This window comes from Sciurus vulgaris, assembly GCF_902686455.1.
Source record: "Sciurus vulgaris genome assembly, chromosome: 18".
Classification (NCBI taxonomy): domain Eukaryota; kingdom Metazoa; phylum Chordata; class Mammalia; order Rodentia; family Sciuridae; genus Sciurus; species Sciurus vulgaris.
Genome location: NC_136479.1, coordinates 24,638,064 through 24,710,152, shown reverse-complemented (window position 1 = coordinate 24,710,152; position 72,089 = coordinate 24,638,064).

The window sequence follows — 72,089 nt, the reverse complement described above, 5'->3', positions numbered from 1 at the left end:
GGGTTCATTGGGATATTGGTGAATCTTTATTCCCAATTTGACCCTATTATGTGATGCCCTCTATGCCCTAGTGAATAAAGGATCACAACAGAACCAGACTGAAATACCTGTCCAGGACTTTTGGGTCACTAAAGGGGCCATTTAGGAAACTCAGGCACTACAGGTAGTGGATCCAGCTCACCTTTTCAAGTTGATGTCCATGTAACACAGGAGGGTTTGGTGTGGTGTCTATGGCAGTGGCATATACAAGTGTGGAGAGCAATAGTATTCTGGTCACAGTTATGGAAGGGTAAGTTTACTATACTCTGATAGAGAAACAATTTACAGCTGAGTATGTGGCTGTGGTGGCCTCAAAGACTATCACAGGTGTCACTGAAGTCTTAGCATGTATCACATATCCCGTGGCAGGATAGGTGTAGAATTGGGAATCACCCCAAGGTGGATGTAGTCCAGATGCCTACCTTAGCAAAGTGGGGGGCATATTTAGAACAAAGTAGTGCTTTGTCTACTAGTCCCTTATCCCCTGAGCTGGTGCAATGTGCAGCTATGGAAATGTCAGTCAGTGCTGACAAACATGAGCTGATAGAGCCATCGCCCTTTAAGGAAGAACTGGCCCTGGTGGGGAACAATACTTGGTATACCTATGGGCCCTCTGAACCATCATTGCTATATGGCCTTCTACTGACACCTTGTGGTATGATGCTGGGATGGGGCAGAGCAATCAATGAGCTGAATTTCACACTGTATGGATGATGGCACTACATGAACCAGGACTCTTGATTATTTGCGAAGATAGTTGGTTCATTTTAAAGGGGTTAACCTTGGGGACTACTACATGGAAAGTAGAAAATAGGATGGTAGAGCATTGGCTTTTGTGGGCTCAAACCATGAGGCAAAACTTTTGGGTCATAGGCCAAATAGTATAACTATAGTACATGTTACTAACCATGACCCCCCTAACTTAACCAGAAGCAGATGCTCTGGCCAGAGTATAGTGGTTAGAACCCTGTATCTTGTTTATACCACCCCCGACTGCATTCAGTCGTGAAAAACATGTGGAATATAGTCAAACTGGGGTCTGCCTTTAACATGAACATTCTGCCAGGCATGTGTATCTGCATGCTTAATGCTTTGGAGCCATGGACAGCCAGGTCATGTATGAATACATCCCCTTGACAATGGTAGGTTGCCTACATTGGCCCTACACTGAAGTCAAAGGAGGCCATATTCGACTTAATGGTAGTGGACACAGACATATGCTTGTTGTTTGTCTGACCTAGTGGCCGAGTAAATCAGTGTACTAGGATTTGTGCCCTGACAGTGTTAATGGCCTTGTACAGCTGGCCCATCATCATAGAGGGTGACTGAGGTACCCATTTCATAGGTCAGAATGTGCAGCAGTGGGCAACTGTTACAATGGAAGTGGTACATCTCATAACACCTGTAGGCTACAGGCAAGATAGAACAATATAATGGCCTGCTTAAGCAAGGACTCAAAACTGCAGTCAACCCACCTTCTATGAAGGGGTGTGCAGTGTTTGTGGACAGTTGTACAAGCTCTGAGTGAGCATCCCCAATGAGAGGGACCAGCTTCTGTAGAGGCCTAGCTACACCACACAGCAGCCTCAACATATGTCCAGGTGACAACAAAACGTGTTGTACTTAAGCCTTTGTTTGGGCAGCAAGGGAATGTTCTTTTGCCCACTTACACTGAATTGACTAGGAGCCAAAATATAGACTGGACTTGGTCCTGGACAATAAAGACCCTCCCCCATTTGTTGGGTGGCCCTGTTAGTCTTATGGGGAAAGATTTAGAATGCAATCTCCTTGTGACACCATGGTGACCAGTGAATAACCCCCTCCCCATACATGTTAACTGGCCAGGTTCCACAGAGGGACACAGATTTTAAAGAGCACTTTTGTCATTTACCTTTAGCCAATTATGAGTTCCCCAGCATGGTATACACAGAGCCCGCTAAACTACAGGACCAAGCTGTACAAGTGTAGTGTCACCACCCAGGGAATCTATTGCAGGAAGTGACTGCTTTCCTGAGACTCAAAGTTGGCATGCATTCTCCAGGATGGATGTGATTTACTGGTGCCTGTAATTGCTTTGTCCTTTCACCTGCAGGTTTATCCTCACCAACACCATCATAGACTCAGCACACACCTATACCAGGGTAGGAAACCCTTCTGCCTGCTGAGTGTGCACCAAAGTGCCTATGAATTCTGCTGCTGGACTACACTGGCGAATCCATACTATACCCTGGGCAATTGGACATGGCTGGTGAATATTTATATCACCACCTCAATATGGGATGAAACTAAGGCAGCCCTTGTTATGTCAGTCCAGGTATGACTCAGTTCCTCTTACCCATAATTAGGGTATTCTGGGATGGTATAGCCTGGCTCCTAGCTGAAACAGTAGCACTAAGAGGTTCAGTTCCTCAATGTTTGGAGAAAATGGAAGATACAGGAACAGTGGGTTGAGTCCCTAAGGGCTCCTGTCAGACCAGTAAATCAGATATCAATTGAACAAGTATGATTGTTATTCCAGTACCCCACTGCACCCTGTGGGTCTGTGACACTCATGGGTGGTTGTGCCTCCCAGAGAAATGGACAGGGCATTGCATATGTATTTGCCTGTATCTCCTGGCAACTACATACCAAACCTTGCCCCAGAGGCCTGCCAATTGGGAGAATGTAACAAGCCTGCTACAGAGTGTACCAGACACCTTGGTGATATTATCTGCTGGCCCACAGGGGGCATCCTTGGTGACCAAGATGCAGATGGCTGTCTTGATTGAATACACAGCCTGAGTCTTAAATCATTAGAGGAGGACATTTCCCTGGTAAATGAAGAAATGTATCAGATATATAAGGTTGTACTACAAAATTGCATGGATGGCACTTGATTTGTTACCAGCAGTACAGGGAGTCCTGTGCCATGCTTGATACTGAGTATTGTATTTATAGTCCAGATCCCAAAAGATCATTAGTATGGTTTTAGAATAAATGACTTCTGAAGTTGCAGCTATGTAATACCTGACTGGTGTTCCTTTGTAGGAATTGTGGGCTGGTATAGGCACCACCTGGCAATGACTTTGAGTAATACTAGGTCTTTTTAGTGGGGCTTGACTACCGTATTGTTGTGGCCTGTGGATGCAGGATTCTGCCTCCTTGCTAAGGAATCATTGAAGAATATATCAACCATGTAGATTGTAAGGCAAGGAATCCTAAATGAGTGGATTACAGGGTAGGCCCAAGAAGGCTCCCTTCCCAAGAATTGCAGTCAGATATTCAAGATAGTCAAGGTCATACACCCTAATTTAGCATATGTTCTCAAGGTCATAAGCATCTGCTTGTGAGCATGTGCATATTTATGTAACCAGTTGGGACTGTGCCTTGTTAACCCTGCATATAAAAATGGCCTATGGAAAGATTCAGAGGGTGCTGCTACCTCTCAGTAAAGCATGTCTACTACCCAAATTGTGCCTCATATTTTATTTCAACTGCTAAAATCCCAGACCTTTGCAGGGCCTAAGCCTCAACTGAACACCCTCAGTGTTAAATATCTAAAAAGCTCTTACCCTGAGCAATTGTTTGAAAAATTAAATTATACCTCTATGATTTTCCTATTTTAATACCTAACATACAGAACTAATCTAATAATTTTAAAATAAAGCAATGATAACTATTCTACATTAAAAAATAATGGTTCATTCCTCTATTGTAGCTCCTTTCTTGAGCGTTAATGTACCTGGTACAAAGGCTGGGACGGAGACATTCTCTTTATTCCTCATAACACCGTGTCCTGTTACTTTGCTGAATTCATTTATTAGCTCTAATTCATTTATTTACTGAATTCATTTATTAGTTTTCTGTTGGAATTTTTTTGGATCTTCTAAATATAGAATCATGTCATCAGCAAATAGTGATACTTTGAGTTCTTTTCCGAGTCAGATTCCTTTAATTTCTTTCATCTCTCTAATTGCTCGGGCTGCAGTTTTAAGGACTACGTTGAATAGAAGTGGTGAAACAGGGAAACCTTGTCTTGTTCCAGTTTTTAGAGGGAATGCTTTCAGTTTTTCTTCATTTAGAATGATGTTGGCCTTCAGCTTGGCACAGATAGCTTTTATAATGTTCAGGTAGGTTTCTACTATCCCCAGATTTTCTAGTGTTTTCAGGATGAAGGTTTGCTGATTTTGTTAAATGCTTTTTCTTCATCTATTGAGATGATCATATAATTCTTGTGTTTAAGTCTATTGATGTGATGAACTATGTTTATTGATTTCCCTATGTTGCATCATCAACCTTGCATCCCTGAAATAAACCCACTTGATCGTGGTTCACTATCTTTTTAATATGTTTTTGTATATAATTTGCCAGAATTTTATTGAGAAAATTCGCCTCTATTGCTGTGAAGTTTTCTTTCCTTGAAAAAAGACAAAATCTTTGTCTGATTTTGGTATCAGGGTAATATTAGCTTCATAGAATGAATTTGCGAGAGTTTCTTTCTTTTCAATTTCATGGAATAATTTGAGGAGTATTGGTGTTAATTCTCCTTTGAAGGTCTTGTAGAACTTGGTTGAGAATCTGTGTGGTCCTGGACTTTAATTGATTGGTAGACTTGCAATGGCATCTTCTATTTCCTGCTTGAAATTGATCTGTTTAAATTGTGTATGCCCCCCTGATTCAGGTTGGGTAGGTTATATGTCTCTAGAAATTTTTCAACGTTTTCAATTTTATTGAAGTGTACACTTTCAAAATACCTTCAAATTATTTTCTGAATTACAGTAGTGTCCATCATGATATTTCCTTTTTCATCATGAATTTTAGTAATTTTTCTTTCTTTCTCTTAGTGTGACCAGGAGTTTATCAATTTTATTTATTTATTCAAAGAACCAACTTTTTATGTTGTCAATTTTTTAATTGTTTCTTTTGTTTCAATTTCATTGATTTCAGATCTGATTAAAGTTATTTCCTCTATTCAACTGATTTGGTGTTGATTTGTCCTTTTTTTTCCCCTATAGTTTGAAAGGCAATGTTGGGTCATTTATTCATTGAATTTCTATTATTTTAATGAATGAACTCAATGCAATGAACAATTTCACCAGAAAACTTCTAGAACTAATAATGGAAGCAGCAAAGTAGTAGGATATAAAATCAGCACCCATAAATCAAATGCGCTCCTACACATCAGTGATGAATCTACTCAAAAAGAAATTAGGAAAACCCCACTCAATAATAACCTCAAAAAAATACTTGGGAATTGACCTAATAAAAGAGGTAAAAGACCTCCACAATGAAAACTATAGAACGCTGAAGAAAGAAATTATAGAAGACCTTAGATGTGGCATGATTCTGGATAGGCAGAATTAATATTGTCAAAATGGCCACACTACCAAAAGTGTTAGATTTAATGCAAATCCTGTTAAAATTTCAATGATATTCTTCATAGAACTAGAAAAAGCAATCATGAAATAATTTGGAAAAATAAGACACCCAGAATAGTCAAAGCAATCGCTAACAAGAAAAGTGAGGCAGGAGGCATCACAATATCAGACCTTAAACTATACTACAGAGCGATAGTAACAAAACCAACATGGTATTGGTACAAAAACAGACACATAGACCAAGGGTACAGAACTGAAGACACGGAGACAAATCCACGTAAATGAAGGTGTCTTATACTAGACAAAGAACATACCTTAGAGAAAAGATAGTATCTTCAACAAATGGTGCTGGGAAAACTGGAAATCCATATGTAACAAAATGAAATTAAACTCTCACCCTACACAAAACTCAACTCAAAGTGGATCAAAAACTTAGGCACTAGACCAGAGAACCTGCATCTAATAGAAGAAAAAGTAGGCCTAAATCTTCACCATGTTAGCTTAGGATCTGACTTCCTTAACAAGACAACTAAAGCAAAAATATTAAAATTGAGAATTAATAAATGCAATGGATTGAAACTAAAAAGTTCCTTCTCAGCAAAGGAAACAATAACATGGAGAGCCTACAGAACAGAGTGGGAGAAAATCTTTAGCACATGCACCTCAGATAGAGCACCAATCTCTAGGATATATAAAGAACTCAAAAAACGTAACACACACACAAAAAACAAATAAGCCAATCAATAAATGGGCTAAGGAACTGAACAGACACTTCACAGAAGAAATACAATCAACAAATATATGAAAAAATGTTCAACATCTGTAGCAATCTGAAAAATACAAATCAAAACTATAGTGCAGTGTAGTTCACTCTAAGATTTCATCTCACTGCAGTGAGAATGGCCATTATCAATAATACAAGCAACAGTAAGTGTTGGCAAGGATGTGGAGAAAAAGGTACACTCATGCATTGCTGGTGGGAATGCAAAATGTGCAATCACTATAGGAAACAGTATGGAGATTCCTCAGAAAACTTGGAATGGTACCACTATTTGACCCAGTTTTCCCACTGCGTGGTTTATACCCAAAGAACTTAAAATCAGCATACCATAGTGACACAGCCACGTCAATGTTTATAGCAGCTGGTAAATGGATGGAGTTGGAGAATATTATGCTAAGTGAAATAAGCCAAACCCAAAAAACCAAAGGCTGAATGTTTCCTCTGATATTTGGATGCTAATTTGCAATAAGTGGGGTGAAGGACAGGAAAGAATAGAGTGACTTTATATTAGGTAGAGGGGAGTAAAGAGGAGGGAAGGGGTTTGGGGGTAGGAATGATAGTAGAATAAAACAGACATTATTACCTCATGTACATGTATGACTGCATGACTGATGTGATCTTGCAAATATGTATAATCAGAAAAATGAGAGATTATACTATATGATCTATCAAAATGTATAAATGCATTCTACTGTCATGTACAACTAATTAGAATAAATATAATAAAAAATTAAAAAACACATTCTGAAAGTTTTATCTTTAATTTTATTTTCAAAATTGAGTTGGACATGGTAACAATTACTGTAATCCTAGCTACTCAGGAGGCTGAGGGAGGAGGATCACAAGTTTGAGGCCAGTCTAGGATACTTAGTTGGACCTCAGCAACTTAGCAAGACCATGTCTCAAAATAAAAAATAAAAAGGCCGGGGATATGGTACAGTAATACTGTGCCCCTAGTTCAATCTCCAGTACCAAATGAACAAACAAAACCCCAAAACAAAAGTTCAGTAATCCTTCTATATTTTACTTGCTGAATATTTAGTTAGAGCCTTTTCCTCATCATGAAGGAAAGACTAATGGTGAAAATCTATATGATTGCAATGTCTGTGAAATTCAAAAGAAAATAATTGTCATAGAGGCAGCAAACTACATATTGATTTATAGAATGGACTTTAAGATAAGATGAAACTATTTTCAAATGTAGTCTAATTATTAAATGTAACCTTGGGGAAGCCACTTATCTTCTCTGAATATCAATTTCTTTTATTAAATGAGGAAAATAATACCTCAGAACTGTTATAAAGTTTAAAGTATCTAGACTAATACCTAACATTCAGTAAGATCCTAATAAATGCTAATTTTGTTCTTAGCATCATTCATATTAAATAAAGTGTCTTGCCAAATTAGTATTTAGCTCTGCCTGTGACTCATTTATGACATGGCATAACTGAGAGTGAGAGCATGGGTAGTAAAAACTATTCAACAGTGACTAAAAAGCTCATAGTTCAGAATGGATTTGTTAAGATACTCTTTCTGTCATGTTTCATAAATAAGAATGGGTGATGGAGCAAATAGGAGTCACCTTTTAGGTTGGAAGTTAATTGCTTTGGCATTTAGTATTGAGTAAAAAGTGAATTCTCCTATTCCAAATATGTTTCCAAAACATATCACATGTCTGTGACTATTAGTTTCCCAGACAAAAATCCTCATTATCTCTCACTGGGGCCACTATAACCTCCTGTCTACTCTTCTTTATTCTGCTCTTGCCCTCTAAATTATTATCTAACATGAGTAAATACCTTAAAATATGAATTACATTATAATACTCCCTGATTAGAACCTTGCAGCATAGAATCCAAGTTTTTGTGAGAGGCATTGTGGTTGCAAACTTCCAAGATGGCCCAACATAACTCCTGTTTCCTGACACCCTCATTCTGTGTAGTACCCTTCTATATACCATACCAAGGTTGGTCTGTGTGGCCAATAGTGTACATCAGAAATGGTGGTATATTGCTTCAAAAAGATCTTTCACTATGAACAAAGCAACCTACCAGGTTATGAGCAGAACTGTGCAGAGGCTAATATGGAAAGGAATTAAAGTCTCTGACCAATAGCCAGTGAGGATTTGAGGCCACCAGCATCCTCATGCGCAAGTTTGGAAGTCAATTCTATAGTCAGTTCTTGAGATGATGCAACCTCATGTGAATCCTTGATCCAGAACAGCCCAGCGAAACGCTCCCAATTCACGACTCATAGAAATTTCATGAGATGTTTAGATTGAAAACACTATGTTTTGGAGCAATTTGTTATGCAGCTCTTCTTCCAAGTAACTGCCTTGTATCCTTCAATGATTGCCTTCTCCCCCAGGAGTACATACCTCACATATACTCACTATCTTTTATTTCACCTAACACCATATTTGCTCCATAGTAGTTACCACAATCTGTAGTCCCACACGTATAAAAACAGATTTCCACATTTAAAATGTAAGTTCCAAAGGGCAGGTACCATACCTATCACACTCCATCACCGTCATCATTGTATTCCCTTCCTACATTTGTTCAGGGCATGACACAAACAAGACCTAAATGAACACTTGTTGAGTAAACAATTGAATACTTCTTAGCAAAAACAAAACAAACATAAAATTCAATTGAGGTATTACTAGTGTAATAGAGGCCAGTTGAGAAGAAAGGATATCTTTGTTAGTGGAAATGAAATTTTGTAATGATAACTGGGAAAGAATGTGCAGTCTATTTATTTGATTTTGGCAACAATAGATAATTAATAGAAATAGATGCCACTCCTCAGTAGAGTTACAGAATAGTGTGCAAATGATGACAGAAATCCACATGTTGATACCAGCAGAAAGACTTTCCCAGTAAGAGATCAGTAAGTCATGATTAACTACAGAAAAAAGTTTTTATAAAATTATAGCATATGGTTGGTCAAGAAAGGTAAAACTCTTTAATGTTTTTTAATGCAACATTATAGTGTCCTCACTGACTCCACAAACTTACCAACATGTGGTGTGTCAGCCTTTTGAATTTTAGCCAGTTTCGTGGATGGGTAGCAACATCTCACTAAGATTTTACTTTTATTTCTCTGATGAAAAGTTTCTTTTAAATGCTTATTGACTATTTGTCTACCTTGGTGAAGTGTTGTCAGATCTTTTGACTACCTTTTACAAAATGGGTTGTCTTCTTGTTTTTGAATTGTAAGAATTTTTTTTTTTTTTTTTTAAACATATCCTTGATACAGTCCTTTGTCAGATTCTTGTTTTGGAAAATATCTCTGTGTAGACCAAACAAAATATGACTCTGTGCTATGGTTTCCAACTTCAAATTTCACCTTGTTTCTGATGTTTCTGGATAACTTATTTTACTATGTTAACAGGGAGCCCAAGCTGGAGACATTTTGGTACCTCCATACTGCAGTGGTGCCAACTTGGACCAGGTACTTAGATCTGTTTGTTCAGGACTAGATCTAATACATGAATCTGGCAGACACTAACCATGAGATCTAAACTGAGTCTTGCAAATCTGGAGAATTTCTGGGACAGAGAATTTCTGGCAAGAAGACCATTTTGTCTGGGGATAACACAGGTCAGAGAGGCCAGAGAGGGCCTGCCTCCCTTTCCTCCCTTGAACCTGACAGCATAGGACCAGCAGCAGCAGCTGGAGAATCTGAATAGGCCAAGTGACCTCATAAGGTCTGAAAGGGCAGTATCTGTGAACAAGAGAACTGGTGAAAGACTGGCCTACTTCCCACTAGTGGAGCCCTAGAGTACAGTCCTATAGGTGCATCGATTCATTAACACCTGATAATTCCCCTTGCAATAAAACACCTAGGGCAGTACTAGACCATGCTCCCCACAACTGGGAGCTTCACTTCCAGAAACTCATCTTATAGAACCCAGCGGCAACCATACCCTGGGAGTGAAGCCAAAAGTATCTTTCACATGTTCCCACACCATACCACTGGGAAGAGAAACTGAGAAACTGAAATACAGTGTGGCACAGACAGCAAGCATATACTTTCATTGACTATTCTGTTTTTTTTTTTTTTTTTTTTTTTTTTTTGTTTCATTTTGGTTTGCTTTGAATGCATACTGATTGATACAATGATGGACATCTATACATTTGTACACATATGTATTTGTTCCTGCCTTTTAATTCTAGAATTTCTTGAAGGTAGTTATTTTCTCTTACTCGATTTTTAGGGTTAGGGCTTTTGATTAGTATATTTTGGATTGATTTTGTATTTTCTGTTTCATAATTCTGTTTTGCTTAGTTTCTATTTCTCTTTTTTCTCTTCCTAACAGAGCCAAACTTCATGATAGAGACGAACTCTATCATTCTCTTTCACACTTCATATCTTTTACTTCTATTCTTCTCCTTCACCCTCATAAACAACACTTCCTATATCACCTCTGCATTTGCCATATTCACCTCTTGAATCTACACTTTTCTTCCCCTCATCTCTTCTTCTTTCCTCTTAATGAACTCTATCTTTATCTTCTCCTAACACTACTTGGTTGATTAAATGCCAGACCCCACAACTAATGCTATAGCAACAATTAATACAGTGGAAAAAACCCTATTGTTTGATTTTATGCAAGATATAATTCATGATTACTTACTGCATTTACTGGTAGAAATTGCTGAACTTACCATTAACTTTGTAGGTGTCAAAATAGAAATTAAGTACTTAATTTAGTTCTATACATTGTATGCATAGTTGTTTGCAATTACTTGCCCCCCCCCCAAATCTGTAAGGCACAAAAAACCCAGAGAATCAACAAAAGGGCATAGAATAGAAACTATGCTGCTTCAGATACATTTAGATAGATGGGTAGACTCACAAATGATACGAAAAAGCAAGGGAACAAACCAATCTACGCAAACCAGAATTACTCAATAGCAGACTCTACTGACACTGCAGTGGAGGAAAGGTCAGAGAAGTAATTTAGAAAGTTTATAGTTAGGCAACTGTAGGGGTGCCAGGCTAGCTCAGGCACAGGAAAGGGCCACGGAGTCAAGACCCAGACTCCGGGAGTTGGGTAGAAGCAGGCTTGTGGCAAACAGCCTGCAAACTCGTTTATTGCAGGAACAGGTATACATATTATAAGTTTCTTGCCCAATCACAATGTGCCATGGGTGATCAGACCACCAGGCTTCTATACAGTTTTCCTTGGTAACACTAGGTCAACTTGGGGCAGTCGTTTACATTCCCAGGTGGTCAGAGCGGAATGCTCCTCTCTGCAAGTTTACACACTTGAGACATTATTTGCTGCGAGCCAAGAACTAGGATTTCTCCCAACAGGCAACGAAGCCAAGAAAGATAAAGTATATGATGTTGAAAATAAAGTTGATCACAGATAAAAGATATTAAAGGACCATGAACAGAATTTCCAAGAAATATGGGATATCATTTTAAGGCCAAACCTAAAATTCATAGGGGTAGATGAAAGCTCAGAGATACAAACCAAAGAATGCACAATCTTTTCAATAAAATAATAACGAAAATGTCTCAAATCTTAAGAATGAAATGGAAAATTAAATACAGGCAGCATACAACACTGCAAATATACAAAATTACAACACACTCACTCCTAGGTACATTATTATGAAAATACCTAACATACAGAATAAAGATATAATTTATTTTTTATTGTAAACAAATGGGATACATGTTGTTTCTCTATTTGAACATGGAGTCAAGGCATACCATTTGTGTAATCATAAATTTACATAGGGTAATGTTGTTTGATTCATTCTGTTATTTTTTCCCTCCCCCCACCCCTCCGACACCTCTTTTCCCTCTGTACAGTCCTTCCTTCCTCCATTCTTACCACCCTCCTTAACCCTAACCCTAAACCTAACCATAATGCTAACCCCTCCCACCCCCCATTATATGTCCTCATCTGCTTATCAGCAAGATCATTTGAACTTTAGTTTTTTTGAGATTGGCTTATCTCACTTAGCATGATATTCTCCAATTTCATCCATTTGCCTGCAAATGCCATCACTTTATCATTCTTTATGGTGGAGTAATATTCCATTGTATATATATGCCACAGTTTCTTCATCCATTCATCAATTGACAGACATCTAGGTTGGTTTATCAATCTGGCTATGGTGAATTGAGCAGCAATGAACATTGATGTGGCTGTATCTCTGTAGTGTGCTGATTTTAAGTCGTTTGGGTATAGGCCAAGGAGTGGGATAGCTGGGTCAAATGCTGGTTCCATTCCAAGCTTTCTGAGGACTCTCCATACTGTTTTCCAGAGTGGCTGCACTAATTTGTAGCCCCACCAGCAATGTATGAGTGTACCTTTTTCCCCACGTTCTCTCCAATGAATATTGTTGCTTGTGTTCTTGATAATCGCCATTCTAATTGGGGTGAGATGGAATCTTAGGGTAGTTTTGATTTGCATTTCTCTTATTACTAGAGATGTTGAACATTTTTTCATATATCTGTTGATTGCTTGTAGATCTTCTGTGAAGTGTCTGTTCATTTCCTTAGCCCATTTGTTGATTGGGTTATTTGTATTCTTGGTGTAGAGTTTCTTGAGTTCTTTATAGATTCTGGAAATTAGCGCTCTATCTGAAGTATGATTGGCAAAGATATTCCTCCACATTTTAGGCGCTCTCTTCACATTACTGATAGTTTCCTTTGCTGAGACAAAGCTTTTGAGTTTGAATCTATCCCAGTTGTTGATTCTTGCTTTTATTTCTTGTGCTATGGGAGTCCTGTTGAGGGAGTCTGGTCCTAAGCCAACGTGTTGAAGATTTGGACCTACTTTTTCTTCTATAAGATGCAGGGTCTCTGGTCTGATTCTGAGGTCTTGATTCATTGTGAGTTGAGTTTTGTGCAGGGTGAGAGATAGGGGTTTAATTTCGTTCTGTTGTATATGGTTTTCCAGTTTTCTCAGCACCATTTGTTGAAGAGGCTATCTTTTCTCCATTGCATATTTTTGGCACCTTTGTCTAGTATGAGAATTGTATTTATTTGGGTTTGTGTCCATGTCCTCTATTCTGTACCATTGATCTACCTGTCTATATTGGTACCAATACCATGACGTTTTTGTTACTATTCCTTTGTACTACAGTTGAAGATCTGGTATTGCGATACCCCCTGTTTCGCTCTTTCTACTGAGGATTGCTTTACCTACTCTGGGCTTTTTATTCTTCCAGATGAATTTCATAATTGCTTGCTCTATTTCTGTAAGGTACATCATTGGAATTTTAATTGGAATTGCATTGATCTGTATAGCACTTTTGGTAGTATGGCCATTTTGGCAATATTAATTCTGCCTATCCAAGAACATGGGAGATCTTTCCATCTTCTAAGGTTTTCTTTAATTACTTTCTTTAGTGTTCTCTAGTTCTCATTGTAGAGGTCTCTCACCTCTTTTGTGAGATTGATTCCCATGTATTTTATTTTTTTCGATGCTATTGTGAATGGGGTAGTTTTCCTGATTTCTCTTTCTGAAGATTCATCACTTAGGTATAAAAATGCATTGGATTTATGAGCATTGATCTTGTAACCTGCTACTTTACTGATTTCACTTACGAGTTCTAAGAGTTTTCTGGTGGAATTTCCAGGTTCCTCTAAAGAAACAATCATGTCATCAGCGAACAGGGATAGTTTGAGTTCTTCTTTTCCAATTCGTATCCCTTTAATTTCTTTGGTTTGTCTAATTGCTCTGGCTTGAGTCTGAAGAACCATGTTGAATAGAAGTGGTGAAAGAGGGCATCCCTGCATTGTTCCAGTTTTTAGGGGGAATGCTTTCAGTTTTTCACCATTTAGAATGATATTGGCCATGGGCTTAGCGTAGATGGCCTTTACAATGTTAAGGAATTTTCCCACTACCCCAATTTTCTCTAGTGTTTTGAGCATGAAGGGGTGCTGTATTTTATCAAATGCTTTTTCTGAATCTATTGAAATAATCATGTGATTCTTTAAGTCTGTTGATATGGTGAAGGACATTTATTGATTTCTGGATGTTGAACCAACCTTGCATCCCTGGGATACAACCCACTTGATCTTGGTGCACTATCTTTTTAATATATTTTTGTATGTGATTTGCTAAAATTTTGTTGAATTTTTGTGTCGATGTTCATTAAGGATACTGGCCTGAAATTTCCTTTCCTCAATGTGTCTCTGTCTGGTTTAGGTATCAGGGTGATATTAGCTTCATAGAATGAGTTTGGGAGGATTTCCTCCTCTTCTATTTCATGGAATACTTTGAGGAGTATTGGAATGTGCTCTTCTTTAGAGGTTTTGAATAACTGGGCTGAGAACCCATCTCGTCCCGGACTTTTCTTTGTTGGTAGGTTTTGATGACCTCTTCTGTTTCATTGCTTGAAATTGATTTATTTGTGTACATCCTCCTTGTTCAGTTTAGGTAATTCATGTGTCTCTAGAAACTTGTTGATGTCTTCGAGGTTTCTGTTTTGTTGGAGTATAGATTTTCAAAAAAGCTTCTAATTATCTTTTGTATTTCACTTGTGTCTGTTATATTTCCTTGTTCATTCTGAATTTTAGTAATTTGAGTTTTCTCCCTCTTTCTCTTTGTTAGTGTGGCTAAGGGTTTATCAGTTTTGTTTATTTTTTCAAGGAACCAACTATTTAATTCGTTAATTTTTCCAATTGTTTCTTTTGTTTCAATTTTGTTGATTTCAGCTCTGATTTTAACTATTTCCTGTCTTCTACTACTTTTGGTGTTGGTCTGCTCTTCTTTTTTCTATGGCTTTGAGCTGTAGTGTTAAGTCGTTTATTTGTGGATTTCTACTTCTTTTGTTGAATGTGCCCCATGAAATAAATCTTCCTCTAAGTACTGCTTTCATAGTGTCCCAGAGGTTTTGATATGATGTGTCTTTGTTCTCGTTTACTTCTAAGAATTTTTTAATTTCCCTCCTGATGTCTTCTGTTATCCATTCATCATATAATAGCGTATTATTTAATCTCCAGATATTGGAGAAGTTTGTTTTTTATTCTGTCATTTATTTCTAATTTCAATCCATTATGATCTGATAGAATACAAGGTAGTATCTCTACCTTCTTGTATTTGCTAACAGTAGCTTTGTGGCATAAAATATGGTCTATTTTAGAGAAGGATCCATGTGCTGCTGAGAAGAAAGTGTATTCGTTCTTTGTTGGATGGTATATTCTATGTAAGTCCGTTAAGTCTAAATTGTTGATTGTGTTATTGAGATCTATGGTTTCTTTATTCAATTTTTGTTTGGACAATCTATCTAATGGTGAGAGAGGTGTGTTAAAATCGCCTAGTATTGAGGTTTCAAGATGGCGGCCTAGAGGGTGGCTGCATTTCATGTTGCTCCAGGACTCAGGATTCAAAAGAGGAGAAATTGAGAGACTTGGGACCAACACAAAGCAGCTGGGTGAGTCTCTCCCGTTGGGGAGGCGTCCCGAATGGAACGGTAGTCCCGGAACACAGGGAACTTTGTGAAGTAGAGCTGCCAGCGAGATGCCCCTCCCCCCGCTGGAGCAGTGAACTCAGACAACTGGGAGCGTCGTAGAGGAGGCCGCTCAGCACAGCGCTGGGACTCGGAGCCACCACTGGGGCTCCGGAGGCTGCCTAGGGGAGGAACGGTGAGGAGAGCTGGGTGGACTCAGGACACCAAGGCCTGCCCTGAGGAGGAGGAGGAGGAGTGTGGCTGCTTGGATTCGGAGTGACTGCACCAGAGCTACAGGCGGTTGCCAGAGGAGGGGCTGCGTGGCGAGGTGTTTGGACTCCGACCACTTCTGAACACCGGGGCCTGCCCGGAGGAGTAGGAGGAGGAGGAGGAGTGCGGCAGGGCGTTTGGACTTGCAGTGACTGCATTGGAGCTCCAGGCGGCTGCTCAGAGGAGAAGGCGAGTGGTGAGTTGTTTAAAGCAACCGCTCCTGAACACGGGGGCTGCCTGGAGGAGAAGCGTTGTGGGTCGCTTGGTCTCGAGTGGCCGCACCAGAGCTCCGGGTGGCTGCCCAGAGGACGCGTGCAGCGGGTCACGTGGATTCAGAGCCACTCAGAGCGACTGCTCCTGAACACCGGGGGTGTTACCTGGAGGAGGAACAGGGAGGTTCACTTTGACTCGGAGTGATTGATTGCCCCGGGCTATGGGTTGTCGCCGGGAGGAGGAATCACACAGTGAGTTGCTTGGACTCCTAGTGACCGCACCGGAATACTGGGCGGCTGTCTGGAGGAAGAGGCATGTGGCAGGTCTCTGGGACTCAGAGCAATTGTACAGGGCCCCAGGTGGCTGCTCAGAGGAGGGGCCACATAGCCAGGCGATTAGGTGCAGAGCAGGGTCCCAGGATCTAGGAGGCTTCTTAGTGGAAGAGCCGCACAGAGACAGGCTTAGGGCAGAGCGAAGGTTCCAGGCCTGCGGGCAGATTCTCTGAGGAGGGGCAGCCTAAGGAGATTCATCTGGGAAGGGTGAAGCTCCCAGGCCCAGGAGGTAGGGCCGGGCCCCTGGGAACTTTGCAGAGGAAGGCAGCCCAGCCCAGGTGGTAGCTGTAAATTGAGGGGAACCTCTAGGAGGGACCTGACCAGCGAGACCTCCCCACCGGGTGAGTCTTCCCTGGCGGGTGAGGTTTCCCCACAAGGACAACCAGAGACACAGGCCCAAACAGGCCTTGCCTCAGCCCGCAGCCTAGTTCCCCTTTGGATGAGCATTGGTCAACAAGTGGAGGCACCTCTGCCCACTAGCAGGGAATATACCCCACCTGAAGGCCACCACTCCTAGAGAGGCAGATTCCTTGAGGAGCACCGCATTATCAACATTCTCCAAGACTTCAGCCTACTGAAGGCTAAGGGGGGAATATATATAGAAATCTTCAGGGATATTGTAAGTCAATAGAGGAAATCTGCAATATCTCAGCAGTCCACTGATACCTGAACAATATGAGAAAACAAGGAAAGAAAATGCTGCAAACAAATCTAGATGTTACATCAATAAAACTCAATGACAGCATGGCAGAAGAAATGACAGAAAAGGAGTTCAGATTGTACATAATTAAAACGATCAGGGAAGCAAACGATGCGATGAAAGAGCAAATGCAGGCATTGAATGATCGCACCAATCGACAGTTAAAAGAGCAAATACAGGAAGCAACAGATCATTTCAATAAAGAGTTAGAGATATAAAGAAAAAAACCAAACAGAAATCCTTGACATGAAGGAAACAATAAACCAAATTAAGAACTCCATAGAAAGCATATCCAGTAGGATAGAACACCTGGAAGACAGAACCTCAGACATTGAAGACAAAATATTTAACCTTGAAAACAAAGTTGAACAAACAGAGAAGATGGTAAGAAATCATGAACAGAATCTACAAGAACTATGGGATATCATGAAAAGGCCAAATTTAAGAATTATTGGGATTGAGGAAGGCTTAGAGAAACAAACCAAAGGAATGAACAATCTATTCAATGAAATAATATCAGAAAATATCCCAAATCTGAAGAATGAAATGGAAAAATCAAGTTCAAGAGGCTTATAGGACTCCAAATACACAAAATTACAACAGACCCACACCAAGGCACATTATAATGAAAATGCCTAACATACAAAATAAAGACAGAATTTTAAAGGCTGTGAGAGGAAAGAACCAAATTACATTCAGGGGGAAACCAATACGGATATCGGCAGATTTTTCAATCCATACCCTAAAAGCTAGAAGGGCCTGGAACAACATTTTTCAAGCCCTGAAAGAAAATGGATGCCAAAAGAATCTTATACCCAGCAAAACTTACCTTCAAATTTGACGATGAAATAAAATCCTTCCATGATCAACAAAAGCTAAAAGAATTTACAAAAAGAAAGCCAGCATTACAGAACATTCTCAGCAAAATATTCCATGAGGAAGAGATGAAAAACAAAGAAGCAAATCAGCAAAGGGAGGAATTATCCTAAAGGAATTGTCAAATAAAGGAGGAAACAAGTTGTGTCAAACAAATAAATAAATAAAATTTAAAAATGAACCAAATGACCAGGAAATCAAATCATATCTCTATAATAACCCTGAATGTTAATGGCCTGAATTCATCAATCAAAAGACATAGACTGGCAGATTGGATTAAAAAGAAAGATCCAACAATATGTTGCCTGCAAGAGAGTCACCTCAAAGAAAAAGATACCCATAGACTAAAGGTGAAAGGATGGGGAAAAACATACCATGCACATGGACTCAGCAAAAAAGCTGGAGTATCCATCCTCATTTCCAATAATGTGGACTTCAAGTCAAAGTTAGTCAGAAGGGATAAAGGTCATTTCATACTGCTTAAGGGAAGCATAAATCAGCAAGATATAACAATCATAAACATCTATGCCCCAAACAGTGGCTCATCCATGTATGTCAAACAAATCCTTCTCAATTTCAGAAACCAAATAGACCATAACACAATAATACTAGGTGATTTTAACACGCCTCTCTCACCACTGGACAGATCTTCCAGACAAAAATTGAACAAAGAAACCATAGATCTCAATAACACAATCAATAATTTAGACTTAACGGACATTTATAGAATATACCATCCAACCAAGAGCGAATACACTTTCTTCTCAGCAGCACATGGATCCTTCTCTAAAATAGACCATATATTATGCCACAAAGCTAATGTTAGCAAATACAAGAAGATAGAGACACTACCATGTATTCTATCAGATCATAATGGATTGAAGTTAGAAATAAATGAAAGAGTAAAACACAGAAACTATTCCAACATCTGGAGATTAAACAATATGCTATTATATGATGAATGGATAACAGAAGATATTAGGAAGGAAATTAAAAAATTCTTAGAGGTAAATGAGAACAAAGAAACATCATATCAAAATCTCTGGGACACTATGAAAGCAGTACTTAGAGGAAAATTTATTGCATGGAGCACATTTAATAAAAGAAGTAAAACTCAACAAATAAATGAACTACCACTACAGCTCAAAGCCCTAGAAAAAGAAGAACAGAACAGACCCAAAAGTAGTAGAAGACAGGAAATAGTTAAACTCAGAGCTGAAATCAATGAAATTGAAACAAAAGAAACAATACAAAAAATTGACAAAATAAATAGTTGGTTCTTTGAAAAAATAAACAAAATTGATAAATCTTTAGCCACACTAACAAAGAGAAGACGAGAGAAAACCCAAATCACTAAAATTCGGAATGAACAAGGAAATATCACAACAGACAGGATTGAAATACAAAACATAATTAGAAGCTATTTTGAAAATCTATACTCCAACAAAACAGAAAACCTTGAAGACATCAACAGGTTTCTAGAGACATATGAATTGCCTAAACTGAACGAGGAGGACATACACAATTTAAATAGACCAATTTCAAGTACTGAAATAGAAGAAGTCATCAAAAGCCTACCAACAAAGAAAAGTCCAGGACCAGGTGGGTTCTCAGCCAAGTTCTACAAAACCTTTAAAGAAGAGCACATTCCATTACTTCTCAAAGTATTCCATAAAATAGAAGAGGAGGGAACCCTCCCAAACTCATTCTATGAAGCCAATATCACACTGATACCCAAACCAGACAGAGACTCATCAAGGAAAGAAAATTTCAGACCAATATCCTTAATGAACATCGATGCAAAAATTCTCAACAAAATTTTAGCAAATCGCATACAAAAACATATTAAAAAGATAGTGCACCATGATCAAGTGGGCTTCATCCCAGGGATGCAAGGTTGGTTCAACATCAGGAAATCAATAAACGTAATTCACCATATTAATAGACTTAAAGTCAAGAATCACATGGTTATTTCAATAGATGCAGAAAAAGCATTTGATAAAATACAGCACCCCTTCATGCTCAAAACACTAGAAAAAATAGGGATAGTGGGAACATTCCTTAACATTGTAAAGGCCATTTATGCTAAGCCCATGGCTAATATCATTCTAAATGGTGAAAAACTGAAAGCATTCCCCCTAAAAACTGGAACAAGGCAGGGATGCCCTCTTTCACCACTTCTATTCAACATCGTTCTTGAGACTCTGGCCAGAGCAATTAGACAAACCAAAGAAATTAAAGGGATACGAATTGGAAAAGAAGAACTCAAACTATCCCTGTTCGCTGATGACATGATTATATATTTAGAGGAACCAGGAAATTCCACCAGAAAACTCTTAGAACTCATAAGTGAATTCAGTAAAGTAGCAGGTTACAAGATCAATGCCCATAATCCAACGCATTTTTATACATAAGTGATGAATCTTCAGAAAGAGAAATTAGGAAGACTACCCCATTGACAGTAGCCTCGAAAAAAATAAAATACTTGGGAATCAATCTCACAAAAGAAGTGAAAGACCTCTACAATGAGAACTATACAACACTAAAGAAAGAAATTAAAGAACACCTTAGAAAATGGAAAGATCTTCCATGTTCTTGGATAGGAAGAATTAATATTGTCAAAATGGCCATACTACCTAAAGTGCTATACAAATTCAATGCAATTCCAATTAAAATCCCAATGACGTACCTTACAGAAATAGAGCAAGCAATTATGAAATTCATCTGGAAGAATAAGAAACCCAGAATAGGTAAAGCAATCCTTAGCAGGAAGAGTGAAACAGGGGGTATTGCAACACCAGATCTTCAACTCTACTACAAAGCAACAGTAACAAAAACAGCATGGTATTGGTACCAAAATAGAAAGGTAGATCAATGGTACAGAATAGAGGACACGGACACAAACCCAAATAAATACAATTTTCTCATACTAGACAAAGGGGCCAAAAATATGCAATGGAGAAAAGATAGCCTCTTCAACAAATGGTGCTGGGAGAATTGGAAATCCATATGCAACAGAATGAAACTAAACCCATATTTCTCACCATGCATGAAACTAAACTCAAAATGGATTAAGGACCTCGGAATCAGACCAGAGACCCTGCAGATTATAGAAGAAAAAGTAGGTCCAGATCTTCAACACGTCGGCTTAGGACCAGACTTCCTTAACAGGACTCCCATAACACAAGAAATAAAAGCAAGAATCAACAACTAGGATAGATTCAAACTCAAAAGCTTTCTCTCAGCAAAGGAAACTATCAGCAATGCGAAGAAAGAGCCTACAGAGTGGGAGAATATCTTTGCCAATCATACTTCAGATAGAGCACTAATCTCCAGAATCTATAAAGAAGTCAAAAAACTCTACACCAAGAATTCAAATAATCCAGTCAACAAATGTGCTAAGGAAATGAATAGACACTTCACAGAAGATCTACAAGCAATCAACAAACATATGGAAAAATGCTCAACATCTCTAGTAATAAGAGAAATGCAAATCAAAACCACCCTAAGATTCCATCTCACCCCAATTAGAATGGTGATTATCAAGAATACGAGCAACAACAGGTGTTGGCAAGGATGTGGGGAGAAAGGTACACTCATACATTGCTGGTGGGACTGCAAATTAGTGCAGCCACTCTGGAAAGCAGTGTGGAGATTCGTTAGAAAACTTGGAATGGACCCTCCATTTGACCCAGCTATCCCACTCCTTGGCCTATACCCAAAGGACTTAAAATCAGCATACTACAGAGATACAGCCACATCAATGTTCATAGCTGCTCAATTCACAATAGCCAGACTGTGGAACCAACCTAGATGCCCTTCAATTGATGAGAGGATAAAGAAGCTGTGGTATATATATATATATATATATATATATATACACACAATGGAATATTACTCAGCCATAAAGAATGATAAAATTATAGCATTTGCAGGCAAATGGATGAAATTGGAGAATATCATGCTAAGTGAGATAAGTCAATCTCAAAAAGCCAAAGGAAGAATGGTATCGCTAATAAGTGGATGATGACACATAAGGGGGGGAGGAAAGGGTTAGTGTTAGGGTTAGGGAGGGGGGCAAGTATGGAGGAAGGAAGTACTGTATAGAGGGAAAAGAGGGTGTGAGGGGTGGGGGGAAGGGAAAAAATAACAGAATGAATCAAACAACATTACTCTATGTAAATTTATGATTGCACAAATGGTATGCCCTTATGCCATGTACAAACAGAAAAACAACATGTATCCCATTTGTGGGATACATACAATAAAAAAAATCGCCTAGTATTATTGTGTTGTGGTCTATATGATTTCTGGAATTGAGAAGAATTTGTTTGATGTACATGGATGAGCCACTGTTTGGGGCATAGATATTTATGATTGTTATGTCTTGCTGATTTATGCTTCCCTTAAGCAGTATGTAATGTCCTTCTTTATCCCTTCTGACTAGTTTTGGCTTGAAGTCCACATTATCTGAAATGAGGATGGATACTACAACTTTTTTGCTCTGTCCATGTGCATGGTATGTTTTTTCCCATCCTTTCACCTTTAGTGTATCGGTATCTCTGTCTATAAGATGAGTCTCTTGCAGGCAGCATATTGATAGATTTTTCTTTTTAATCCAATCTGCCAGTCTGTCTTTTGATTGATGAGTTCAGGCCATTAACATTCAGGGTTATTATTGTGATATGATTTGTATTCCCAGTCATTTGACTCATTTTTGGTTTTTTGACATGATTTGGTTTCTCCTTTGTTTGGCTATTCCTTTCGGCTAGTTCCTCCCATTGCTGATTTGCATCATTGTTTTTCATCTCTTCCTCATGGAATATTTTGCTGAGAATGTTCTGTAATGCCGGCTTTCTTTTTGTAAATTCCTTTAGCTTTTGTTTATCATGGAAGGATCTTATTTGGTTGTCAAAACTGAATGTAAGTTTTGCTGGATATAAGATTCTTGGTAGACATCCGTTTTCTTTCAGGGCTTGGTAAATGTTGTTCCAGGCCCTTCTAGCTTTTAGGGTCTGGATTGAAACATCTGCTAATATTCTTATTGGTTTCCCCCTGAATGTAATTTGGTTCTTTTCTCTTGTGGCCTTTAAAATTCTGTCTTTATTTTGTATGTTAGGTATTTTCATAATAATGTGCCTTGGTGTGGGTCTGTTGTAATTTTGTATATGTGGAGTCCTATAAGCCTCTGGCACTTGGTTTTCCATTTCATTCTTCAGATTTGGGATATTTTCTGATATTATTTCATTGAATAGATTGTTCATTCCTTTGGTTTGTTTCTCTAAGCCTTCTTCAATCCCAATAATTCTTAAATTTGACCTTTTCATGATATCCCATAATTCTTGTAGATTCTGTTCATGATTTCTTACCATCTTCTCTGTTTGTTCAACTTTGTTTTCAATATTAAATATTTTGTCTTCAGTGTCTGAGGTTCTGTGGTCCAGGTGATCTATCCTATTGGTTATGCTTTCTATGGAGTTTTTAACTTGGTTTATTGTTTCCTTCATTTCAAGGATTTCTGTTTGTTTTATTTTTAGTATCTCTAACTCTTTATTGAAATGATCTCTTGCTCTCCATATTTGCTCTTTTAACTGTTGATTGGTGTGATCATTTAATGCCTGCATTTGCTCTTTCATTTCCTCCTTCAATGCCTGCATTTCCTCTTTCATCTCCTCGTTTGCTTCCCTGATTATTTTAATTATGTACATTCTGAACTCCCTTTCTGACATTTCTTTTGTTGTGTTGTCATTGTGTTTTATTGATATAGTATCTAGGTTTGTTTGGGACATTTTCTTCCCTTGTTTTCTCATATTGGTCAGATGTCAGTGGGACTCTGAGATATTGCAGTTTCCTCTATTGGCTTATAGTGTCCCTGTAGATTTCCAGTATATCTCCTCCAGCCTTCAGTAGCCTGAAGTCTTGGAGGAACTTGATAATGCAGTGCTTCCGAAGAAAGCTGCCCCTAGACCGCTACTGGTTCCAGGGCTTGGAGCTGGCTCTGTGTGGAAAGGCTCTCACTGGGCGGTCTGCTCCGAGAAGCTGGCTGTGAAAGGAGCCTGCCGCCGAAGGGAGCAGGGCTGCTTGGGGAAGTCCCTGGCTGCCCTGTCCTGGTCCCTGAAACTGCCTGCAGGCCGGAGCTCGGGCCTGGCTCAGAGCCGGTTATGTGCAGAAAGGCTCTCACTGGGGGGCCTGCTCCAAGAAGCTGGCCATGTGGGAGGAGCCCACTGCCGGAGGGAGCAGGGATACCTGGGGAAGACTGTAGCTGCGCCGCCCTGCTCTGAGAACCCGCCCCTATCCGGGCCTGCTGCCTGGGCCGAGCTTCACCCGGTGCGGGAGACTCACCCTGTGGCTCTATTTTAGTCGGAGTCTCTCAATGCTCCCCTTCTTGAATCCTGGGTTCTGGAGTGACAGGAGATGCAGTCATTTCAAGTCCACCATCTTGGATTGCTCCGTGGAAAGAGCCTGCCGCCAGAGGGAGCAGGGCCGCCTGAAGAAGCCTCTGGCTGCCCTGCCCTGGTCCCAGAGGCTGCCTGCATGCCGGAGCTCTCTGCTGCCTCTGGGTCTTGTGGCTGGCTCTGTTTAGAAAGGCTCTCAGTGGGCGGTCTGCTCCAAGAAGCTGGCCGTGAAAGGAGCCTGCCGTTGGAGGGAGCAGGGCTGCTTGGGGAAGACTCTAGCTGCCCTGCTCTGCCCTGAGAAGCCGCCCCTATCCGGGCCTGCCGCCAGGGTCGACCTTCACCCGGTGTGGGAGACTCACCCCATGGCTCTATTTTAGTCAGAGTCTCTCAATGTCTCCCCACTTAAATCCTGGGTTCTGGAGCGACTGGAGATGCAGTCACCCTCTAGTCTGCCATCTTGGATCACCCTGCACTAAAGATATACTTTTAAACATGGCTAGAGAAAAACAACTGGTTGCATTAAATGTAAACCAATCTGGATCTCAACTGATTTCTTAACCCAGACCCTAAAAGCAAGGAGGTCTTGTAATAATATACACCAAACTCTAAAAGAAGATGAATGCCATTTAAGAATATTATATACAACAAAATTTGAAGTGTAATCTCTCATTTTTCTGATTATACAAATTGTAGGATCACATTGATCATGCAGTTATACATATATGTGAGATGGTAATGTCTATTTCACTCTACTATCATTCCTACCCCCTTACCCCTTCTCCTTCCTTCACTTGCCTCTAATACAAAGTAACTCTATTCTTCATATTTGAAGATAAGTAAAATTTTTCCATGATAAACAAAAGTTTAATGAATTCACAACTAAAAAGTTGGAAGAACTAAACATACTAATAAAATATTTCATGAGGAAGAAATGGAGAATACAAATGCAAACTGACAGAGGGTGAGGAATAGCATATCAAAGGGAATTCTAATTCAACTTAAAAATGAAATGTATCAAAATTACAGGAAATAGGGCTGGGGATATAGCTCAGTTGGTAGAGTACTTGCCTCACAAGCACAAAGCCTTGGGTTCAATCCCCAGTACCACAGAGAAAAAATTACAGGAAACTAAAATCATCTCTCAATAATAATGCTGAATGTTCATGGACTCAGCTCATCAAAAGACATAGGCTGGAAAATTGTATTACAAAACAAGACCCAACAATATGCTGTCTCCAAGAGACTCACCTCATAGGCAAAGATGTCCATAGGCTGAAGGTAAAAGAATGGGAAAAAAATTATCATTCACGTGGATGTCATAAACAAGCAAAGGTTTCTGTTTTCATATCTGATAAAGTGAACTTTAAGCTAAAGTTAATCAGAAGAGATAAACGCCATTTCCTACCACTTAAGGGAATCATACAAGATGAAATAACAGCCATTAATATCTATGCTCCATACAGAGGAGCAGCTATGTGCACCAAACAAACCCTTCTAATATCAAGAATCAAATAGACTACAACACACTAATACTGAGTGACTTTAACATGCCTCTCTCATCACTAGACAGATCATACAAACAAAAACTATATTAAGCTACAGAACTAAAAAATACAATTAATAATTTAGACTTAATGAAAATATATAGAATATCTTATCCATCATTGACTAAATACACTTTCTTCTCAGTCACACATGGAACATTTTCCAAAAGAGACCATATTTTAGGACACAAAACAACTCTTAGAAAATACAGAAAATTAGAGATAATACTCTGCTTTATATCAGATCATGATGGAATGAAATTAGTAACCAATGATAAGATACAATAATAAAAATTAACACTGGAGACTAAATAATTCACTATTGAATGATGAATGGATAGCAGAAGAAATTGGGGATGAAATAAAAATATACTTAGAGGTAAATAAGAATAATGATAAAACATATCAAAATTTGTGGGTCAGTATAAAGGCAGTTCTAAGAGGAAAGCTCATAGCACTGAGCTCATACATTAAGAGAATGGAAAGATACCAAATAAAGAATCTAAACAATACATTTCAAGGATCCAGAAGAAGAACAAACCATCACACAAATCAGAAGAATACAGGAAATAATCAAAATCAGAGTTGAAATCAAGATTAAGAAACAATTCAGAGCTGAAGAAATACCTTGTTTTGGAAAGTGCTCACCTTGCACATGCAAGGGCCGCGGTTTGAATCCCCAGTGCTTCAGACGGGGAAAAAAAATTCAAAAAATTCAACGTATCAAAAAGTTGGTTTTTTGAAAAAATGAACAAAATTGATAAACCATTAGTCAAACTAACCAAGAGAAAGAGAGAAAAATGTAAGTTACTAAAATCTGAAATGAAAATGGAGATATCACCACAGACACTAATGAAATACAGAAGATAATCAGAAGTTACTTTGAAATCTATACTCCAATAAGCTAGAAAATCTTGAAGACATCAAAAAATTCCTATAGACATATGACCTATCCAAATTGAATCAGGAAGATATAAAAAATTTAAACAGATATGTTTCAAGTAATGATATTGAAGAAATCCTCAAGAGCCTACCAACAAAGAAAAGTCAAGGGCCAGATGGGTTCTTAGCTGAGTTCTACCACACCTTTAAAAAGGACTGATGTCAATCCTCAACGTAGTCCATGAAATAGAAAAGGAGAACCAAGGTATTATGATGCCTCCTACTTCACTTTTCTTGTTAGTGATTGCTTTGTTTATTCTGGGTCTCTTATTTTTCCAAATGAATTTCATGATTGCTTTTTCTAATACTATGAAGAATGTCATTGGAATTGTAACAGGAATTGCACTAAATCTAACATTTTGGTTGTATGGCCATTTTGACAATACTAATGCAGGAGTATGGGAGGTCTTTCTACCTTCTAAGGTCTTCAATTTCTTTCTTTAGAGTTTTGTAATTTTTCATTAGAGAGGTCTTTCACCTCTTTTGTTAGATTGATTCCCAAGAATTTTTTTTGAGGCAATTTTGAATGGGGTGTGTTCTTTATTTCTCTTTCAGTGGATTCATTACTGACTTATAGAAATGTGTTTTATTTATGGGTATTGATTTTATATCCTGTTACTTTCCTGAATTCATTTATGAGTTCTAGAAATTTTATGGTGGAATTTTTTGGATCTTCTAAATATAGAATTATGTCATTGGCAAATAGTGATAGTTCTTTACCTTTGTATATATTTAACTTCTTTCATCTGTCTAATTGTTCTGGCTAGAGTTTCAAAGAAAATGTTGAATAAAAGTGGTGAAAGAGGTCATCCTTGTCTTGTTCCAGTATTTACAGGGAATGCTTTAAATTTTTCTCCATTTAGAATTATGGTAGCCTTGGGTTTAGCATATATGGCTTTTATGATGTTATGTTCCTACTACCTAATTTTTCTTGCATTTTGAACTTGAAGCTATATTTTGTCAAATACTTTTTTTGCATGTATTGAGACGATCATATGATTCTAGTTTTTAAGTCTATAGATATGATGAATTATGTTTATTGTTTTTTGTATGTTGAATCCACCCTGCATCCCTGGGATGAACCCCACTTCATCATGGTGCACTATCTTTTTAATATGGTTTTGTATGCAATTTGCCAGAATTTTATTGAGAATTTTTGCAACTATGTTCATCAGGGATATTGGTTTGAAGTTTTTTTCTCCTTAACATGTCTTTGTCTGGTTTTAGTATGAGGGTATTTGGCACCAAAACATACATGTAGACCAATGGCACAAAATAGAAGACACAGAGACAAAACCACATAGATACAGTTATCTCATACTAGACACAGGTGCCAAAAACATTCAGTGGAGAAAAGATAGCTTATTCAACAAATTGTTCTGGGAAAAATGAAAAGCCACATGTGACAAAATGAAATTAAACCTTTATTTCTCACCCTGCACGAAACTCAACTCACAATGGATCAAAGACTTAAGCACTAGAACAGAGACCCTGCAACTATTAGAAGACAAAGTAGGCCCAAATCCTCACCAGGCTGGCCTAGGAAAGGAGTTTCTTAACAAGCTAAAGCATAAGAAGTTAAATCAAGAATCAATAAATGGGATGGACTCAAACTAAAAAGTTTCTTCTCAGCAAAGGAAACAATAATGTGAAGAAAGAGTCTACAGATTGAGAGAAAATCTTTACCACATGCACCTCAGATAAAGCATTGATCTCTAGGATATATAAAGAACTCAAAACACTTAACGCTAAAAAAGAACAAATAAACCAATCAATAAATGGGCTAAGGATTTGAACTGACACTTCACAAAAGAAGATATACAGTGATCAACAAATATATGAAAAAGTGTTCAACACCTCTAGCAATTAGAGAAATGCAAATCAAAAGCACTTTAAGATTTCATCTCACTCTAATTAGAATGGCTATTATCAAGAATACAAACAATGATTAGTGTTGGCAAGGATGTGGGGAAAAAGGCACACTCATACTTTGCTTGTGGGGTTGCAAATTGGTGCAGCCACTCTGGAAAGCAGTATGGAGATTCCTCAGAAACTTGGAATGGAACCACCATTTGACCCAGCTATCCCACTGCTCAGTTTATACCCAGGGACTTAAAGTCAGCATACTACAGTGATGCAGCCACATCAGTGTTTGTAGCAGCTCAATTCACAATAGCTAGATGTGGAACCATCCTAGATGCCCTTCAACAGATGAATGGATAAAAACCTGTGGTATACATACAGAGTGGAATATTATTCAGCCATAATGAAGAAGAAAATAATGGCATTTTCAGATAAATGGATGGAGCTGGAGAATATCATGGTAAGTGAAATAAGCCAATCCCCCAAAACCAAAGGCTGAATGTTTTCTCTAATAAGCAGATGCTGATACATAACAGGGTGGGGAGGGGTAAGGGAAGAATGGAGGCATGTTGAAGTGTACAGAGGAAAATTAGGGAGAGGAGGAGGCAGGGAAAGGAACGATAGTGGAATGAGACAAATATCATTACCCGATGTAATGTATGATTACATGAATGGTGTGAATCTACATCGTGTACAACCATAGAAATGAAAAGTTGTATCGCATTTGCATACAATGAATCAAAATGCATTCTGTAAAAATAAAAAAAAATCTAACTACTAAACAATTGGGCCCTATTTCTGTGAACTGGTATATAGTCAGAAGCTACAAGTTTCTTCATTCTTATAATCACCATCTTATATAATATATGTGAAAATGGAAAAATACTTATTTGCTTTTTGTCCAATACATTTTTGTACAAAAAAAATCCAGTGGCTCTCCATCAGAACTCTCAAGAGTTGTATATTAACTAACATTGACTGTAAGATTTTAGGGGGTAAAACCAGCCTGCCTATGTAGGAAATTGAAATTAAAAACAGGCAAAAAAAAGAAGTGCTGTATTTTTGTTTATATATAAACTCTCATTAGAATTTTAACTTCATGTCACAAAAGAGATACAACACTATTTTCACAACACCTAAGTTATTCTGGATCTGGTCATTCATAACTCTTATAGAGATTAATGAAAAATAAAACGTGAAAAGCAAGGAACAGAATGAAAATTTTAATTCAGTGGTTCAATTTTTCGTGTTTTGCTGAAAAGAATTCAAAAATTTTAACAAAGTTAAGTGAAACTGTGGTGAAGTGACTTTCAAGCATTTAAAATAAATAGACATTGGATTAAAATAAGAGCTTTGAGGAAAGTTTTCGAAGAACTTCAAGTTTTCAAGACAGAACAAAATATTAAATTTACAAATTAGCTTATTCAAATTCAGTGATTTTTGCTTTGTTGCTGGCTTGTGCAATTTAGAGAGAAATCAACTATCTTGCCTTCCCTGCATGCCTGCAGCATTTATTTGTGGGACCCTACTCAAGCCTCCAAACAGTTATGATTCAAAGACATCAGCTGTACAGACAGAAAACAAAATTAATTCTAAGTTTGCACCTTGCTTCTGTCTCCTATTATCATGAAAATATTTCAACCACCAGGTAAGGTGAGGTTTCTTGCTATTGTCAGTCTGGGCTGTGTAAGTATAATCTTTCCTTTACTCATAAATCTTCCCATTCAAAAATAATTTGAGCACATAAGTAAAAAAAATATTTTCATAGTAAAGACTGTTCTGAAGGAATAGAATTCCTCTCGGAGCTTAAGCTATGATTTTACTGTTGGCTCTTTTATTTTTTCACAAGACAATGACTATTTTTAAGTACAATGATAAACATGAAAATCTAGTAATATAGAAAAATGGACCTTAATTCAGGACCTTGGTCCTACCATATAATTTCTTAGATTAGTTCTAAAAATAACACCATACCTGCCCTACCTACCACAAAAAATTAAATAAAGATCAACAAAAGCCTGAAAGGAAAGAACACTGTGATAATGTAAGATACATAGTAAGATTTGAAGTGTGTAAATACTGTTCTTAAGTATGAGAATATCAGAATTTTCTTTATATGTTATTCTTTGTTCCTCTGCCTCCATCCTTGCCCATGTGGGATTTTGGACTATCACTATGGGCCTCTGGGTTGGCTGGATTTTCTTTCTTAGCAAAGCCACAAGATGCAACCTTGTGTTGATTCCTTTTCAGTAGCCCTCATGCATGCAGGGTCAATGACCAATGCGCTCTGCCTAATAATCCCTTACAGCACAGGGCTCCACTCTATTTTTTCACATCATGACCCCTTGAGATGATAGTAATTTTACAACCGTGGCACACAATGATAAGGGGCATTCTTGCTACTCCATACCCATCCACTTGCCTGAGGGCTGAGGGGCTGAATGCATCAGACACACATGCAATGGTTTGAAAGTTCTGTGTTCTGAAAGCCTCTCATTTTCCTCATGCAGAGGAGAAAAGTACTGTGGTCAAATCCAAAAGACATAATGGTTAAAAAAAAAAACAAAACCTGTAACAAATGAGATTAAAAAACAGATCCAGGTCTATATAGATTCAAACACAGTGTCACCTCATAATTATTACTGTCAAAGCTGAGGTTCTAGGGGATAAATGTTGAGGTGGAAGAGAAAACACACCCTCCTAGGTTTAAATAAAGTAAAATAAATAATAATCTCCCAGGTAAATAAGGAGAGCAAAAGACCACAAAATAACTGGATTTTCTAGACCTTTGATATGGGAGCTGATGTGGTCACACACGTGACCAGGCATCCAAAAACAGGGTTTACATTTCATTTGTGACACTTGACAGGTGTCTGTCAAAACTAGATCAAATCTTCTGAGCACACCACTGATGTACAGTGCTGATTGGGCTGCTTCTGCTATCAGTTGAATGTTTTCTATCTAAACTTGTCCTACATAAAGAAAATAAAACTGAAACAAAATTATAAAATAAGCTTGGCTGTGTTTCCTCTAAGATGCATAGATACACACACTCACACATATCCTTGACATTTTATAGCTTTTTGGTGACACTTCATAGTGTATAATATGCTTTAGTGGCAATTTAAGTTGACAGGAAGGCATGTTTTATAATTACATGTTCTGGTTAAATTGTATGTGGTCCTGTAAAGCACAAGATGTCTCTGCATTAAAAAGAAGAGCCACCACATTCTGGACAGAAGGATAAGAACTGTGAAAGAATTCAGACATCAAATTATTATTTGGAGAAAATTCCAGTTCTGTAGCTATCATTCATTTTCTTACTTCTCCTCAATCTATTGAATATATTCCATCTTCTTTTTTATGCAAGCTTTTTACCAAATCATAAACTGGGAAAATGCTGAAGTCCCAAAGAGGAATAAATTGCTTCATGACAATCTTCATTTCAGAATTAATAGCAGTGATTACACTAACTATTTAGGTTTCCATGGCTTGCTAATTTTTAGTCTACGAGTTATAACTGTTCATTTTATCCTAGGGGACACAGAGTTCAAAATTAATAATTACTTTTTAGACAAATGCATCAAAATAAGATTGTCCATAACATGTATACAAACTATGATTTGTTCTGCTTTAATATATAAATTTTAGAGTTATAAAATGTTAATTTTTCATTGTTAAAATGCATATTGTGCTCACATTTAAAATAGGAATAAATATGAATGAAAGAGCCTATTGAATTGAGAGAATTTCAGGTGATTTACCCCACATATGATTTTCCACAGCAGAATTATCTGAGGCAATAAAACCTACAAATGTAACAAAGTAATTGTCACTATTAGTCAATATTTATCTAAGACTGACTGAGTGCCTTGATGGAATATAACAAAATGATTTTATGTACCTGATTTTAGGTAATTCATTCTGTGAATAACACCAGTAAGATACTGGTTTAACTATGGACATAATATATTTCTCGGTATTGAGGAGCAAAATTAAAGCTTATTCACTTCAAGGTTCATTCTTGGAAAGGGAAGATGGGAGAATGCATCAGACATTACTGTCCTATGTGCATGTATGATTACACTACCAATGGGATTCTACATCATGTACTATTAGAAGAATGAGAAGTTATACTCCATAAATATATAGTATGTCAAAATACATTCTACTATCATGTATAACATTCTAATTAGAACAAATAAAAAATTTTTAAAAAACAGGTACACGAAAGTATTGTAGACAATTATTTCAGGCTCTGTGTCAAAAGTGTATACAAAACAAATGAGTTTCACATTAAGATTTCAATGCCATCCCCAAGATAGCTGATTATGTGTGTGCAAATATTTAAAATTTCAAAAAATTCCCAAATCCAAAACTCTTCTTATCCCAAGCATGTTTTTTTTCAGTACCAAGATTTGAACCCAAAGGGACTTGAACTACTGAGCCACAGCTTGTTTTATTTTTTAATTTTGAGACAGGTTCTCACTAAGTTGTTTAAGGCCTTACTAACTTGCAGAGGCTGGCTTTGAATTTGAGATTCTCTTGCTCAGCCTCCTGAGCCACTGGGAGTACAGGTGTGCACCATGGTACCTGGCTCATCCTAAGCATTGTGGATAAAGATATTAAAACTTTACTACTTAGCAATGAAAGGTCCTACTGAAAACACAAAACAAGGATGAATATCAAAGTGACTATGCCAAAAGAAAGAAGTCACACAAAAAGGGAATATGAAATATGGTTTAATTTGTGTAAGCCCTGATAATAGGAATCTAATCTATACTGACAGAAAGCAGAACAGTAGTTGCCTGAGAATATGGAAATGGTTTCATGGGGGTTTATTTACATCAAAACATATATATGTGCATTAAAGGTGTACAGATTATTTTTTTTGCAAAATAAAAATGAATGTCTCTGTTCAAACAAGTTCAACAGTAAAGCAATAAACCAACATTCAAGCCCTTCAAAACATGGTGAGTTGTGCTTACATACTTACAAAGCTAGCTCTGGTTTTATAATTTAGACTAGAACAAATGCTTGTACCAAATTATCTATTCGAAATGTAAAGTATCATTTCAAACTGAATAGTAGTTTTTTTCTAAGGATTGAACTGACTTTAAATTTTTTTATTGGAGATTATTTTTCCCATTCCCACTGCCCTCACTCCCCTCTACATAATCTAAAATTTCTTCATTCTTTCCTGTCCAACCCCCACTATGGATTAGCATACCCTTATCAGAAAACATTCAACCTTTGATTTTTTGGGATTGGCATATATCAATTAACATGATATTTTCCAGTTCCATCCATTTACCTGCAAATGGTATAATTTCATTCTTCTTTAAGGCTGAATAATATTCCATTAAGTGTATGTACCACATTTTCTTTATCTATTCATCTGTTGAAGGGAATCTAGGTTGGTTCCATAATTTAGCTATTGTGAGTTGAGCTGCTAGTATGCTGATTTTTGTCCTTTGTGTATAAACCAAGGAGTGGGATAGCTGTGTCAAATGGTGGTTCCATTCCAAGTTTTTGGAGGAATCTCCATACTACTTTCCAGAGTGGTTGCACCAATCTGCAGTCCTTCCATCAATGTATGAGTGGACCTTTTCCCCCACATTCTTGCCGACACTAATTATTGCTCATATTCTTGATAATTGGCATTCTGACTGGAGATGAAATCTTAGAGTAGTTTTGATTTGCATTTCTCTAATTGCTAAAGGTGATGAACATTTTTTCATGTTTGTTGATCAATTGTATTTCTTCTGTGAAGTTTCTGTTCAGTTCCTTAGCCCATTTATTGATTGGATTCTTTGTATTTTTGGTGTTAAGTTTTTTTGAGTCCTTTATGTAGCCTGGAGATTAGTGCTCCATCTGAGGTGTGTATGGTAATTTTTTTTCCCAGTGTGTAGGCTCTTTCTTCACGTTATTGCTTGTTTCCTCTTATGAGAAGAGCCTTTTGAGTTTAAACCCATCCCATTTATTGATTCTTAATTTTACTTCTTGTGCTTTAGGAGTCTTGTTAAGGAAATCAGATCCTAAGCTGACATGATGAAGATTTGGGCCTACTTTTTCTTCTATTAGGAACAGGATCTGTGTGGTAGTGCCTAAGTCTTTTTTTTTTAAAGTTTTTTTTAAATTTATTATTATTTTTTTAGTTGTCAATGGACCTTTATTTTATTTATATGTGGTGCTGAGAATCAAACCCAGTGCTTCACACATGCTAGGCAAGTGCTCTTTCATTGAGCCAGAATCCAGCCCCATGCCTAAGTCTTAGATTCACTTTGAGTTGATTTTTGTGGAGGGTGAGAGATAGAGGTTTAATTTCATTTTGTTATATATGGATTTCCAGTTTTCCCACCACCATTTGTTGAATCGGCTATCTTTTCTCCAATGTATATTTTTGGCACCGTGTCAAATATGAGGTAACTGTATTTATGTGTCTTTTACTTTGTACCATAGGTCTACATGTCTATTTTGGTGCCAAAACCATGCCATTTTTGTTACCATTGCTCTGTAATATAGTTTAAGGTCTGGTATTATGATGTCTCCTGCTTCACTCTTCTTGCTAAGGATTGCTTTGGTTATTCTGGGTCTCTCATTTTTCCAAATGAGTCCCATGATTGCTTTTTCTAGTTCCATGAAGAAAGTCACTGGGATTTTAATAAGTATTGCATTGAACCTGTATAACACCTTTGGTAGGATGGCCATTTTGACAATATTCATTTTGCCGATCCAAGAACAAGGGAGATCTTTTCCTCTTTTAAGGTCTGCTTTAATTTCTTTCTTTAGAGTTCAGTAGTTTCCATTGTAGAGGACTTTCACCGCTTTTGTTAGATTGATTCCCAAGTATTTTATTTTTTTGAGGCTATTGTGAATGGAGTAGTTTCTGTAATTTCTTTTGCAGTGGATATATCACTTATGTATAGGAATGCATTTGATTTATGGGTATTGATTTTATATCCTGCTATTTTGCTGAATTTGTCTGTGAGTTGTAGAAGTTTTCTGGTGGAATTTTTTGGGTCTTCTAAATGTAGAATCATATCATCGGCAAATAGTGGTAGTTTGAGTTCTGCTTTTCCTATTCATATACCCTTAATTTCTTTCATCTGTCTGATTGCTCTGGCTAGAGTTTCAAGGACTACATTGAATAGAAGTGGTGAAAGAGGGCATTACTATCTTGTTCCAGTTTTTGGAGAGAATGCTTTCAATTTTTCTCCATATAGAATGATTTTGGGCTTGGAATTGGCATAGATAGCTTTTACAATGTTGAGGTATGTTCCTACTATCCCTAGTTTTTCTACTGTTTTGAACATGAAGAGGTGTTGTGTTTTATCAAATGCTTTTTCTGTGTCTATTGAGATAATTATATGACTCTTGTCTTCAAGTCTATTGATGTAATGAATTATGTTTATTGACTTCCATATGTTGACCCAACCTTGCAACCCAGGGATGAACCCTACTGATGATGGAGCACTATCTTTTTAGTAAGTTTTTGTTTGTGATTTGCCAGAATTTTGTTGAGAATTTTTGTGTCTATGTTCATCAGGGATATTGGTCTGAAGTTTTCTTTCCTTGATGTGTCTTTTTCTGGTCTTGGTATCAGAGTGATACTAGCTCATAGAATAAGTTTGTTACCTCTTTTTTTTTTATTTTGTGGAATAATTTGAGGAGTAATGGTGTTCATTCTTCTTTGAAGGTCCTGTAGAACTTGGCTGAGAATCCATCTGGTCCTTTTCTTGTTTGGTATCCTTTTGATGGAGTCTTCTATTTCATTGCTTGAAATTGATGTGTTTAAATTGTGTGTAGTCTCCTGCTTCAGTCTGGGTAGGTCAAATGTCTCTAGAAATTTGTTGATGTCTTCAAGATTTTCTATTTTATTTGAGCATAAGTTTTCAAAATAGTTTCTAAATATCTTCTCGTTTTCAGTAGTGTCCTTCATACTTCCTTTTTCATCATGAATTTTAGTGATTTGAGTTTTCGCTCTCCTCCTCTTCATTAGTGTAGCTAAAGATTGATAAATTTTGTTTAGCTTTTCAAGAACAAACTTTTTGTTTTGTCAACTTTTTCAATCACTTCTTTTGTTTCAATTTCATTGATTTCAGGTCTCATTTTAATTATTTCCTGTTTTCTGCTGTTTTTGGTGTTGATTTGTCCTTCTTCTGGGTCTTTGAGATTTACGGTTAGGCCATTTATTTGTTGACTTTTCTTCTTTTAATGTATGAGCTTGATGCAATGAACTTTCCTTTTAGCACTGCCTTCACAGTGTCCCAGAGATCTTCATATGTTGCATCATTGTTCTCATTTACCTCTAAGTACTTTTTCTATCTGTCATTCAGTAGCATGTTATTTAGTCTCCAGGGGTTGGAGTAGCTTCTACTTTTTATTTCATGATGATTTCTTATTCCATTCCTTTATTATTTGGTAGAATGTTAGGTAGTATTTCTATTTTTTTTAATTTGCTGAGAGTTGATTTGTGGCATAACATATGGTCTATTTTAGAGAAGGATCCATGTGCTGCTGAGAAGAAAATGTATATGCTTGACAATGGATGAAACAATATATATGTATGTTAAGTCACAATCATTGATTGTATTATTTTGTTCTACAGTTTCTTTGTTTAGTTTTTGTTTGGAGAGAGGTGTGTTCAGGTCACCAAGTATTAATTGTGTTGTGGTCTATTTAGTTCTTAAAATTGAACTAAATTTTGGGAGGTATAAATATTTATGATTGCTATTTTTTGTTGATGTATGATTCTCTTAAGCAGTAGGAAATGTCCTTCTTTGTCCCTTCTAACTAATATTGGCTTGAAGTCCACTTTATCTGATGTGGGGGTGGAAACCCCTGTTGTTTAGAAAGTCCATATGAGTGATATATTTTTCCCCATCCTCTCACCTTCAGTCTGTGAATGTCTTTTCCGAGGAGGCAAGTCTCTTAGGAGACAGAATATTGTTGGGGGTGGGGGTCTTTTTTAAAAAATCCAATCTGTCAGTCTATGTCTTTTGATTGAGGAGTTTAGGCAATTAACATTCAGGATAATTATTGAGATACGATTTATATTCCTAGACATTTTGGTTTATTTTTGGTTTTTAACATGACTTAGTTTTTCCTTTGATTGACACTTCCTTTAGTGTAATTTCTCCCTTTGCTGATTTTCATTATTTTTTAAAATTTCCTCTTCATGGAATATTTTGAAGAGAATGTTCTGTAGTGCAGGCTTTCTAGTTGTAAATTCTCTTAACTGTTGTTTATCATGGAAAGTTTTTATTTCACCTTCACATCTGAAGCTTAATTTTGCAGGATATAAAATTCTTGGCTGGCATTCATTTTCTTTCAGGATTTGATATATGTTATTGTAGGACCTTCTGGCATTGAGGGTCTGGGTTGAGAAATCAGCTGAAATCCAAATTGGTTTCCCCCATAAGTAATTTCATTTGTTCTCTGGCAGCGTTTAAAATTCTATGCATATTCTGTATATTATTCATTCTTATCATTATGTACTCTAAATTGGTACATTTGGGGTCCTGTAAGTCTCTTGTATTTGATTTTCCATTTCATTTTTTAGATTTGAAAAATTTTCTGATATTATATCATTGAAAAATTGTGCATTTCTTTGGATGTATCTCCATGCCTTTGTCTATTCTCATAAATCTTAAATTTGATCTTTTCATGTTACCACATATTTCTTGGAAGTTCTGTTCATGGTTTCTTACCATCTTCTCTGTGCTGTTGACTTTATTTTCAAAAGTATATATTTTGTCTTCATTGTCTGAGGTTGTGTCTTCCATATGGTCTAGTCTGTTGGTGATATTTTCATTGAATTTTTTATTTGGTTTATTGTTCCCTTCATTTTGAGGATTTCTGCTTATTCCTTTTAAAAATCTCTGCCACTTTATTGAAGTGATCTTTCACTTCCTGTATTTTCTCTCTGATATTATTCTTTGTTTTGAAGACCAATCTAACTATGTATTTTCTAAACTTCTTTTCTGACATTTCTTATACTGTGTTGTCTATGAATTCTATTGTTGGAAATCTTGGTTTGTTTGAGGTGCTTTTTTCCCTTGGCTTTTCATGTTGGTATGTGTCTTCCCATATAGCAGTATAGATCTGAGGCAATACAGATTCTGCCATGTAGTCTCATTGTGTCCTTGAAGGCTACTATTACCTCACCTTTAAGGGGGAGACCAATATTAACAGCACCTACTGCTAATGCAGGAAGAAAAATATTACTTCAATAAAGAGATAGAGGTTATGAAAAAAAAAAAAAACAAACAAGCAGAAATCCTTGAAATGAAGGAAACAATAAACCAAATTAAAAACTCAATAAAAAGCGCCACTAACAGACTACATCACTTACAGGACACAGTCTCAGGCAATGAAGACAAATTATATAATCTTGAAAATAAAGTTGACCACACAGTGAAGATGGTAATAAACTATGAACATAACTTCCAAGAACTATGGGATAATGTGAAAGGACCAAATTGAAGAGTTAGCAGGATAGAGAAATGCACAGGACACAAACCAAATAAATGAACAATCTATTCAATGAAATAATGTCAGAAATTTCCCCAAACCTGAAGAATGAAAGGGAAAAGCAAATACAAGAGGCTTACAGGACAACAAATGTGCAAAATTACAACAGATCCACAAGGTTCATTATAATGAAAGGCTTAGCAAAGAGAATAAGGATAAAATTTTAAAGACTGCAAGAGAAAATTATCAGATTGCATATAGGGGAAACCAATTCAGTTCTCAGCAGATTTCTCAAACCAAACACTCAAAGATGGAAGTCCTAGAATAACATATACTGAGCTCTGAAAGAAAATGGACACCAACAAAGATTCTTGTTTTTATTTTTTAGTTTTTATTTTTTTATTTATCTTTTAATTTTTTACAGACTGCATCTTGATTTATTGTACATCAATGGGGTACATCATTTCGTTTCTATGGTTATACATGATGTAGATTCATACCATTCATGTAATCCAACCAAGATTCTTATATCAAGCAAAATTAAGCTTCAGATTTGATGATGAAATAAAAATCTTCCATGACAAACAAAAGTGAAAAGAATTTAAAACTAGAAAACCTGTACTACAGAACACCCTCAGCAAACATTCCATAAGGAGGAACTAAAACAACAATGAAAATCAGTAAAGGGAAGAACTACACTAAAGGAAAAGCCAATCAAAAGAGAAACCAAGTCAAGTTAAAAACCAAAAATAAACCAAAATTACTGGGAAAACAAATCATATTTCAATAATAACTCTGAATGTAAGTGGTCTAAACTCATCAATCAAAAGACATAGACTGGCAAGACCCAACTCTATGCCATCTCCAAGAGACTCACCTCCTAGGAAAATATATCCACAAACTGAAGTTGAAAGGATGGGCAAAAACATATCACTCATATGGATAGCATAAATAAGCAGGGGTTTCCATTCCTCATATCAGATAAAGTGGACTTTAAGCCAAAGTTAGTCAGAGGGGATATAGAAGGATATTCCACACTGTTTAAGGGAACCATACATCAACAAGGTGTAAGAATCATAAATATTTATAACCCCAAAAATGGAGCATTTATGTACATCAAAACTTTCTCTATTTCAAGAATTAAATAGACCACAACACAATAATACTGGGTAACTTTAACACATATTTCTCGTTACTGAGTAGATCTTCCAAACAAAAACAAAACAAAGAAACTATAGAACTAAATAATACAATAAATTATTTAGACTTAATGGACACATATAGAGTATTTCAACCATCATCTAGTGAATACGCTTTCCTCTCAGCAGCTCATGAATCCTTCTCTAAAATATACCATATATTATGCCACAAAACAACTCTTAGCAAATTAAAAAAATAGAGATACTACACTGCATTCTATCAAATTATAATGGAATTAAATAAGAAATCAATGATAAAAAATAGAAGCTACACCAATACCTGAAGAGTGAATAATAAGCTACTGAATGAATAATGGATAGCAGAAGACATCAAGGAGGAGATAAAAAAATTCTTAGAGGTAAATGAGAATACCAATACAACATATCAAAACCTCTGGGACACTATGAAGGCAATGCTAAGGGGAAAGTTCATTACATTGAGCTCATTCATTAAAAGAATAAAAAGTCAACAAATAAGTGACCTAACATTACATCTCAAAGCCCTAGAAAAAGAAGAACAAATCAATATTGAAATAAGTAGAAGACAGGAAATAATTAAAATGAGAGCTGAAATCAATGAAATTGCAACAAAAGAAACAATAGAAAAAAATGACAAAACAAACGTTGGTTCTTTGAAAGAATAAATAACATTTATAAAACCTTATCCATGCTATCAAAGTAGAGAGAAACTCAAATTATTAAAATTCACAATGAAAAAGAAAATATGAGGGACCCTGTTGAAATACAGAAGATAATTAGAAAGTACTTTGAAAATTTATACTCCAATAAAATCTTAAAGACACTGAAAAATTTCTAGAGACCTATGATTTAACCAAACTGAAGCAGGAGGACGTGCACAATTTAAACAGATTAATTGCAAGCAATGAAATAGAAGACTCCACCAAAAGGATACCAACCAAGAAAAGTCCAGGACCAGATGGATTCTCAGTCGTGTTCTAAAAGACCTTCAAAGAAGAATTAACAATACTCCTCAAATTATTCCATGAAATAGAAATGGAGGGAACCCTTCCAAACTCATTTTATGAGACTAGTATCACTCTGATACCAAAACCACACAAAGATACATCAAGGAAAGAAAACTTCAGACCAACATCTCTGATGAACATATATGCAAAAATTCTCAATAAAGTTCTGGCAAATCACAAACAAAAACATTAAAAAGATAATGCATCATGATTAAATAGGGTTCATCCCAAGAATGCAAAGTTGGTTCAACATGTGGAAATCAATAAACATAATGCATCACATCAATAGACTTAAAAATAAGAACCATATAATCATCTCAATAAATGCAGAAAAAGCATTTGACAAAATACAGCACCCCTTCATGTTCAAAATACTAGAAAAATTATGACAACAGGAATATACATCAAAATTGTAAACTTTATCTATGCTAAACCCAATGACAACATCATTCTTAATGAAGAAAAAGTAAAAGCATATCCTAAAAACTGGAACAAGTCAGGAATGGCCTCTTTCACCAGTTCTATTCAACATAATTCTTGAAAGTCTGGCTAGAGCATTTAGACAGATGAAAGAAATTAAAGTGACTTTAATAGGAAAAGAACTCAAATTATCACTATTTGCTGATGATATGATTCTATATTTAGAGGACCCAAAAAATTCCTCCAGGAAACTTATAGAACTCATGAATGAATTCAGCAAAATAGCAGCATATAAAATCAACACTCATAAATCAAATGCATCTGTACAATAGTGATGAATCTTCTGAAAGAGGAATTAGGAAATGTGGGGTCTCTCAGTCCAGCTGGGACCTACTGAACAGCTGAGGAGGGTGTGGCAATGGAGTCGAAGGAAAACCTCTGGAGACCAGTTTCAGCGAACTTGATCTACTTTGTTGTTACACAAGCAGGCTTATATTGTCAAGCAGTTGGTGGGCAGAATATGTCTGAGAGTTGTAATACCCAAGGACTCACAACATGAGCAGGGATCATAACCAATGGGCTAAAATGTCACTGGCAGAAAAACAAGAGGAAAGGAACATGCTGAGGATGAAAGAGGGTTAGGTTACCATAGTGATGGAGCTAAGTGTTGTTAGTGTGCCAATCACAGTATCTGGGTTCAGTGTGCTAAGCCCTGAGGGTCTGTCACATAGGCAACATAAGCCTCTTTCCATTTCATGTTCCCAAGAAGGAAAACTACTCATTCACAATAGCCTCAACAAATACACAAAACAAACAAACAAAAAATCAAAATCCCCCCCCCAAACCCCAAAAAACAAAAAACAAAAAACTTGGGAATCAATCTAACAAAAGAGATGAAAGACCTCTACAATGAAAACTACAGAACCATACAGAAAGAAATTAAGAAGACTTTTAGAAGATGGAAAGATCTCCCTTGTTCTTAGATAGGCAGAATTAGTATTGTCAAAATGGATGTATTACCAAAAGTAGTATACAGATTTAATGCAATTCCAATGAAAATCACAAGGACATTCCTCATAGAAATAGAAAAAGTAATCATGAAATTCATTTGGAAAAATAAAAGGCCCAGAATAGTCAAAGCTATTTTCAGCAAGAAGAGTAAAGCAGGAGGCATCACAATACCAGAACTTAAAAAAATTTTACAGAGGTATAGTAATAAAAATGACATGGCATTGGTGTCAAAATGGACACATAGACCAATGGTACAAAATAGAAGACCCAGAGACAAACCCACATAAATACAGTTATCTCATACTCGACAGAGGTGCCAAAATTGGAGAAAAGATATCCTCTTCAACAAATGCTGCTGGGAATCCTGGAAATCCATATGTAGTAAAATGAAGTTAAACTCCTGTCTCACCCTGCACAAAACGCATCTCAAAGTGGATCAAGGACCTAGGAATTAGACCAGAGACCCTGTGCCTAATAGAAAAAGCAAATCTTCACCATGTCTTCTTAGGTCCTGATTTTGTTAACAAGATTCCTGAAGTGTAAGAAATAAAATCCAGAATCAATAAATGGAATGGAGTCAAACTAAAAAGCTTCTCCTAAGCAAAGGAAACAATCAACAATGTGAAGAGAGAGACTACAGAAGGGAAGAAAATCTTTACCACATGCACCTCAGATAGAGCACTAATCTCCAGGATATATAAAGAACTCAAAAAACAACACCAAAAAAACAAATAACCCAATCAAGAAATGGGCTAAGGAACTGAACAGACACTTCACAGAAGAAGATACACAATCTATCAACAAATATATGAGAATGTTCAACATCTTGAGCAATTAAAGAAATACAAATACAAACTACTCTAAGATTTCATCTCACTCCAGTCAGAATGGCAATTATTAAGAATACAAGCAATAATAAGTGTTGGTGAGACTATGGGGAAAAAGGTACACTCATTCATTGCTCATGGGACTGCAACTTGGTATAACCACTGTGGAAGGCAATACAGAGATTCCTCAGAAAACTTCAAATGGAACCACCATTTGATCCAGCTATCTCACTCCTTGGTTTATTCCCAAAGGACTTAAAATAAGTATATTACAGTGATGCAGCCACATCAATGTTTCTAGCAGCTCAATTCACAATAACTAAACTATGAAACCAACCTAAAGTCCCTTCAGTTGATGAATGGATAAATAAACTATGGTATATAGACAGAATGGAATATTACAGCCTTAAAAAAGAATAAAATTATGGCATTTGCAGGCAAATAGTTGGAGAATATCATGCTAAGCAAAGCCAATCCTAAAAAACCAAAGGTCAAATATTTTCTCCAATAAATGGATGCTGATCCATAAGGGGGTGGGCAAGGGAAGAATGGAGGAACTTTGGACTGGGCAGCGGGGAGTGAGAGGAGGGGAAGGGGTAGGGTGGTGGAAAAGGTGGTAGAATGAGATGGACATTATTATCCTATGTACATGTATGATTGCATGAATGGTGTGACTCTGCATTGTGTACAACCAGAGAAATGAACAGTTGTGCTCCATTTATGTACAAAATTTAAAAAAAAAAAAACTAAAAAATAAATAAAAGGGAAAATTTTTTTGAAAAAAGGAAGTCTTGCTAAATTGCTGGGCATCTTACTGTTACTGAGGCTGGTCTACTTTCACTCCTCCTCTCTTAGCCTCCTAAGTCCCTGGGATTACAGGTATGTGCTACCATAGCTTAAATAGAGACACATACATAAATACACACATGCACACATGCAATCTTAAATGTTTGGGAAACTATTAGATTAGTTTGAGAAGTTTTCTAATATACCTAAAAACTTCCTTTTGTTAACAAGGAATGGAACATAGTCAAATTAAAACCAACAACCAACATCTAAATATTCTTAAGGGAGTATCACAGCACCTTTCCATCAACCAGTTGGTAGAGCAGAGGACTTTAGGTGTTCGTCCAGGAGCATCCTTAGGTTACTGGTTTGAATGTCACTCAAAGATGTTGCCTTTGAAATGTTATAACCGATGGGCCTGGACTCAATATTGTTAAGGAAACTTGGAGAACATAGTAAATGCTGCCATGTAAGCAAATGCAAAAATGGAATGCATGAAAAACAAGTATCACCCCAGGTGCTGAAATGAAGAAAACCTGTTTCCCACTAGTTGTCTCACTTCATTCATTTTTGAATTTGAAGTCCTCAATGTTAAGATTGACAAGACAGGCCTGTGCCTCTTGTCATATCCCTCACAAAAAAGGAACAGGACAATTAGAGTTCTCTGCAATGGAAGTGACTCAGTGGGCACACAAGCACTCCTGGAGTTACTATTACAGATTTAGACACCCCTAGAAAGTGTGGGGGGCCTGAAGATTCTTAAATCACTTAGGCCCATTGAGGAACACCCATACCTTGTACCTGCAAACATATCTGCCCACCTGGGTCTCCTAGAGAGGAAAGGAATATCAGGCTGTAGCAAGAGTGGATTTGTACTGCGGGCCCCTGAGCTTGTGGGGCAACTCTCCAGAGAGTAAGGGATTTCCTGTGTGCCACCTGAAGTAAGGAGGGTCCATGGCCAATCACAGAGCAGTAGACAGGATCCGTGAGGGCCATCTAAGGCTACAGTGGGTTGGGATAGGTTAAGATTGCTGGGTGCCCATGGCTGCAGAGAGATGCAGAGTGAGCATGATTGGTGGCACAAGTGGGAGCCTGACAGGGCAGGCAGGGAAAGCATAACGAGCATGCTTCATGGGCTGTGTTATGTGGGCATCTGACACATATTTGAAATATAAAAATGTATATGTATGTATATACTTATACATATAAATATGTGAATATATGTATGTATTTGAATGGTAAGTCTATACACATCCAAAATAGATGCCAAAAAGATCTTTAAGAAAATAAAGCACACATTTAAATTTTAAAAGAATTCACAATGTCCATTTTAAAGTGCTTAATTAGGCGATCCAAGATGGCAGACTAGAGGGTGACTGCATCTCCTGTCTCTCCAGAACACAGGATTCAAGAAGGGGAGGCACTGAGAGACTCGGACTAAAATAAAGCCACAGGGCGAGTCTCCCCCACTGGGTGAAGCTCAGCCGGGGCAGCAGGCCCAGATAGGGGTGGCTTCTCAGAACAGGGCAGGGCATCTGGAGTCTTCCCCAGGTAGCCCTGCTCCCTCCGGCGGTGGGCTCCTCCCACACGGCCAACTTCTTGGAGCAGGCCTCCCAGTGAGAGCCTTTCTGCACATAACCAGCTCTGAGTCCCGGAGCCAGCGGCAAGCTCCAGCCCCCAAGCAGCTTGAGGGACCAGGACACGGCAGCCAGGGACTTCCCCAAGCAGCCTTGCTCCCTTGGCGGCAGGCTCCTTTCACAGCCAGCTTCTCGGAGCAGACCGCCCAGTGAGAGCCTTTCCACACAGAGCCAGCTCCAAGCCCTGGAACCAGTAGCGGGCTAGGGGCAGCTTTCTTCGGAAGCACTGCATTATCAAGTTCCTCCAAGACTTCAGGCTACTGAAGGCTGGAGGAGATATACTGGAAATCTACAGGGACACTATAAGCCAATAGAGGAAACTGCAATATTTCAGAATCCCACTGACATCTGACCAATATGAGAAAACAAGGGAAGAAAATGTCCCAAACAAACCTAGATACTATATCAATAAAACCCAATGACAAAAAAATAAAAAAGAATCAAAGAACGTTTTGAAATTCATTTTTATTTATTGTAGAGCTGTTTTATCCTCTAATAATTAAACTGATCATGTCTTTTAGCATTAGGAATAGCTATATTTCAGTTGTGTGGCAGGCTTCAGTTTTTATGATGGACACTAAGTTTTACAATTAATATTCTTTTCCTTTTTATATTGGTTACTAAAAGCCAAAAGACCAAAATTTCATTCAAATCTTCAATAAAACAAACAAGAGAAGTGGAAAAAAAAAACCCAATGACAGCACAGCAGAAGAAATGTCAGAAAGGGAGTTCAGAATGTACATAATTAAAACCATCAGGGAAGCAAACGAGGAGAAGAAAGAGCAAATGCAGGGATCGAAGGAGGAGATTAAAGAGCAAACCCAGGCATTAAATGATCGCACCAATCAACAGTTAAAAGAGCATATACGGGAAGGAAAGAGATCATTTCAATAAAGAGTTAGAGATACTGAAAAAAACAAACAAAAAACCAGAATCCTTGAAATGAAGGAAACAATAAACCAATTAAAAACTCCATAGAAAGCATAACCAATAGGATAGAACACCTGGAAGACAGAACCTCAGACATTGAAGACAAAATATTTAATCTTCAAAACAAAGTTGAACAAACAGAGAAGATGGTAAGAAATCATGAACAGAATCTTCAAGAATTATGGGATATCATGAAAAGGTCAAATTTAACAATTATTGGGATTGAGGAAGGCTTAGAGAAACAAACCAAAGGAATGAACAATCTATTCAATGAAATAATATCAGAAAAATTCCCAAATCTGAAGAATGAAATGGAAAACCAAGTACAAGAGGATTATAGGACTCCAAATATACAAAATTACAACAGACCTACAGCAAGGCACATTATTATGAAAATATCTAACATACAAAATAAAGACAGATTTTAAAGGCTGCGAGAGAAAAGAATCAAATTACATTCAGGGGGAAACCAATAAGAATATCAGCAGATTTTTCAATCCAGAGCCTAAAAGCTAGAAGGGCCTGGAACAACATTTACCAAGCCCTGAAAGAAAATGGATGCCTACCAAGAATCTTATACCCAGCAAAACTTACTTTCAGATTTGATGACAAATTAAGATCCATCCATGATAAACCAAAGTTAAAGGAATTTACAAAAAGAAAGCCAGCATTACAGAACATTCTCAGCAAAATATTCCATGAGGAAGAGATGAAAAACAACGATGCAAATCAGCAACGGGAGGAACTAGCCTAAAGGAATAGCCAAACAAAGGAGAAACCAAATCATGTCAAAAAACAAAAATGAGTCAAATGATTGGGAATACAAATCATATCACAATAATAACCCTGAATGTTAATGGCCTGAACTCATCAATCAAAAGACATAGACTGGCAGTTTGGATTAAAAAGAAAAATCCAACAATATGCTGCCTGCAAGAGACTCATCTCATAGACAGAGATACCCATACACTAAAGGTGAAAGGATGGGAAAAAACATACCACACATATGGACACAGCAAAAAAGCTGGAGTATCCATCCTCAATTCAGATAATGTGGACTTCAAGTCAAAACTAGTCAGAAGGGATAAAGAAGGACATTACACACTGCTTAAGGGAAGCATAAATCAGCAAGACATAACAATCATAAATATCTATGCCCCAAACAGTGGCTCATCCATGTACGTCAAACAAATCCTTCTTAATTCCAGAAATCAAAGACCACAACACAATAATACTAGTTGATTTTAACACACCTCTCTCACCATTGGATAGATCCTCCAAACAAAAATTGAATAAAGACATCATAGATCTTAATAACACAATCAACAATTTAGACTTAATGGACTTATATAGAATATACCATCCAACAAAGAACGAATACACTTTCTTCTCAGCAGCACATGGATCCTTCTCTAAAATAGACCATATTTTATGCCACAAAGCTACTGTTAGCAAATACAAGAAGGTAGAGATACTACCTTGTATTCTACCAGATCATAATGGATTGAAATTAGAAATAAATGACAGAATAAAAAACAGAAACTTCTCCAATACCTGGAGATTAAATAATACGCTATTATATAATGAATGGATAACAGAAGACAACAGGAGGGAAATTAAAAAATTCTTAGAGGTAAATGAGAACAAAGACACATCATATCAAAACCTCTGGGACACTATGAAAGCAGTACTTAAAGGAAGATTTATTTCATGGGGCGCATTCAACAAAAGAAGTAGAAATCCACAAATAAACGACTTAACGCTATAGCTCAAAGCCCTAGAAAAAGAAGAGCAGACCAACACCAAAAGTAGTAGAAGACAGGAAATAGTTAAAATCAGAGCCAAAATCAACGAAATTGAAACAAAAGAAACAATTGGAAAAATTAACGAAATAAATAGTTGGTTCTTTGAAAAAATAAAATTGATAAACCCTTAGCCACACTAACAAAGAGAAAGAGGGAGAAAACTCAAATTACTAAAATTCAGAATGAACAAGGAAATATCACAACAGACACGAGTGAAATACAAAACATAATTAGAAGCTATTTTGAAAATCTATACTCCAACAAAACAGAAAACCTCGAAGACATCACCAAGTTTCTAGAGACATATGAATTACCTAAACTGAACGAGGAGGACATACACAACTTAAATAAATCAATTTCAAGCAATGAAATAGAAGAGGTCATCAAAAGCCTACCAACAAAGAAAAATACGGAACCAGATGGGTTCTCAGCCGAGTTCTACAAAACCTTTAAAGAAGAGCTCATTCCAATAATCCTCACAGTATTCCATGAAATAGAAGAGGAGGGAACCCTCCCAAACTCATTCTACGAAGCCAATATCACCCTGATACCTAAACCAGACAGAGACACATCAAGGAAAGAAAATTTCAGGCCAATCCTTAATGAACATCGATGCAAAAATTCTCAACAAAATTTTAGCACATCGCAATCAAAAATATATTAAAAAGATAGTGCACCACGATCAAGTGGGTTGTATCCCAGGGATGCAAGTTTGGTTTAACATTCAGAAATCAATAAATGTCATTCACCATATCAACAGACTTAAAGTTAAGAATCACACGATTGTTTCAATAAATGCAGAAAAAGCACTTGATACAATACAGCATCCCTTCATGCTCAAAACACTAGAAAAAATCGGGGTAGTGGGAACATTCCTTAACATTGTAATGGCCATCTATGCTAAGCCCATGGCCAATATCATTCTAAATGGTGAAAAACTGAAAGCATTCCCCCTAAAAACTGGAACAAGGCAGGGATGCCCTCTTTCACCACTTCTATTCAACCTTGTCCTTGAAACTCTAGCCAGAGCAATTAAACAGACCAAAGAACTTAAAGGGATATGAATAGGAAAAGAAGAACTGAAACTATCCCTGTTCACTGATGACATGATTATATATTTAGAGGAACCTGGAAATTCCACCAGAAAACTCTTAGAACTCATAAGTGAATTTAGTAAAGTAGCAGGTTACAAGATCAATGCTGATAAATCCAAGGCATTTTTATACCTAAGTGATGAATCTTCAGAAAGAGAAATTAGGAAAACTACCCCGTTCGCAATAGCATCGAAAAAAATAAAATACTTGGGAATCAATCTCACAAAAGAGGTGAAAGACCTCTACAATGAGAACTACAGAACACTAAAGAAAGCAATTAAAGAAAACCTTAGAAGATGTAAAGATCTCCCATGTTCTTGGATAGGCAGAATTAATATTGCCAAAATGGCCATACTACCAAAAGTGCTATACAGATTCAATGCAATTCCAATTAAAATCCCAATGACATACCTTACAGAAATAGAGCAAGCAATTATGAAATTCATCTGGAAGAATAAAAAACCCAGAATAGCTAAAGCAATCCTCAGTAGAAAGAGCGAAACAGGGGGTATCGCAATACCAGATCTTCAACAAAAATGGCATGGTATTGGTACCAAAATAGACAGGTAGATCAATGGTACAGAATAGAGGACATGGACACAAACCCAAATAAATACAATTTTCTCATACTAGACAAAGGGGCCAAAAATATGCAATGGAGAAAAGATAGCCTCTTCAACAAATGGTGCTGGGAAAACTGGAAAACCATATGCAACAGAATGAAACTAAACCCCTATCTCTCACCCTGCGCAAAACTCAACTCACAATGAATCAAGACCTCAGAATCAGACCAGAGACCCTGCATCTTATAGAAGAAAAAGTAGGTCCAAATCTTCAACTTGTTGGCTTAGGATGAGACTTCCTTAACAGGACTCCCATAGCACAAGAAATAAAAGCAAGAATCGACAACTGGGATAAATTCAAACTCAAAAGCTTTCTCTCAGCAAAGGAAACTATTAGTAATGTGAAGAGAGAGCCTACAGAGTGGGGGAATATCTTTGCCAATCATACTTCAGATAGAGCACTAATTTCCAGAATATATAAAGAACTCAAAAAACTCTACACCCAAGAATACAAATAATCCAATCAACAAATGGGCTAAGGAAATGAACAGACGCTTCACAGAAGAAGATCTACAAGCAATCAACAAACATATGAAAAAATGTTCAACATCTTTAGTAATAAGAGAAATGCAAATCAAAACTACCCTAAGATTCCATCTCACCCCAATTAGAATGGCAATTATGAAGAACACAAGCAACAATAGGTGTTGGCGAGGATGTGGGGAAAAAGATACACTCATACATTGCTGGTGGGGTTGCAAATTAGTGCAGCCACTCTGGAAAGCAGTATGGAGATTCCTCAGAAAGCTTAGAATGGAACCACCATTTGACCCAGTTATCCCACTCCTTGGCCTATACCCAAAGGACTTAAAATCAGCATACTACAGAGATACAGCCACATCAATGTTCATAGCTGCTCAATTCACCATAGCCGGATTGTGGAACCAACCTAGATGTCCTTCAATTGATGAATGGATAAAGAAACTGTCGCACATATATACAATGGAATATTACTCCGCCATAAAGAATGATAAAGTGATGGCATTTGCAGGCAAATGGATGAAATTGGAGAATATCATGCTAAGTGAGATAAGCCAATCTCAATAAACTAAAGGATGAATGATCTCGCTGATAAGCAGATGAGGACATATAATGGGGGGTGGGAGGGGTTAGCATTAGGGTTAGGGTTAGGTTTAGGATCTGGGGTAAGGAGGGTGGTAAGAATGGAGGAAGGAAGGACTGTATTGAAGGAAAAGAGGGGTGGGTGGGGTGGGGGGAAGGGAAATAAATAACAGAATGAATCAAACAACATTACCTTATGTAAATTATGATTACACAAATGGTATGCCTTGACTCCATGTACAAATAGAGAAAAAACATGTATCCCATTTGTTTACAATAAAAAAAATAAAAAATAAAGTGCTTAATTAAAACATATGAGTTAAATTTTCAGTAATTAAATCCACTTAAGGGAGAAAAATCTTTGCCCCCTGTACCTCAGAGCATCAATCTCTATGATATATAAAAGAGTCAAAAAACTTACACCAAAACAACCAAATAACACAATCAATAAATGAGCAAAGAACTGAATAGATACTTCACAAAAGAAGAAATATGATTGGTTAACAAACATATGAAAGAAATGCTCCACATCACTAGTAATTAAAGAAATGCAACTCAAAACTACTCTAAGATTTCATCTCACTTCAGTTAGATTGGCAGTTATCAAGAATACAAGTAACAATGCTGGAAAGGATGTGGTGAAACAGATGCACTCATACATTGCTGGTGGGACTGCAACTGGTGCAACCGCTCTAAAAAGTAGTATGGAGATTCCTCAGGAAACTTGGAATGGAACCACCACTTCTTGGTTTACACCCAAAAGACCTAAAATCAGCAATGACAGTGGTGCAGCCCATCAATGTTCATAGCAGCTCAATTCATAATAACCAAGGCATGGAACCAACCTAGATGCCCTTCAGCAGATGAATGGATAAAGAAATATTAGCCATAAGGAAGAATAAAATTGTGACATTTGCCAGTAAATGGATGTATGGAGAACATCATGCTAAATAAAATAAGCCAATGTCAAAAACCAAAGGCTAAATGTTCTCTCTGATGTGCAGATGATGAGATACAATAAAGGGGGGAGGGATAAATAAAAGTTCATGGATTAGACATGTTCATGTGTGTATTCACAGCCGGCGTAACTCCACATCATGTAGAATCACAAGAATGGGAAGTTATTCTCCATGCATGTGTAATATGCCAAAATATTACCTCTTGTACATATATGGCTGCATGACCAATGTGATCCTACAATGTGTATAATCAGAAAAATGAGAGATTACACTCCATTTATGTATGACCTGTACAATTGTATAAAAGCATGCTACTGTCATGTACAACTAATTATAACAAGTAAAATAAAATAAATTAAAAATTAAAAAATACATTTTACTGTCATGTATAAAAAGAACAAATAAAATATTTAAAAATTAAATCCACTTAAATTTCCAAAATTAAGTGTGCAAAGTTAAATTTTCAAATTTTGATTTTTAAAACATTCAAAACTCTAAGCTAAATTTTAAAAAATAATCAAAACTTCAAAACACAATTTTTTTTTTTTAAATGAGGTCTATTTACAAGGTTTAGCTTTGCTTGCACCTGAATCCTTGAGGAAAATGCTACTTTGATTTCTAGAACACAGAAATGCCCACCTTCTCTTTATTTTGCAAATTCCTGACTTGACCCACTTTTAACATCTTACCATGGCACCCTGAGTTATGGTACACTTGGGGGTCTGCTTTTTCTAGTCCTGTCTCTTTCGGTTAGGATTGCTGTCATGCAATCCCTCACCCTGAACCTGCCCTTCCCCTCCACCCTTTTGAACCTGATTGCCTGACCTATTTCTTCCACCCCTCTTTCCCCAGATCATAGCTAATTAGCCCCACCCGTGCACCATGACTCACACAGGGTCACCATCAATGGGGGCCACTGTACAGCTATCATGCTCCACATACCACAGTCAAGGAGACAAAGGAACTGAAAGAAGTTGCAGAGTAAGGGTCATTGGAAAGTCCAGAACACAAAGCATGGGCAGCAGAGAAGCCACAGACAGCTGAAAAATTGGCTTGCTGCAGTGAGAAGGTTGGAGCGGGGCACAGGCATTGCGCATCTGGGTCATATTTCTTTACACTTTTGGTCCTGGTGCACACACTGAATTCTCACACCTATAGTGAAGTCAGACAATATTTTCTTTCGGGTTGAGGATAAGTGCTCAAGTCCTGGTAAGGGTTGGAGGGGTGGATGTGCATACCTATCCTGCTGCTTTAGCTGTATAGGGTCACAGCAAGAGCTCCTGGCTTTAGAGTAGTCTGCCCTGTGCTTTGGGTCCTCATAGTGTTTTTTGCATATGAATAATAATCATTCTATCACCATTTCTTTAAAAGTTATCCTCTTTCCACTGCAAAGCCTTTGTACTTTTGTCAATACCAGATGACCATGTCTGTGTAAGTCTATCTCTAAACTATATTCTACTCTTTTGATTCACATCTCTTTACACAGATATTGCATTGTCTTCCTTACTGCAGATTTGTAACCTGCCTTTCTCTAAGGCACAGTCCTCTGACTAGGTTCTTCCTCTTTAAGTTGCTTTTCCTATTCAAAGTCCTTTGCATTTGTTGTTCATGTTAGAATGAGCTTGTCAATTTCTAAAAACAATCATCTAGAACTTGGATTGATGGTGTGTTAAATCCATTAATTTAGGGAATATTGACATCTTAACAATATTGAGCCTTCCTATTCATGAAACTGGAATACATCTTCATAAAATGGATTTTTAAGATGCCATGTACAGAGAAACAACATGTATCCCATTTGTTTACAATAAAAATAAATAAATAAAAAAAAAGAAAAAAAAAGATAATAACCTTTGATAGCTTTATGTGAAGAGCAAATAAGCCCCAAGTCATTGGCTGATCCTGCAGTGTAGGCAAAAGACAAGCCTGGGAAACGTTCCTTGCCAAAAGGTGAGGATATGAACAGCTTTGATACTCAGCTCTGACATCAACAGTTATCAGATGTTCCAGTACAATGGGCTTTATGGGTGCAGCAGGATAGCAGCAAAATGTTTCTGACTCTAACTTTTTAGCACACAAAAAACCTCTTGATAACTCACAAGCCTTGAACAATTTACAAAGCTTCTATAGTTTAAATTCCTGATAATGGGACCCTATATAATAAACTTATGGAGCTAGATCTGGGTCACTGTTCCTCCATCAATGGGCAGTGTACCACCAGGCCCCAGCTTTGCTTAAAAATGCCTATTTTTTCTTGTGTTTTGTTTTGTCTCTGTGTTTTTCTTAATCTCCCATCACCCCTCCACAAGACCCTTTGTTGATGCTGTGCTAGTTGCAGCAGCTTTAGTCCCAGTTTTCATCAAAGTCTTTAAGTCATAAATGAAAGCTCATAAGTATTTAATGTTGTGTGAGTTTGTGCTTAAAGACTGTTGAAAGGAATAGGTTTCACATTTCTATCAGTGTAGTAAGCACTGCAGCAAGCATGTGGAGTCCTGAGCAGTGGTCATGGGGAGGTGAATCTCTGAGAGTTAGTAGCAATTTGTCAGTGGCTCCCACAGGCAGTACACCTGGTGACTCAGAAAAGATAGCATCTATATCGCAGATCTTGGGAGGGCTTCTGGAGGCATCTGGGTCCCAAACATTAAGCCCTTTTCTTTCCCCATGACATCTAGGAAGGAAAGATCCAGCCATAGCACCTCTTGAAAACTGTTGGACCTCCTGAACATGCTACAAGGTCCTAGAGCACTGGATTGAAACACACCCAACACCTTCAATGAGGTACAGTTTTGAAGAGCTGCTTTTGATGAAAGTAAAAATCATATGGCTCCCTCACCATCCTCCTCTAAGTTTCCATGTACCCTTGATGAAGGTGTTCCTGTCAATTCCTTACTCATTTATCATTCACAAGTTGATACACCAGGTTGAGAGTTCACCTATCTCTACTTCCCTACTGAAGAAGGAAGATCTGCTGAGTTTAAGAGTTTGCTAAATATTTCCTGTTTGTACTTTTTACGTGGCCAGACCCAATCTCACTATCTCTGGAATAACCAAGGTAAAATTTGGAACTGTTCATAGCCCAAAGTTTCTGTTTTATTTTTCAACAGTTTCTTTGCTACCTGAGGAACATTCTGCACCGACTACTTTCCTTGTGTCCAGAGAGAGCTGAGCAACTATGTGATATGATGCATCTGCCAGCTGAGTCTTGGAAGCCTACCTCAACACAGGAACAAATAAGCATGCAAACTACAGCTGTCAAGACGAGAACTGCATTGGCTTATTTTCATAGTCTTACTTCTAGAAATGATTCTAGTTACTTGCCAAAGAAAAGCATTCTTTGACCTTAAGGTCTTTACATAATATCTTCCTTTAGGACAAAAGCATTGATATTCCTGACAGACCTCCTGCTAGGATCCAGAGCCCAACCCAAGACTGATATTGGAGTGGGTAATTGGAATGTGGATAGTGGATTTCTGAAAAAATATATATATATAAAGGGACAGGGGATGTAGCTTAGGGTAAAGGCCTTGCTTAGCCTGTGTGAAACCCTGAGTTCAAGTTCAGCACCACAAAAAAAGAAAGACAGAAAAGGAAAACCATGAAGGAAGGTACTTCATGATTTGTTCAGGTTTATTTTCCTGGCTTCAACCTATTCAACAGTTTTGTTAAAATTTGCCAGAAAACATAGGAGGTCAGCCAATTATAATACCCAATATGGCAGAAAAAGTCAGTACTCCCCAAATGTTCTGTAGTTCTCAGTCTATAATCACTAGACTTCCCTGGATTCTGTGTGAAGTCATGTGACCACTCTGACCCATAGACTATGAGCCAGGTGCTGTGTATATATCTCCTTTCCCTGCAGCAGAGACCTTGGGAAACTGCATTTCTTGTGAGAAGGGAAGCCAAACTCACACGGGCTTCTGGCAAATGAGAGGTAAGCATTTTTGTATCAGGTCACTAAGCCTAGGGGTGGGGGTTGTCAGTTATGGCAGCTGCTATTATTTGTGTTAATGAAAACAGCTAAGCTCACTGCAGCAGAGGAACTCTCTCATGGGCCAATGCCAAGTCAGGATGAGAAGCACTTGTAGTCATCAGGCACTGTTTGCTAAGATGGATGCTGCCCCAGGGGTCACTATTGGCCTTGGAGATTTTGGAACAAGCAGTGAAATCATGCTCACAAACACTTGTCTTAGAATTAGTACCCAAAGTAGGAGTATTTGTGCAATTATATAAATCATGCCTTGAAACACGACTTTCAGCAACCCTCTAGTTGGGAATTTTACCACCTACTTGCTTGCTTGCTTAGGTTGCAGATTCCAGGCACAGACATTTATGCCTGCCCTTATGCAGAACCCAAACAAGCAGGGTTTCCTTCCAAAGGTGTATGGATTTCCCATCTATGCCAAAGGTCAACATCAAAACAGTTCTGCAATAGGAAAAAGCAGGGAAACACAGGGCTGCTCACAACAGACAACTTGCATATCTTTTTTAAAATATTATTTTTAGTTGTAGGTGGGCATGATACCTTTATTTTATTTTTATGTGGTGCTGAGGATCGAACCTAGGGCCATCACACATGCTAGGTGAGCACTGCTACCACTGAGCCACAACCCCAGCCCCTGAATATCTTTTTATAACTAAATTTTTAATTTGTTTTAGTTATACATGACAGCAGAATGTACTTTGGTACATCATATATAATGGAGTATAATTCTTATTCTTGTGGTGATATGTGATATAGCATCCCACTGGTCATATAGTTACATATGTATATAGGATAAGAATGTCTGATTCTTTCTACTATCTTTTTACTCCCATACACCCTCCCCTCCCTTCACTCAACCTCTACCTAATCTAAAGTAACTTTACTCTTCTCTAGCCCCCCAACTCCATTGTAAATTAGCATCCACATATCAGAGAAAACATTGGCTTTTGGTTTGGTGGGATTGGCTTGTTTTGCTTAGCATGATATTCCCTGGTCCATCCATTTACCAGCAAATGTCATGTTGGTGTGTGTGTGTGTATCACATTTAAAAAATCCATTCGTCTGTTGGAGGGCATCTAGGTTTGTTCCATAGTTTAGCTCTTGTGAATTGAGCTGCTATAAACATTGATGTGGCTGTATCACTGTAATATGCCTGATTTTAATTCCTTTGGGTGTAAACCGAGAAGTAGGATAGCTAGCTCAAATGGTGGTTCTATTCCAAGTTTTCTGAGGAATCTCTATACCACTTTTCTATAATGGTTGCACCAATTTGCTTTCCCACCAGCAATGTATGAGTGTACGTTTTTCCCACATTCATGCCAACATTTATTGTTGTTTGTATTCTTGATAATTCAATTTGCATATCTTGTGGGGTAAAAAACACCCCTGACAGACTGAAGGTTGTTGCTATCTGATGTACTGGATACATAATGCTGTGTCCCTTGCAAACTACACTGCAATAGGAACACCAATGGCATTACTCTGAAAGGAATAAATATATTAAGTTCTTTCTATGGCTCCAAGCTTACTTTAGATTTGTCTTGGAGCAATAAAAAAGATGCATCAGGTGACTGTGTCAGGGCTGGAGTCTCTTTCAAGTGAACTGATATGATCTGTGGAGGGAATTAGGAAGTTGCTGCTTGACCATATTCCCTTTTGTATAAGAATTGCTCTTTTGAGTGGTGTCGAAGTCATGTGTTCAGAGCTAACTGGCTAAAAAGCAAAGTGAGCTATGTGAGAAAGGAGGAAAAGGAAGCTTTTGACGGCACACTAGTCTCAGAAAGGGAGAAACATTTACATTGACTGGATGGAAAAGTACTTGGGACAGTTTTCTGCCCATCCAACTTGGGTATTTTTGAAGTCTTTTAGACCTGGATGTTGAGAAATTTTCACGTTATCAAAATTTTCACAAGTTATCAAAACAATGAGAGAGGACTAAATAACAATTTTGTCAAAATGGGCTTTGTTCTTTCATTCTGCCTGACCATCTGCTAAATTTTCATAATTGTTTCTTAAAGGAGACCAGTACTAAAGATGCCTAGGTGCCATGAAACAGACAACTGTAGAAGCATCTGAGACATTGTGATAGTGTGGCTGTGTGTGTGTGTGTGTGTGTGTGTGTGTGTGTGTGTGTGTTCAAGCAGATTTCTATGGAGAGAGCCCAGATGGGAGGTGGCCTAAAATGTTCACCTCAGGGCTGCTTTTCCAGGTTTATCTGCATATGATCAGAGACAAAGAGATAACCCACTGTAGTGCTGTCAATCTTCTCACTGGGAGTACGAAGCACAGCTGTCATTCTTTCTCTAACTCCAGGGCCACCTGCCACTTGACTGAGATCAGCTCTTCCATAGGCTCAGAAAGAGTTCAGAAAATTAAAAGCAATAATGCAATGAGCAAGATGTTCATCTGAGTGCCTTGTGCATAATTAAGCTAGTTTACTTAAATCAGAAAAAGTCTAGTTGTAGTAAAACTACCAGATCTTTATGAAGTGTACTGATGCAATAATACTGTAACCGGGGGTTTGCTTGAAAATGACCAGGTTATGGGGTTCAGGTGGGTGGAGTGGTAAAAGGCTGTAAATAAAATTACCATAGCTAGGAGTTGTTACTTGTTGAAACTTGGAGATGGATGTGATATTCTTATAGAATGGGTCTGGGGATTGCATAAGATAATAAATACGAAGTGCTCAACATTGCAGAAGTGCTCAGTAAATAGTTGTTCTTTCCTCACTTTTTACTTGGGGACATATCTGAGGTCACAGATCTATGAGGCAGTGGAGCTGTCTTTATACCCCATGTACCTCATTCTAAAGCCTGGGGTTTTAGCCACTATTTGGCATATACTTACTTCCTAGCAGAGCACCTGTTTGCACATACCACATCCCATTCCTCCTTACATGCCGAAGAAGCTCATTTGTTGAGCTCTTTGTATGGATTACTACATTTAATAAGGACATCAGTCCTATGATGTACAGACTTTTATTTTATCCATGAAATTCAATAAGAGATGGAGCTAGCAATGAAGCTCTGGCTCAGTCACTCTAGAATCTGGCCTCTTGCCCATGGTGCTGCATATTTATCTTCCATCTCTGTGAGGTAGTCACTGACATGTCAAGGGAAGGGCAGGTTTTTGGTGATGGACCGGGACCAACGCAGCTTCTTTATAACGCACTAACAGAAGCAGTGATGTTTAGAAATAGCCAGAACTCTTCCCATTATGTATACTTCTCTCATCTCCTTAGTGCACACATGAATACAGCACATGCAGGACCCCTCCCCCACCCAGGGCTCCCACTTCAAGTTGAGAAGTATGAAGTAAGATAAGTCCTGTGAAAAATAAGGCAGGAGATGGGACAGTGAAAGGAAAATAAGTAAAATAATATTGGCAGGTTGTTGGGGGCTATGCCGTGCGGACTCACCAGATGGTGCCTGGCAGCCAGCCAGAAGTTGTTTTGTCACATCGGCAGTGAGGAGGTTGATTAACATAAGCACGTCCAGGTGATTTATCATTGGCCATATTCAATTAAGTCCACACACACAACGTTGCGCACAAGTGTTCCCAAGTGCTCCTGATCATGCCCGCTTGTTTTTGACCTTGCCATGATTGGGCAGCTAGCTCCTCGCCTAATTTTCACATAATTGGCGTCAGCCCTACCCTTCACTCCTGGAGGGGATATAAGCCGGCTCTCCTCGAGCGCCAGGGTTCAGAGTTCGGAGTCAAGTTCCAGGTTCCGAGGTTGGAGGTTCCAGGTTCGAGAGCCAGGGTTCCCGGGCTTCCTGATTCAACAATAAACCCTTTCCGAATTCAAGAGCCTTGCTACTGTTTGTTCCCCCGTGCCAAATCGACGCCGCTGGGATGGCATCAGCAGGTGTCTATGCCCTGTTTAGAAGAAAGAGCAGGGCATTTCAGAAATGCAGGCAAGTGGTGCATGAACTGAGTCTCTAGGAACAAGAAGCCCAGTGAAGGGAACACACAGTCCACTGGGCAGTGTGAGGAAGCAGTTAGCAAAGGCCTGGCATTATGCACAGAGTGCTGCCAGTCAGTGGCATGTCGGAAGCAAGGCCACATAAATCTGTCTGCAACTGAAACATTCCTAGACCCTGCTGTTGGTCTGCATGTTCCTAAACTCACTTGCTGAACATCGCCATGGTACTTGTTAAAAGCTGCTTCCCAAGTTCTATGCCAGATCTGCAGAATCAGTATTCAGAAAAGTGACTTTCAGCTATTTTTAAGCATTATTTTATTTTTATATTTTTATTTTATTTATTCCTTTGTGGTGTTGAGGATTGAAACCAGTGCCTCAAATATGCTGATACAACTACAGCCCCTCATCTGTAGTTTTAATAAGCACTCAGGTGGCTCTTATTATGAGGCAAAGTTTGGAAACAACCTGGGAGAGATGTGGGGAGATGCGAACTAATTCCAGATCAGTTCTTAAAATCTTAGCTAGCCATGTGTGTCTTAAATTTCCAAGTTCCCACCACCTTTTCAGAAACCCACATCCTTAGACCTGACCTGTAGACTTCTTGAACCCCATGACCAGAAAAAAATCTTGGTGTCTTTTATCATGGGAAGCATCTCTGCAAATTAACATATTTTTACAATCAAGAATCAAAGAGTGGACATAGAAGAACTGGAATACAGTGTTTCTCACTTTGCTGCTTTCCTTTTACTAGGGGATGAGACTTGTCTTTTCAATATGTACTGTCTATGGATGAATAACACCATGTGATGATAGAAGGAGTGGAAGGAATAGAACATACATCTGGGATAAGGAATTGGAATGATGAATAGAAACTTAAATGGATCCAAACAACCATGTTGGTGGCACCTTGGAAAACTGCTAGAATGCACATTGATTAATAGACAAATGGAATCATCTTCTGTTAGCATCCCTAATAGTGCTGGCAAAAGCTGCCTTAGAGTAATGAGTGTATGATAATACAGATTGTATGCACACTGTGTGAGGGCTAGGGATTATGTTTCATAATAAAAAAGCGAGGTTTGATAAAGATTCCCATGATGAGAAAATGCTCTCTTTGTGGGTTCATCTTGGATTTGAACAGTTTCAGAAATATTTAGTGAGAAATTCTATTGGAATTTATGGTTCATACAAAAAGAGGGATGGGAGGAGGAGGACACAAGAGGAAGGGAGAGAAACAATTGCCATTAACTGAAAACTCATTTTAGTTCTTCCTTAAAGCCAGATGCATTTTCAGTTCTACTTTTAAGTAACATCATAAAGCTAATATAATTGAACTCTTTCAGTTATATTATTTTCATAATATAAAATACATAATTTTCAAAAGGACTTGAAACTGTCAGTCAATAAGGTCACAAGGTAATTATAAAGTAATAAGGATGACATATGAGAGGCAGAGTCACTTCAATATCACCTGGGGAGTGGCAGCATTTGATATTTTACACTAATATTCAGGAACCTTAAGATCTTCTTGGAGCCCTAAGCTGCACCTATTTGTCAAGACACTGTCCAGTAAGATCTAAATAGGGCACTGGCATTAATCTGACTGTTCTGTCATTACACCCCTTAAGTTTACTCCAGGATTGATAAAGTCCCACAGTTTGTACAACCTTGCAAGGCTTGTTAAAGGAAGTATGCAACAATCATGTAGAATATCTCAGAATTAGCCAAGAATGTCACACCTGAAATGTGCCTGGGAGAGCGGGTTCACAGATTCCATATGTAGGTAAGGAAACTAAATCCAGAGGAGGGGGCACTAGCATCCGTCTAGTGCAGGATGTGCTCCCTATCTTGAGGTCACCAAAGATGGAGTAGATCTTTTTTTCTAGTACTGATTTTGTTATTGTGTATGATTCTGGAACAACAACAAAAATGACATTTTCTGAATTCTTAAAGTACTTTTCTCAGGTCTGCATTTACATTCTTATTTTTTTTCGCAATTGCAGAAGTCTTAAAGCTATTTTTACAATTTTAGAGAGGACAATGTTGGCACTTGGAGAAGTTAAGAGTGTCCCTGGATTCCTTACTTACTGCATATTTGACCTCAGAAAGAGTCCACATAAGTCCTCTTCTGCAAAATGATGATCATAACACATTCCTAACATGTATTTTATAAGGTAACATTAGGCAGTTTATGTGAGTACCTATCACAATGGTGGTATAGGGTAGGTCACAGGGTCAGCTGCCTTTTTCAAATCCTTCCAAGAGCTTCAATCTCCCAGAAGTGAAAGCCAAGTTCTTCACTGATGTACGAGGCCTGGGCCATCTGGAAATGACCAGTCTTTCACTGCTAACCACCAGTTCTAATCTGCTTCTGAGGCCCTCTCCACAATGATGTTTTTCTGTAGCATCCACCTCAGAGACAATTATATTTAAAATTGCAGCTACTCACTCCCCAGTCCCAACAACTTCACTCCACCACTCTGCTTTCTGCATAGCATTTATTACTAAGACATCCTTTCTTTTATGTATTTTATAATTTCCTCCCACTCCACAAAAAATTAAGCTGCAGAAAAATAATTGATGAGTTTTGTTTTGTTCTTTTTGATCTCCTAGTTGTTGCTTATCAAATAAACATGTCGATATAGTTCTCTCTGTCTTCTTGTTCCAAAGGTCACACCCTTTATTGATCCAGAAGTCTTTATCTTCTAAGTGTGAAAAGACAGACAAGCACTTGAACTACCAGTACCTAAGAAACACATTTAAGGGCTCAGAGAGAAAACCAAACAAAAAACCAGCCAACAACAACAAAAAAATGTTCAAATCAGGGACAAGTAATAGTCAGGCTCTTCTTCACCTGTACTGGCAGCTTCTAGTGTAAAATGCCTAGGACTTTGTTTCCTTTCTTCTGTGTAAGTTTTCTTGTGGTTTGGGCAGGGTGAAGTACCCATTCTCTATTCACCAATGTTTCAGTAATGAGTATTCAATAACTGACTTCTGTGCTCTGCACAGGATGTTACTCCACATGCTCTATGACTTAATGTCAGAGAGCATCATTAAATCTCAATGCACTATATATGATATAATTCCACTAAGATGAAATTATTATATAATTCCTACATAGGGAGCATTTAATACCAGTTGGAATTTTAGAGAAGACATCTTGAAAGATAACCAAGTTAGTTTGATCAAGAAGTAACTGAAGGGAATTCCAGTCAGAGTTCACAATAAGCAAATACAAAGTTATAAGGTAACAGGAAGCATCTAGGGAACTGCAAATGGTTTTGTATTACTAGAACATTGGAATGAAGCTTAGCCTCTCCTACGTGCTGTATATAAAAGTGGCATCCTTTATTTGTTAAAAAAAAATCCAAATTGTGTTCAGAAAGATCATGCTATTGAAAATGTCTCCAATCAAGGCTTAATAAAGATTTAGACCTTTCTGAGAGGAATTTCACTGGCTACTTATGCTAGGCTGAAATATCTGGCCATTTTCATGACCTAACAAGAGAAGATGCAGACTCTTCAGAAACAAAAGTAACCAAGAAGACATCTGAGAATGAGACATTTGCCCTGGTGGGGCTAGGTGATCTGCTCTATGACCACCTACAAGGTTTACACCATGGCTGATTGAGCTCCTAAGAAAAGAGAATGTCTCAAGCAGGCAAACCAATTTTCAGGTTTCTTGAAAATAAAATTTATCAAAGAAGACACATTAATATTTCAGAGCCTTCTAATAAACCCTCTGGTAACAACTCAACTGACTCACTTCTCAGGGATTCTCTAGAACAGAGGTGGCACATTGGCAGCTCACTCTATTTTGGTTGTTTTATTCACTTGTTTCATAAAAAAAAGTCTAAAAAATTGAAGCATCACAGAAAACATGTAAAATCCAGTGATTTCACTCACACACACACACACACACACACACACACACACACACACACAACATTGAGTTCCAGGGCTGAGAATGTAGTCCAATGGTAGAGTATGGACCTAGCATGTGCTTCAATTCAGACACTGCAAAAATTAAAATATAATAGTTTCCATGTGATTTCAGTGGTGGTTGGTGAGGACTAATTAGTCCTTTTCAAGGTTCATTGAAAAGCAAAATTAAGTTGGGTATGGTTACACATGCATGTAATCCTAGATAAGTGGGAAACTGAGGCAAGAGGATTCATAAATTGTAGGGCCAGAATCAGTGATATGGTAAGCAAAAGCACCCCAGGAATCACTCAAGATGCTGGGAACTCATACAAAAGATTTTATTAGCAGATGAACAGAGTGTCTGCCCTTAAGAGCAAAAGAGAAAGGGAAGAGTGAGAGAGTGAAAGAGTGAAAGTGAGAGAGAGAAAAGAGAGCAAATAGCAGGGGAATTACCCTTAAATAGTGAAAGCTCACAGGCTACTGGGCCAATTGACGACAAGAAAGTTAACAATCTAGATCACAAAATGGGTGTGGGGAGGGGGACAGAATCAGGGGAGAATATTGTAGCCTTGGTCCTTACATTTCCCCATTTTTGTTTTCATAAGAAGATCCCTTTTGGGCATATAGGCAAAGATCCATATTCAATGGCTGCTTCCAGTTGGACATGGGTGTAGAACTGATTCAGGGGAAGGAGATTTTATTGCAGTAGGTGGGGCTTGAGGATGGGAGAGCACTTGTAGCCAGACCTCCAATTCATCCTTTATAAGATCCTGATAGTATGTAATATAATATTATAATATAGCTGTAATAAAACTGGACAGATCTATTAGGAAAAAAGTCTAATAGTTAGAAAAATAGCAGACAGGGTGAATAGAAAGAAAGGCAAGAAGAATGTAGCTGGCACTCCAGTCCTCATGGCTGGGTGTAGCTGTCTGGTGCCTCAGCGTTCTAGTGCTCGGCCTCTGGAACAAGAAGGGGTAGAGGACTTGATGGCCTTGAGCCTGAGGCAGAGAGGTCCCAATGGGGTGGCTGAATATGGTTGGAAGAAGCCTGAGTGTTAGAAGCTGGAAAAGAGTTTTTGGATAGAAAGTAAACCATCCCAGTAAAACCTCATACCTTGACAGTCATTGACATAGCCAGAATCACTGTAATGGGGTTCCTGTCATTTGGAAGATAGAGGGGCTGTGGTCTCCTGAGGAGAGATAAGAACATGGTCTCCGTTTGAAAGGTTGAGCCAGAAGGCCAGACAAGGGTCTAGGCAGGGAGGAATTGGCATAACACCATAGAGATGCCAAATGTGGTTTAGGAGAGGAATAACTACATAGAAGGAAGAGAGGAATGAGCAGCATTATTCCATGAGAAAGGATAGTATATCAGCTGAAAAGGGGAAAATATTAGCAGGTTTCTTTGGGAGTGAGCAAAGATGCAGAAGAGCAAGAGGCAGGAGTTTAACCCAATCAAGGTGAAGTTCTAAAAAAAGTTTGGTTTGAAACTTTTTAAGAGTTTGGTTTGTTCATTCTACTTTACCCAATGACCTTGGGTGAAAGGGAAATATGGAAATGCAAGGGACTCCAAGAGCCTTGGCAAGTTGTTGGGAAACTTGGGGGATGAATTTAGGCCCATTAACTGACTGGAAGGAAGTAGGGACATCAAAGTGAAGAATGATTTCATGAAGGATGAAGGTGGAGACAGTGCCCTTTTGTTGGAGGTGGCTTCAACCATCCTGAGAAGGTGTCTACTATAACCAACAGGTATTTTACATTTTCCTACTGTGGGCATTTGAATGAAATCCGTTGCCAGTCTATCCCTTGAATGGCACCATGGGCTTGGTGAGTTGGAAAAGTGGGGGTCTGATGACTGCACAGAATTGGTTTGTAGGCAAACTTCACATGTGGAGGAGAAAATCTTTCAGAAATGGAAATGTCAGAGTGATAGTTGCAAATGAGTCTTAGTAAATTGGGAGAGTGAAATAGATGATGGAGGTACCAAAGGTACCTCCCGATTGGGAGGCAGTGGAGGTAAGGATCATGAAGAGTCAAAATAGGGGCTGAGTGGATAATAGGGCTGCTCTTCTAGCCTCCACATCTACCTTTTTGTTGCTTGAAGAGATGAATTATTGATATGTCTGATAAGCTTGGCAATGTGCAAGGCCTATTGTTGCTGGGAGGCAGAGAGCCTCAAGGAAGTTTAGGATGTAGCTAGAATTGGTGATGGAGCTCCTTTTTTGTGGTAAGAAGGCCCCTCTTTCAAATAGTGTCATGGGAAAGGATAATGTAAAAAACAATTTAGAGTCAGTGTAGATTTTGAGGGATTCTCCCTTTGCGAGGGAATGAACAAGTGAGGGCGATTGGTTTCATCTGTTGGTTGATGGTGTTGTTAGGTAGTGGTCCTGACTCTACAACCTTTTCCAGGGAGACAATGGCATATCCAGTTCACTCGATCCCTCCATGGAGAAAAGGACTCCCATCAGTGAATTATAAAAAAGTATGGTTGTGTAAGGCCCCCCCCCCCCCGAACATTGGAGAGGCAGGAAAGTAACTCTTCCAGAATCTCAAGGCAGTTATGGATTGCTGAAGTATGTATATTGGAATGTGGGGGTAAGAGGGTGGCTGGATTTAAAGGAGGGCACCATTCAGGATACCTGGGTGACCCTTATGGTGGTAGGCAGGCAGCTCCCTTTCCTTATAGATGCTGGAGCCACATTTTCAGTGCTGGTGGAGTTTTGGGGACCCACTTCCCCTGCCAGATCTTCTATTGTCAGGATAGAGGGAAAAACCATACCACCCCCTACAAATCCCTCCAATAAGTTGAACAAATCTGCTTCACTCATTTTTTTCTTAAATAATTACTCTGTCCCATTTCCCTTCTAGGAAGGGACATCCTAACCAATTGGGTGCCTCTATTTCCTTCTCAGCCACCATGCACCTCCACCAAGACTCCTCTGCTATTCCTCTTCTCATGACTTTGCAGGAACATAGAACTCAACCTGAGTCTTCATATCCCCTTCCTCCCTCCCTTGTTGACCCCTTGTTGTAGGTTTGGGATACCTACACACCCTCTGTAGCTATATGCTCACCTGTACTCATTTGCTTGAAGGATCCAACATCTTACCCAGTTCTGGCCGAATATCCCCTTCCCCAAAGGAACCTGTTAGGACTTCAACCAGTCATCCAGGATTTAAGGCAGAAAGGCTTCCTGTGCCCTGCCAACTCAACTTATAACACTCCTATTCTGGCTGTTAAAAAGCCTAATGATCTTACTATTTCATAAGATCTCCACATCAACTTGGCAGTTGTCCCCATCTTCCCCATTGTGCCCAATCCCTACACCTTGCTTTCCTCTATCCCCTCCTCCACCACATACTTTTCTGTGTTGAATTTGAAGGATGCCTTTTTCACTGTCCCTCTTCATCCTGACTCACAGGATCTCTTTACTTTCACCCACCAACTGGCCCTCTCACTCAAGTTTCTTCTCAGTTGTCCTGGACAGTTCTACCACAGGGATTTCAGGACAGCCCTCACCTCTTTGACCAAACACTGTCTCATGATCTTGCTTCTCTTACTTTCATTTCCTCCTCTCTCTTACACCAGTCACTTTCCATAAGGGGGCTAGAACATGTGTGTGAGACTGTGTGACAGGAGGACTAGGCAGGCTGGGGTGGGGGCAAAAACAGAATCAGAGCAGGGCAAAGAAGATGGAGGAGCAGGGACCAGAAAGCCCTCTTCCACAGGAGATCTGTATGGGGGTGGTTCTTTAGCTGTGTTGAAGCTGGAGAAAGAGGGGGATAAGGAGGGGGAGAAGAAGCTAAAAGGAGGTGTTTGGACTTCAGGAAGAGCAAAGATCAGGTTTAGTGTTCAAGAAAGAGAAAGCTTGAAGATAAAGTCTTTCTTTCCACCTGTACACTCTCCATAGAAGTTGTATAAGTCCCTCAAAACATTAGTATCCAAAGTGCCATTAACCAGCCACCTAAATTGATTATCCAAAGGATACTGTGGCCAAATATCATTACACAAGCAAATAAGTTTTGATGACTCTAGGTCAGGGATCAGGTGAAGGAATTTAAGATTTTCTAGTAAATGTCCCAAGGGTGAGTTTGCCAGAATGTAAGATCCAGATCCCATGATGGAGACTGAGAAACAGCCAAGTCAGTGTCCAAGGCATCCCGAGGTCACAGAATAGTTGGCTGGAAACAGAAGGCAGCACATGATGGGAGTTGTCACCCCTGTCAGTGTGTACTTGGCAAAAGCCAAGAGAGTTGAGGACCTGATGTCAGGATTTTCGAGAGAGGAAGTGAAGAGGAGTCTCAAACCTGAGAGAGAATCTCCACCATAAAGATAGGGGACCCACACGTCAGATAAGGTCAACTAAATGGGGCAGCCATAACTAAAAGTTGTGACTGGGGGAAGCCTCACTCCTCAACCACCTTGAGGGTGTCAGTCAATCAACAGTTATGTCTCCAACCAGCAGAGGAGTGTTTAAGTCAATCTAGGGCAAAACTTACCAATCTGAAGGCTGGTGGTCGATGTGGATGTGCAACTGAGCATCTGGGCAAATGGAAAGTGAGACCAGTGTCTGGGGGTCTGGGGAGTCAGATGGACTTCTGCTGCCTATGTAGCTATAGAGGAGCCCATCCAAGTCACTGCACTAATGAAAGCACCCAGAATCCAGTCGGGATGTGGGAACTTACACAAGAGATTTTATGGCAGATGAACAGTGTCTGCCCTTAAGGGTGAAAGAAAGAAAGAGCAAGAGAGTGAGAGAGTGAGTGGGAGTGAGAGTGAAAGTGAGAGAGAAAAGAGAGCAAATTGCAGGGGAATTACCCTTAAATAGTGAAAGTCCCTGGGCTAATTGGGTCAATAATTGACAAGAAAGTTAAAAATCTAGATTACAAAATGGTGTGTGGGGAGGGGGAAGAATCAGGGGAGAGAGATGCATCCTTGTTCCTTACAGCAAGATCTTTCTAAAAATAAAAAATAACAATTTAAAATGGGCTTTGGATGTATCTCAATGGTAGAGCAATTGTCTAATATGCATGATGCCCTAGGTTCAACCCTTGGTACCACAAAAAAGTATATATAAAGACATAGAGAAACATCAACAGCAATACAATGACAAAAATACACAAAAAACAACAACAAAAAAAACACAAACCCAAATGAGTTCTGGTTCTTTCAGATAAAAGCCTCAAGACAGTTGTCTGACTTAATTGACATAACAGGCTACACTGAAATAGTGGCTGCTGTCAGTCTCCCATCCTCCTCTTTTATTTCCTCCCAGTTATGGCATGGTCTCTTTTGCCAGTCCTTATGTGACCTTATAGATGACCTCTGAGTCTTCAGAACCTGACCCTAAACATTCTTGGATACCTCTCCCCTTTTGAATTATAGCTTTATTCAGGTGGCTAAATTTAAAACTCCTCCCAAGGCTAATGAATCCTGCAATCTGTCCTTCCCTGCTAATTACTCAGTGCCAGTGTCTAACTGGGCATGAAAGAGCCCTTGGGATAAGGATTGAATAGGCACTCTGAATGTAGCCCATGGTAGAGTACGGACCTAACGTGCTGTAATTCAGACAGCAAAGAACAGAGGAAAGAGTAGGATCAAGTGAGGAGCAGGTAGAGGGGAGAATCAGACTGGAGGCCTGATGTGACTTGACTGAATATCAGAGGAGGAAAAGCATGACAGGGAGAAGAAAGTCACAGAGGAAATAAAATAAAATCAATGTCTTGGCAGTATGCATGGGTAGGACAGGGAAGGATTCCTCTTCATTTCAACCTTCATGGGTAATGGTTTAAAAAAAAGCATTAACAGCTATGTACTTGTATATTTTATTAGTAATTAGGCCAAACATGCTTGGAAGTTTTGAATGAGGTGTTCAGTGTACAGTGTACTTAACACTTGAGCAGGGGTGAACTTATTCAGATCAAGATTAATGCCTCAACAAAAGAAATGAGAGTAATGGAGAGTTTCACACAGGTGTCTTGGTTCTTTGACATCTACAAACATTTTGAAAACAAAATATTTTTCAACAGGACTTGACAAGGTAATTTGTTTTAAAATATTATAAGGAACTATGTGGTTTGAAAAGAAGTGACATTACCCTAAAAAGTAAACAATTTATACTTCCCCTTCTTTTACTTTTATTGAAAGTACCATTCTTTTTTTTAATTGGTCTAATAAGGGGAGTCCCAAATACCTCCCCTTTCCTTTCTCTCCCTCCATCCTCCACCAAACTCTACTGATCTTTCTGCCATTTACCCAGCCACGCACACAAATTCATTTCTTGTAGATGTACACAATGGTGAGATTCACTCTTATATTCATATATGTTCACAGAAAAGTTGTGTCAAATTCATTCCACTGTCTTTCCTTTTGCCATCCCTCTTCTCTCCAATTTATCCCTCTTTGTCTACTCCACTAGACTTCTGTTCTTGTTTTATAGCCCCGATTGTGAATTAGCTTTCACATATCAGAGAAAACATTCAACCTCTGGTATATAAGAAGGTAATGAATGATTTCTAGTCCACTTTCAAACATTACACAACTGCATTTTTGTTATTTGTTCCTTTTCAATTATTTTAGAAAGGGAAACTTTGATATCCTATATACTTATTAAGGATTTAATTTGTTTATCAGTAGATAATTTCTGTAACATCAAATGTTATAATGATTTTTACAAAGTGTTTACATATAACATCTTTTAACTTATTTACAAAACTTTGTCCAGTGGATACTATTACATGGTTGAGAGAGAAATTTCAGTTGAGATACTGGTTATGATTATCCCTATATACAGAAAAGCAACATGTGGTCCAGTGGTGTTAAGTACCTCAAAATGGAACTTTCATGAATAGGCACCACCAGTCCCCAAGAGTCTTGTATAATTTTTTAAGATAGAGACTCTCATAGAAATACATACTGAGCATGTGCCAAAGATTGAATCAATGAATGAGTGGACGATAAGCATTGTCAGAGTTGGTTGGAAGGACATAAGAAAATGATGCACACAAAAGTCTATGTGGAAAAAAAGCTGTAAGAATACTGCAGCACACTGTACTACTTTGTCTACAAAACTGAATAATATTCTCTAAGGCAAGAAAACCCTAACACTTACATTTTCTACTAAATAGGAAATACTTGCCACTTGTCAATCTTTTCTAACTCATCACAACTTCAGAGACTTTGTTTATAAATCAGTAGTAATAGTAAGTCAAAGTTATCCTCTCCTGTAGCAGGGGTCAGTAAAATTTTTTCTGTCTAGGGCCAGATAAAAAATATTTAAAACATCCCATTAAAATGTATCCAACAAATCATGGTATTATGAAAACAATACATGAGTATAATTGTATTCACTTTAGTTTTAGGACATGTGAATGTATTATTTAAGGGATACCTAAATGAACTATAATAGCAAAAGACTTTATGTTAAAATACTATAAAATATTTCTGTAGTACCCTGTTACATAGAGAAAGTAATATTTTACTAACTGGGGGGCAGGTAGCAGATCATTTTCATTTTTATAAAAGTTATGCCTGGACACTTACCTAATTATTAGCTGAGATCCTACCAAGGGTGACATGTTATAGGTCTCTTTATGATACTCTATTGTGCATGTACTAATGAAAATGTATTGTGATTTTGAAAAGGTCAAAATTTATAAATGCATATGCAAAAAGTTTGTTACCTCTTTTTTTTATTTTGTGGAA